The sequence below is a fragment of the Corvus cornix genome, chromosome 3 (genome assembly GCF_000738735.6).
Source record: "Corvus cornix cornix isolate S_Up_H32 chromosome 3, ASM73873v5, whole genome shotgun sequence".
Classification (NCBI taxonomy): Eukaryota; Metazoa; Chordata; class Aves; order Passeriformes; family Corvidae; genus Corvus; species Corvus cornix.
This window is the reverse complement of record NC_047056.1, coordinates 40,366,264-40,437,646: the sequence shown is the minus strand read 5'-3', so window position 1 is coordinate 40,437,646 and position 71,383 is coordinate 40,366,264. Positions and strand designations below refer to the sequence as shown.

Genomic DNA, 71,383 nt, shown 5'->3' with positions numbered 1-71,383 from the left:
CTAGTGAGTGGCTTACCTCCAAGTCTCTTGACTGTGATCCGGCCTTTCTCTGTAAGACACAGGATGCCATTGTTCCTCACACGTTGTTGCAACTATTATTCCTTGGCCCAACTTTTAGAAATATAAATCAGCCAGAGATAAAGGGTGATTGAAACAATAATTGTTGTACAGTAGTGACAGCTTTTCTTATTTACCATAATGAAAAGTCAGAGAGAGTAGACTGAGAATAATGAAACTATGGGAGGAATAAATCCAAATCAAAAAGTCTGGAAAGTTCTAAAACAATAGAATCCAGACACAGAGGCAGAAGTGCATGTTTATGGGACCCAGACTCACTGCACAGTGCATCCATCCTTAGCAGTATTATAGGAAAAAGTGACAATTTGTACAGAAAGTGTGTTAATGCTTTGGAATGTTTTGACATGTTGTATGTGCCTTTATTATCAAAATGGGAAAAATATTAATAGGGGAACAAGCAAAAGTGGTATGGAAGAGGAAAAAGGATTCAGAGACAGTAAATTACCCCTTTGATTCCCATGGAGGCAATTATCACAGGGACAAAATCTGAGAGAGCAATGCTCTGCCCCACTCTGCTTATCAGCTGCTTTTATAGTCCAGGCCTGTTAGCCTTAGCTATTCCCACCAGCAGTACCAATACGTGGGCAGACATGCGCAGACCACGTGGCATTGACAGAGAATTGCTGAGACTTTGTTATTTGGCTGAATTCTAAACAAGAGCAATGAAAGGTAAAAAAAGAGCATGAGACAGCAGAGCTGGGTGGATATGGCTGCAGTTCTCAGTTGCAGTCCCACAGCACAGAGGGTACCTGATCAGCAGTGGGTGCCCACCGTGTGTCCTCCCAAGCAGTGTACAACATGCTCCTTCTCCCTTGCTTGCCACAAGGCCTCATTCCTGCAGATTTGTTGGAAGTAGGAGGTAGGCAAGCTGAAGGTGTCAATACCCTTCAACCACTTTCTTGGCCTCTAGCTATGTTGTAAATACCATAGCAGCATGGCCATGTGATGCTTGGAGCTCTGCCAGTAGCTGAGGCTCTTACTGCTGACCACCCATTACGGACAGCTTAAGATATAGCTAAGAACATTAACCAGGAAATGACATCCAGAGCAAGTAATCCCTCCCACTATTTTAGTTTTTTGTGTAAATGTGGTAAAAGATGCCAACTGGAAAGCTGCAGAGATATTTCTGAGCCAGGAGGTAGACACAGTGAAGTGTATATAAGTTAACAGTCATTTTAAAATGACTGAAGCCAAGTTCTCTTAACATGCAGAGGTGCTTGGAGAGAGCCTCTCTACTCTACATAATGCTCTGCTATCTCAGTTGGGTTTATACCCAGTAGAAAACTTATCTTTTGAGGTTCAGCAGTGAATGACTATTAGCAATAACTAAATACAACCCCCCTTTTGGTTGTAGAAGTGCACTTGGAACAATCATTAGGCATTTCTGTGAGAAATTATCTCCTCCATCAAAGCCAGTTATTTATGACTTATGAATAAGACCTCTGTTTGCAAAAAAAAAAACCCAAAAAACCAACAACCCTAGCTTGTCTGGCAACAAGCCTGTAATTATTCAGAGCTTCGTGTGGGTGTGGTGAATCAGTGAAGCATACTCCCTGTATTTATTTAACAAATAAGTATACCTCTAGCGTATTTGGCTGCCAACTTGCGATAATAATGAAGTTTGCTTCTGAACTAACTCATCTTGCCTAAGGAAGGGCAAAAAACAGATCAAACATGCTTGAATCAAGCTGCCCTTGCACATTTTTTAGTTTGCCCTCGTTTCAAGCTTTGAGTTCCAGCCATCTTTGGGAAAAATGCCTCACACCATTCTATGTGTAAAGATGTAATCTTTGAACAAATCTGCTGGTTTTAGTTCCAGGTGAGCTACTTTTCACACCAGGCAGCTGGAACCCACGAGCAGAGCCCTCTGGGCAGTAGCCACATGGCTCTGGAAGGCACACCATCTAAATTTTGCCATTTCAACAAAGTGAAGAGCATTGCTTTTGAATTCTGGAGGTTAATAACAACTCTCTTTGTCTCCCAGGAAATTTCTCTTTCAATATACCTATTTTTAGTCATTCAGCTTCAGTCATGGGAATGGGAGGTAATGTTTTAATGTTCCTGGTCAACCTTACTCCATAATGAATCAGAGAGGTTTTTTCTTAAGACATAAAAAACATTAGCAAAATATAACTACACTAAGATATAGAAAAGAGCTGCCTTATTTGTTTTACCAAGACAGACATGTCATGTACAGAATGAGCACACGCAGTAGCTGCACATGTGTGTGCCATGTTGCCAGGTTGTACAAAAATTATCAGGTAGGTGAATGAGGGACGTGAGTGCAAGTATTGTTTCAGTGGGTGTTCTGTGCCTCAAAGCATGTGCTGCTGCAGTTCATTAAACTCTGGATACATTATATTAGGGAGAATTTCCACATAGATCATCTAATCACAGAATTGCCTGGGTTGGAAGGGACCTTAAAGAACTTCTAGTTCTCAACTTACCTGCCTCGGGCAAGGACGATTTTCTCTAGACCAGGTTGCTCAGAGCTCCATCCAACTTGGCCTTGAACACTTCCAGGGATGGAGCATCTACAACTTTTCTGGCAACCTGTTCCAGTGGCCTCACCAACTTCACAGCAAAGAATTTTTCTGTGTAAATAGTCTAAACCTGCTCTCTTTCAATTAAAACCATTCCCCTTTGTCTGTCACTGTGTGCCCTTGTTGAGGATAGAACTGTTCTTCAGATTACTGGTAATGCCTACACAGGTGTGAGGGGAGGAGTGCTGGAAAAGTTGCCCACAAGTTGCCCACATTGTGGCGATATCTCTTCCTGAGCCCCAAATATTTTTTTTAGTATATTTTGAGAAGGAAAGTATTTTGAAACATCCAGAAGTCACACCTCTTGAGTCTTACCCTTATCTCAGGTAACGCCTATGGCAAAAAATGCATTACCTGTAGTGGGAATTAGAGCTCAGATTTGCAGTCATTGTCAGATAAAGCTTCTATAGTTCAAGAATGTAACCACCCGTAGTAGTTTCCCTGCCCCACTGCTGTGCTCACATGTAAAGACCAATGCTGTTCATAGTGGCTTGATCAGAGAGCTGGACCTCTGCTCCAGAAAGTTGTGATTGGATATGCGGATACAAACTGCAGGAGCCTGTCCCAATCTCTTAGCGCCCAGTGTTCCCACAGAAGGCGAGCTGGCAGAACAGGTAGCCTGTCCTCTGCTGAACTGCCCCATTCACCACTCAAAGTTCAGTCAATCATTATTGAAATAGGCTGAGCAAGGCTAGCTGAGGAGCAAGCACAGCATCTGCCACTGCCCTGGAGGGAGGGATGCTCCACAGCAAAACTGACAGCAGGCAGCTGAAGCTAGGGCCAGCTTCAACAGGTGACATTTCTTGTGCTCATGGGACTGATGCATTTGGGCTCCCAAGGTCAGACTTAGCCCAGATATCACAGAGGGGACTGCTGGCTCTATGATTGCAGCAGATGGTTTCTCCTGCAACAGCAGTGTGCTGGGTCTCCTGTCTAACCTTTTCCATTGTTTTTCTTTATGTTTGCTACTGGAACAGGAAAGGTCACAACGCATTATCAGACACAGATAGGACTTGAGCAGTCTGGGACTGTGTCTATTAAATGTCTCAATTTTGTATTTTTTTTTTATCTTGAAGTATATACATATGTTTTGCTCTCAAAGGCTGACAAGTGTTGGTCTCAGATTGCCTATAACTCTATCCATTGCCAGCAGGCCAACACCATCAGAAAATCCTTCGTTCTAACTTCCTGCTGTTTATAGTATTGTTGGAAATATGTGGCTGCAAAGTCACCCTGGAGACATGCATTATTGCCTAACCAGGTTCAGTTTGAGTTTTAAAACAGATAGGGCTTTAGTTCTGCTTTTAAGAGCTGATTTCAAATTAGGACTTTAGTTCCCTAACTATTTCAGTTTAAGTCTCTCCAAGGGATCCCTCATTGTGAGAAATCTGCTTAAAGTATTTAAAGATAAGATTTATTGTACCCAAGACAGCTATGCTTTCCTTGTTCTCTTTATGTGCTGTGCCTGTCTGGCATTTTATTACACTTCTTTATTCCTTATTATCTTCTTCCTTTACTCCATCTCCAATAACTGAAATGGATATCAGGTGCAGCACAAACAACAAAGGCAATGCAGAGTAACTGGGATTTCTGGGATTTCTATTTCCTCTTGTCGGCCCACCAGTTATTTCAACATGGAACAGTGTTCAGAGTGCCACTGAGAGGCATGTTTGCTCTAGTGCTCATCCTCACGGACCCCAGTTGTGCAGTGGTCATTGCCAAGGCTGGAGCACAGCTTCAGGACACTCTCTGCCAACCCCAGCACCATAGCATGGCCCATCTGGACAATGCTCATTCAAAGCTGGGAAGTGTGTTCTGAACAGGGCTGCTGCAGCAGGAGCTGGACTGTCCAGTCCCATAGATGAACGGGTTAAGTGACTCCAAACCTCCCTTTTTTCAAGTTTGCCTCTTCTCTTTTTTCCTGAGATATTGCAGGTAGTACAGATACATTTGAGAGGTGATGTGATAAAAATACTAATAAAATAAATCCACTGAACAATACCGTCCTGAGCGGAAAACAACTGACCATTGTTTCAGCCTCCTCCTCTGCTTTCTTATCTTGTGTGAAAAATACCTGTGGTTCTCAGAGCACAAACATGAAGGATAGAGTGAGCCCAGGTCTACAGCACAGACTTCTGCTTGGCAATGATACCTCTGCCAAAGGTGTGAAGAACAATGTTCCCTGACAGACACAACTGTGCTGGTCAAGAGCTCCTACACAGGTATGGCTATATCAACAAATCTGCACTTTCTCTGATTTTAACCACGAGCTTCTGACCAAATTTGATGCGTATTAGTGCTTTAAAGTACTGGTCTTATGACCAGATTTACCAGGACTGCTTGGGAAGCTGTCACCCCAGTGTAGTGCCACCAGAGCATGAGGCCGTTGACTCCTGCACCAGGCCTGGGAATGGACTTGGGGGGAAGGTGGGGTCTCCAGCTCCCCTACTTCTCTCTTTGAGTCTTTGGAGAGAAAGCATTTGTGCCTGTCCTGTGTAAACATCTGTGGGAGTGAAGACAGACGAGACCTGTGTGAGAAACTAGTATGGCACCAAAAACAGGGCATGCTTCTGAGTCTGTACATCCTCCTCCTTGACAGAGTGCACAGGCCCATGTGTGGGACCACACACTCACATTGGGGTGACTGTCTGGCTCACAGGTTTACAAAGCCTAGTCCTCACTCACACAGATCTCACCAGCTGTCAGCAGTGTCTCTTAATTCCAGAGAAGCTACTTTTTTTCCTCTCCTTCTCTTCCACTGCAGCCCCAGAGAGTGTTGCTCAGCATGAAATGCATCAGCCCTGTGCCAGGCACAAATCCCAGACATCTGTGGAGAGGAGTGGAACAGAAAAGATTTCAGTGAAGGCACTGGAAGAATATTTGTATCTTTAGCTGTGACGTAAAAAGAGAGGAAGAAAAAGAAGACTACAATTCTGACAAAATTCGGGTCTGAGCTTCTTCTCACATGTCTTTCTGAACTCCCTACACTATAGTTGACATCTGTGGTGAACATTCTTACACATGTAAGACTCCCAGACAGATTTAGTAGCATAGTTACCTCAGCAGCCAAAAGTTAGAGCCCTGTCTCTTGCTTCTAAATTGTGTGACTTTCATATCATTTTTAACATAATATTTTTAAGTTACTTTTATGTCAGTTATGTCCTGCAGCTGCATTTGGGAAGAGGCCATGTAACCAAGCAGAGAATTTATAGGGAATATAAATATATAGAGAGAATTCTTTTCCATCTGTACAGTGTACACAGGTGAGAGGACTGTGTATGCTGAGGGGCTGGTATAAGGTGTAACCTGGAGCCCCTGCAATGACCATTGCAATGGCTTTTCAGTGTTTTCTTCACCATCTCTCAAGAGGGACTGGGGGGGCGCTGATTTCAGAGCACTGCCGGTTGTACCTGTGCCAGTCAGATCTCATCTCAGCCTCGCCAGCACTTCCCACCCTGCCCATGGCACAGGACCCCACATCAGTCCCCGCAAGCCCCTGCAGCAGGACTGGTCTCCAGTTCCCCTCAGTCCTGCCTGCCTGGCCATGGACCTCAGCCCATCCCTAGATATAACAGGACAGTTAAAACTCAAAGCCGAGTTTCACACCTCATTTGGCTCCTCTTGACAAGCACATTCAGATTCTGTTCTCTTCCTCCTCCTGCTCCCGACTGAGCATCTGCACCACCTCGAATGCTGGATTCACAGCATGTGGTGCACCAGCCCTGGAACCTAACTCATCAGAAACTGCTCTGACTGCAGCCTCATTATTTTTATACTGTTTGGTATCTGAAAAGTTACCACAATGTGGCTAACAGGAGCTTCCACACCTCTCAGATGACAAGCAGCTGAGAAAACCCCAATCCAAACAATTGCCACTTTAACAAATATATTAATTCAATGAGGCTCAAAGGATTTAGATTTAAATACTCAGATGACTGATAATTGTGTGCTTCAATACACTGAGCAGCCGCGGCTCCCTCAGACATGGGGTGCATGGCCGGCACCACCCTGAAAAGTTAGGGTGAGGGTTAGGGTTAGGGTTAGGGTTAAGGTTAAGGTTTGGAAGACTCTTGAAAGCATCACAGATAACAAGAGTTCAGTTCTAGGCAATGGGAACCAAAGTTTCAGTATCACAGATTAGTCTTTTCTGTTATTTGCTTATATCCAAGGAAATTTGGAAAGTTCTTGGGATCTTTTTATTACATGTCTTTTTGTCTGCTTTGTTATTAAATTTCAGCTTCAGTTGGGCTACATGAACACTGTTGCAGAGCTCAGAGCTGCAGCTCAGCAGCCTATGAGCACTCTCCCAGGCAAATTCTGAGCCCGGCATGCATGGAGCTGAGCAGTTTGGGTACGTCCAGACTGTGCCAGTCAGTTCCAGGGCAGAAAACAGCTGTGAACATCTTTAATTCGCAAGAAAAGCTATAGCCCTCAAGTCTTCCTTGGCCCAGCTGCCATCAGTGAGATTTTCCACAGGCTGAGCAAGGCTGGATATCTCCCAGGGGATATCCCACAGCTGCACCAAAGGCTCTCACACTCGGGTCACTTGGGATGCATTGGTTTTCTGCTGGCAAGATGTCAGTGCCAACAATGCTGCTCCCAACCACATGTAGCCCTGACCTCACCAAACATGTACTGGGGCTGAGCACAGCAGGCAACTTGCACTGGAGGCTTTCATCTTAGGCTTTGAAGCACAAACAAAAGACAGGAGAACAGAAAGCCTTGAAACATCTCCATTAAATAGGATCCATAGCTTAAGACTTATCTCTTGTTGTGAGGCAAGAAGTTGACTTCTGTGCTGAATGCAAAGAGGATCTGGGACAGGAGCGTTGTGTACTTGCCATGTTCCCAGTGGTCAAACCACAAGTATTTCTTTAATTCATTAGAGCATATTACAACTCTACTTAAGTATGTGAATACATAAATAATATGCAGACCATAACCTGGGCTTAGCAAAACAGATATTCTTTCCAGCAGAGCCAAAACCAGCTGTGATTCTCTTCAGCTCCACCTATAAAGCATGAATCATAATGTAGCACAAAATACCTACCCAGTTGTTTTTCAGGTTTATGACTATAAAAAGAAAAGTTTACTTCCACCTCTGCAGAATCTAAACTTCGTAAGAAAATTTTTGAAAAGCAACTGAGTGACACCAGTTTTAGAATTTCATAATAATTTTAGAATATAACTTGATAAAGCTTTCAAAAATACTAAGCACAAGGCACAAAAGAAATATTTTATATGAGGTGAAATCCTTGGTTTAAAGTGCTGCCATATCCCCAAGCATCCTTCAGCTCCAGGCCAGTAACAATTGCTCCACACATCTTATCCTCCATGCATTTCCTTCCTGGACTACAGCACAGCAGCATCCCTAGCCAGATTGTGTGGAGCAGAGCCAGCTGTAAGCTGACCTGTCATCCTCTTGCACCTCATTTTTCATATTCATTCAGCCCTCCAGTGTGGCATATGATGGAATACCCATACTGTAGTACCATCCCTGTGTCGTGAGAGACCCAGCCACTGACTGAGCCTGAAAATGCCCAATGCTGGACTGTAGTACTGGTCAGGCTTCTGGAAAGCCTTCCACATCCTCTGTGACTTTCCTTCCATCCTCACAAAAGCCCAGGAAAGTGTCGTGTACAAAATGGCTGAAGAACAGTCTGGCTGCTTCCTAAATCACAGTTAAAAAAGCAGATTTTGCCATCCTTTAGGCATCAACAGTTCTTTAGCCTTCTAAAATTGGGGTGCTAATCTAGTTATCTGAGTTTCATCTACAGTCAGTGGAGATAACATTAAAAGCACCTCAAAAGGACAGTTCTTCCCATATATGCTAGACATCTATTTTTACAGGATCAGTTGCCCTCTGGAGGAGGTTTTTGTCTTCGTTGATTAAAAAGAAAGACAAGCAGCACAGACTAAGTGCTTAACCTTTAGAGGACAAAAGCTAAGGAGATCTTATCCCCAGTCACATATTTTCCTACCTGAAGGAAGAAGCAGAGAAGACTCCCTATAAAGAGAGACAGATTAAAACTCTGAGGTATAAAAAAAGCAAAATTGCAAAGATAAATCCTTTTGATGCCAGTGGTGGACCAACCAAATCACAAGCAGGCATAGCTAGGTTGTACCAGGTGGGAATTGAGTAAGTCCAGGACCTATGATTGTATCACAAACCCTGGAAGGGAAGTCTGAGAGGTAGGTGATTGCATCAGGATCCCTGGGGTGATTTACAGCCAAGGTAACAGAGAGCTTTCTCTCATTCCATCATTTTTATAGTAATCATAGACAACTTCTTACATTAATCATTAAAAAAAAATTGGAAAAGCAATTCTGTGATGTAGGAAAGGCTTTTAAGCTGGCACAGACTATTCATCACAAGCTGGTATGACAGCAGTGAAATGGGAGAACCAGGACAGAGATTACCGAAAGTCTTATTGCAAGAGCCCTCTACCACCTCAGCTGGGATTGCTGCAGCCGCTGCATTGTCCATATTCTGGCTTTGGTGATAGTGGCCTCTCATGCATGGATGAGGATGTGTAAGAACAAAATTTGCTTTCTAGAGCATTGTTGAGGAATCTGGTCAGATGTTCCTACTCCAGGAGGACACTGATCCTGTGCCAACAAACCCTACATGTCTTGCAGTCCTAGAGAGAAATTCTGCACTGCAGAATAAGGGCTTTGGCAATACTCACAATATCTAGCATTCACGTAAAACATTTGCTAGGAGTACGGGTCAAGCATGTTCACTCAGGTGAAGAACTAAAAGTCTGGAGCAAGCCTGTGATGAATTCCCACTCTCCTTCTCCTCAGGGCCATGAGAATCCTTGGCAATATCACCACAAAAATTGGGAGCCGGGGAAGGGATGCCTGGAATTCCTGAAGCAGGGCCAAGGTGTTCTTTGCCTTTTCATCCCTTACAGGAGGCAAACATAAATGGGATATGACAGTAGAATTATTATGACAGTAGAATCATTTGCACTAGGATCCTTGGTGTTTGAATCAGTATAGCAAATTCACAGAAAATAAAAATTGGCAAGAGAAAGAGGGTCCAACACTGGCAGGTGGAGATCTCTTTCCTGCTCTCTTTACTCTTCCCTAATACCACATAAGCTTTTTACTCTACAGTAGAAATTCTGGAGTAACTTTTTCAAAAGTGCTGCTTTGCCATTTTACTGACTATTCCTATATCATACAAGGAGGAGTAAATGCTTATCTGTACAAGGAGAGAGGAATTTCAGCTGTACCTTCACTCTTTGCATGCCTTCCTTGCGTGCTACATTCCTTTTCCACTGTATGGTCATTCCCTGGGAAAAAATTAGTTTCTTTATGTCTCAGTCTCACTTAAGATATGTTGCCCCATGCATGGCTGTGTTTCAGCAGCAGGGGCTGTGGCAGGGACCTGTGTGGTGGGGATCCATGTGCCAGTCACAGCTGGGTCCAGCCACTTCTGGAAACAGTCTGGGTGACTACCACACACCAGAGCTGCAGCCAGGCAGACAGAGGGTCCCACAGCATCCCAGCTCAGACATATTTCGGGACAACTAGCAGCCACTGCAGGCAGGAGATATACAGAGAACACTTTTAGGGAGACAAATGAAGACAGAGATAATTGTGGAGACATGGAGATGGGGACACACTCTTGGAAGAGCTCCATGTTAAAGGGAAGCAGCCTGTGGCTTTTGGGCAACCCAGAGTGGGCAGGGACAACCCTGCGGGACTGTGGCAATAGGTGACCAACACTAGGGAGAGGACGACTCTGAAGGACTGTGGCCAACAGGCAAAACTGTAAGGAGCATGAAGAAAAGGAAAAACCAGTAAGAGTGACAGATGACCAAAGGAATACCAGTAAGAAGCATGGAAAAGCAGCAGACTAAACCCATTGTGTATATGGCCCCAACCTCTGGTATTATTCAGTGTAACCCACATCAAAAACAGGGGGAGGTGAGACTAGGAAGGAGGGAGGAAAGGTGTTTTCCTGAAACTGTGCCTGGGGAAGAGTCAAGAAAGCTGCTTACCCAAGTGTTTGCTTAATTGTTCATGGTTTCTTTTTCTCAATACCCAAATCAGCGATTAGAAGCTTCTGTTAATTGCCAATAAACTAAAGTAAGTAAAAATTCCCTGAGTTGAGCCTGTTTTGCCAGTAACACCACACACCCGGCATTTTCTTCCTTTGCCTCTTTCACCTTTTGCAGATAATCTTGCACACACTGCCCTGGTGACACCAGTGGACCAGTTTTTCCACAGATCCCCCTCTTTTCTACCCTCTCTTGCATCTCATCACTTCATCCACATTTACCCTTTGTTCTGCCTGGCCTGATCAGCTTGGCCTTGTGAGAGCCTGGGCTTCCAGCTAACAAAAGACAAAGTCACAGCAGGAACCTGGTGAGCAAAGAGCACCTGGACACGCTCAACAAGAGAGGGTAGCTGCATCTCTGTGCCCATGTTGTGAACCTGGCCAGCTCCAACAAAGGACAGTGGGACTGAGGGCAGCTTGTGGCTTCTTGTGTGATGACTGACAAGCTATTGGAGCCCAGGAGAAAATCAGCACGGTGCTTTCTTCTGAACTGAGGCATAACATTCAAGTAATACAAATGGTATTAAATACAAATAGGAAGGAAATGGTTTGCACTATTCTGTTTGCCTACAGCATCTCTTCTTAAGTTTTTCACAAACAATTTCAGTATATTAGACTCCTGCTGATCTTAAGAAACTCCTGAACAATTCTGGCCCTTCTGCTCCAGAAGTATTTGATAGCTTTACCCTGAATGTGCTTGAATGTTCAAACATGCTCTTTATTTCCCATTTGAATTTATCTGCCTGCCTCTTCCATTGAGGCTCACCTACTACTCTGTTCGGAAGCTGGGGAAAAAATTTCACATGGTGTAAAATGCAGCATTGTCTCTTTGTTGTTTAGCCAGAGAAAAGCACTGAACTGTTGTTATTCAGACAAGAAACAGAACAAGCAAGAAGCAGTGGATTGGAATAAAGGGCAAGCAACGGATTTCACTAATATGCAGAAGGCCAGCACAAGTCATATATTAATTACATGCTGGTTGAGAAAGAGTCTGAAATCTGTTTGGCATCTAGGTAGCATACAGCTCTGCACTGGCTTTTACACTGGACCATGAGTTTCACCCTTACAGTCTCTGCCCTTGAAAACAGTGACCCTTTCCTTGTGAAAGGCCACGGGTTCCCCCTGCCTGGCGAGGGTGGTGGGTGCCCAGCCCTGCTGGGATCTGCATGGAAAGGCAAGGAACGAGGAGCAGAGCTGCTGAGTCCAGTAGTGAGATCTGTTGAAAGATATGAGCAGCCTGAGGGTAAGGAGACGCTGAGAGAGACAAGAAAACTCCTAGGGAGTGGTCGAGCTAAACTAACAAAATTCTTTCCCATGCACATGCCTAATACTTAAAATAATAAAAACACCTTTTGGGGACTACTGAGCCATGGGAAAGCCAAACAAAATCTGTTTTGAATTTACTTTAGTCATCAGCTCAGGAATACCAGAGACCCTGCTACATGAACTGGATATTTAAATACTACAGAATTCCAGAGAGTGCGATAAAGATGGACTTTTATTGGCCAAGAGGCGATGTCCTTGTGCAATGTTCTCAGCCACAGTGCATTTACCCTCACCAATGGAGTAGTGCTTTTCCCAGAACTGGTGGGATTGCCTCCTTTACTCAGCCCTGCAGCCCAGTGCTGAATCCCTAATAACTTGGCCGTAAAGCAAACAGCTCAGCTATGGCCCAGCCTAATCTCTCTGTGCAGAGAATTGCTGTGACATTTACACACACAGTTTAGCAAAGCAGCTTCTAAATTTTGCATTAAATTTTGTTTCTAAATTTTGATGGGCCTTCTCTGGGCTGTCCCCATTCCCTGCAGCGCTGCAGTCAGAGCTGGACTTCAGAAATGCAAGAGCTGCAGCAGCCAGCAGCTGCCACTCTGGGGTGGGCTGCACATTTGGAGAAGTAGTAGCTGTTCTTGAATAAATGCATTGGCAAAAAGGCCATGGTGAGCAGAAGAGCCTCGAGCTGAAAACCCCAGTGTGTTTTCCCAGTCACCGGGGAAGGCTGCTCATCAGAAAGGTACTTTGTGTAGAAAATGTGTTCTTCAGTATGTTTGCTTCTCGTTCAACCTAGGATTAGATTTTGCCTGATGGTAACACTCGGGCAGATGTCTTCAGGCATCTTAAGCCATTTTCTTAAAGCAAACATATGCTGGTTCTTTGAAAGACACCATGTTTTTGCTGATTGTGTCTTAGGTGGTGGCGTGGAGACATCCCTGTGGACACATGGTGTGGGACTGGCAGGTGGACACTTTGGTCTCTGCCTGCGCTTTGAACAGGATAAATTCTTGAGGCTGTAGGTGCTTGGGGGCATAAAATCTGTTGGACAGGCTCGCCTTGCATGCTACTTGTCCTTTTGTTTTGGGGAGCGCTGTGAATGCTGCAAGATACACTTTGGGTCTGCCTTCACCCGTGGGAACAGAAGCAGACACAGTGGGGAACACGATATGGGGATATCTGAAACTGTTAACTCAAATTCAGTACAGTGTAAACATCGCTGGACTGCTTCCAGACTTCTTGTAGGACATCTGTGTACTGCTGCACACAGCCAGGCTCGGTCTCTCACTGCTCAGGAATCCTTCCGTCATGGGGAAGGCAGCCTGCAAAGAAGTGCAACCACTCATCTGAGGATCAACTGGATGAAGAGATGTGTCAGAATCCAGGGAACAACAGCAGTATTCAGTCATGACCAACATGGTTTGAAAGCACAGAACTAGAGATGTAAGGGATTTGCTACAGATGTGTCCCCAGATTCTTCGGGGCCCCAAGAAGAATCCAGGCCATAGCTTGATGATGTTGTAAATCCAGCTTTTGCGCTCTGATTAGATCAAAAATGCTGCATCCTCATGCCAAAAAAGTTCTTTTAAAAAAGGGTGAAGTAGAAGTAAGCACTGTATCTAGTATCCAGTCTACTTATTAAGTGTAACAGTTTTACAGACATATGGCACAGCAGTTCCTCTCCTCAGATGCTGTGCGAAAGCAAGATATAAAGAATCTCCAGAAGAAGACTGCAGGGGGGGGAAATAGGCGAACTGACAGTGCATAACATCATGTTTACAAAGTAAACAAACTGGGAAGACAAAAGCAAACCTTCTCTCAAATCTTTAGTTAAAAGAGCCTTGTGTACAGCATGCAGCTATTAGCACCAGCACAGCAGAGATGAGACAGAGAGATTTGAAACTGATGTTCCTTTAAAGAGCTTGCCAGGTGGTGCTGCAGCACTAACTGTCTCTTAAAATCGTGGTTTAGGAACAGACACTATTTACTGGATTACCACCAAGCAAAGGCCTGTCACCAAATTTATTTCCAGTAGAGGAATCAATGGGCACTGAGTTACAGGATCTGAGAGCCGTTGTCAACAGTGGGCTGAACCTGCATCCCCGATGACCATCAACTGCAAACCAGCTATACAAACCCTGCCCATCACTTCTTCTAAAGGTGCTCTTTGAAGCAATCACAGAGGGGATTTGGAATACTTCAGTGCAAAAGGATGAGAGCTGCCTTGTGCTATTGCAGCTTGCCTTACAGAGGTGATGTTGCATGTTTTTCTGCGTGTAGAACAAACAACCCACAAGTAACTGCTGCACATGGACACCTTGAATAATGAGGTCCATGATCATCATAAAAACTGGGCTCACTAATGCATCCTGCTAAGAGGATCTCCGCATCACTGTTCCTTCCTGTAGCACCAATGTGCTACAGAGACACAGAGGCTGTGCCTTGAATTACTTACTCAATAGAGTTACTGTTTAGCTTATTCTTAAACAAAGATGAACTAGGTTTGCCTTTGCTGAAGCCAGCTCTGTCGGTAAGTGGGGGCTAAGGTGAGAACCCCACACAATCACATACCAATGCATTCACACTTAGTGAATCCTGCAGTAGGAAATTGTCCTCAGTGCCATTTTGTCTTCCTTTGGTCTCACTTTTTTCCCCCCAAAACCCTTGTGGTGATATCCAGAGCTACTACCTTGTGGTAAATAATCAGGCTGCTTCACCGTGGATAGGGGCTCTGGGAGCAGCCAAGCCATGTTTTGGTGCTCTTATTGCAGGTGGTAATCTGTCCGTGCAGAAAAAATAAAAAGGAGGCTTCAGAAAGGCTCATGGTGGTAGGTCAGTCGGTGTCCCAGGTGTCCCAGCTGTCCCAGGTGTTAACCTACCATAGGAGGGCCTGGCCAAGGATGCCTGGGAGCCCTGGCCTAAAAGACTGGCAGAAATTACACTATAGGCATTCAACACTAAGGCCATTCTTCTCCCAAGATGTGGAAAATTCACTCCTGGATCTGAACATATCATTGGTTCATTTTATTGGCAAAATACCCTGGAAATGAACCTCCTAGCTCTCACACAAAGCTCCAGAGTGCTTTGGTTTCAGAGGGGTGGGCGAAGGCGGCGGGGTGAGGGGTGGGGGGGATTATGCCTGGCTGTTGTTCTGTTGAAAGTCGGTTTGTTTCTGTCTCATAAAGTATGCAAGAATGTTCCCATGCCAGCCCCCAGCAGCATGCTTTGCACATTAGCAGCTGATGCTGGAATGCGGCGTTCCCAGGGCAACTGGGAGCCCCCCATGGGGCACAGCCAGCCCCCACCATTGTGCAGCCCTGGCTGACGCGGCTTTGTTGGGTGAGGTAATGCCGTGTGTATGCAAACCAAGCCAGGGGCACAAATGGCACTTGGAAACTGTTCCATGACTTCAAAGGGCGGGCTGCCTGGCCCCCAGGAAGGCTGCCTCACTCCAGCCTGCACCTCCACCGCTGAATTTCACCTCCTGTCCCACCCTGCTGCTACTGTCACAGCGTCAGCATCCTGGGCTGCATCATTTGCACAAACCTCTGCGATATGGTTTAGTAGGCACGGTGGTATTTGGTCAGATGTTGGGCTTGATGATCTTGGATGTCTTTTCCACCCTTAATGATTCTATGATTCTATGAAAAGAAGCGCAACCAACAGGTTGAGGGAGTGGTGTCTACGCCACTGGTGAGAGCCCAACTGGAGTACTGCATCCACTTCTGGGGCCCCCAAACAGAAGAAGGACATGGACTGGTTGGAGCGAGCCCAGAGAAGGGCTGTTGTGGTTTAACCCCAGCCAGCAACCAAGATGTACTAATCACTCTGAAGAAGATTAACTCTACCCCAGCTAAAACCAGCACACTGGGCTACTAAATTGACTGCAGGGGGTGGAAGCCGAAGCATCTCTCCTGTGATGACAGGCTCAGAGAGACAGAGTTGTTGAGCATGGAGAAGAGAAGGCTCCGGGGAGACTTTATGGCAGCCTTCCAGTACCTAAAGGGTACATGAATTCTGGAGAGGGACTTTTACAAGGGCATGTAGTGATAGGCCAAGGGGGAATGGCATTAAACTGAAAGAGGGCATATTAGATAAGATCTAAGAAAGACCTTTTTTTACAATGCAGGTGGTAAAACATTGGAACAGGTTATCCAGAGATGTGGCAGATGCCCCATCCCTGGAAACATCCAAAGTTGGACTGGATATAGCTCTGTGGAACCTGATGTAGTTGAAGATGTCCCTGGTCATTGCAGGGTTGTTGGACTAGATGAGCTTTAAACCTTTCCAACCCAAACTATTCTATTCTACAACAGCCCTATCAGAAGTGTGGCAGGAGCTCTGCAGTGGACAGAACTCAGGGGTTGCTATCAGTTTGTCAGCCTAACTTGCTCACCCGTGTCTCCCCACATGGACCTCTAGCATACACTCAGAAGGCTTTTCTCAGAATATTTTTATTTCTTGATGCTGGAGTCCCTTTCAGTATGGGACTGAAAAGAGTGCTGTACAGTAAGAAAGAAGAACTGTCCTCTCAGGTCCATATCTCAGCTATGGACACAGCTGAATTCTTACCCACTGCCTTCAACAATTCAACTAATCCTACTACACTGTATCCTCAAGAGATATGGCTTCATATTGACTAGAGGCTTAGGCTCCAGGGAGTCATGACTTGATGTAGATCTAATGCTGTGTAAATGTTAAACATTATTCTTGTCACCAAAGCTGCGCTGCATTCTACAGGTAATGAATATTGAGAGAGGAATTGGAGGTTTGCTACCAGATACAAAAAGAGAGACCAATGTTATTGTTACATTTAAAACCCTTTTATTAGATAGCTGTCTAAATTATGTGCAGAAACAGAACACCAGGGCATTACAGGGACAAATAATTCCTTAACACCACCTTGAGTTTAATGAAAGTGTCAGCATCAGACCACTCACTTGCCAGATTGATTGAGAAACAACAGAAATCTGCCTGTTCTGTGAGCCTAGTTTCTGTTCTCAACAAGAAAGTGGAGGAGGTATTTCAAAGGATATTAAAAAAAACGGCAAGTGGAAAATATGCAGGGAACAAAGCAAACTTTATGGTGTTCTTTGGTTGTGCAACAGCAAACCAATATGTTACTACAACTAGGACTGAGAAAACTCCTGCCTGGGAAGCAAAGGCATCCCAGTTCCACACCTATTTGAAGACTGCAGAGTGCTTTAATACTGACATCTTGTCCTAGTACATTTTGGCCCAGTTTTTCAAATATACACAGGGTGCCAGAACATGCACATACGCATCAGTGAGTTAAGTGTCTAATGTTTTGGACCATGTGTCTTCTTATTTGTGTCTTGCACTACTGTGACTTTGTCACATTATCTCAGCCATTTCTGTATCACTTCTGAGAGGCAGGCAAGTCAAATGCACCAATGATGTTTTTTACCCAGTGCAATATCAGCAAGAAAAATGGCTAGCCCTTTTGTCACTGTCAGTGACAAAACTGGGACAAGAAATACTCTTGATTCAGGAGAGTGGGGGGCCAACGTTGCTCCCTCAGCTTTCTAGCTCATCTGCCATGCATTGAGGTGATTTCATGATCATACAGTTCTTCTGATGGGAATGAAAACTGAATTGCAATGTTCTCTGTAATAAAGATAAAGAAAAATCAAATAAAACTACATTATTGAAAGCCAAGAAATTAAAAAATACTCTTAAAGCAACCTTAAAATGTAGAAACAGAGATTACTATAAAGCATATCACTGTCCAACATGTTCCTACCAAAACTGCAGCAGGAGGGCTTCTGCTTCAGTCATCCAGCTCCCTAAAAATAAAGCTGAGTAGAGAAACTTCCTGACCTGCTCTAGTGGGACCCAATTCTGCTTCTCTTCAGCTTATACAAAGCTTCCATTACTTTCAGTGGGAACAGCTTAGCAGTTCTAGTAGTGTGAATGGATGCATTATAATGTCAGTAATAACAAATGTCATGCACATTCCATGATTAGCTAGAAAAATGATTCTAGGGTTAAATAGGCATGTCTTATTCAGATGCATGTCACTGAGCTGGGCCCATCACCTAGGTACTGGATGCCATCTCTCTCTTTTTCTCCTTCTCCTATTGCTAAACATGCTAATCCCAGGCAGCAACCAAACATCACTATTGCAGGCTTGTCCAAAAATTATGCAGAGACAATTAGCCTCATTGAAAAAAGGTATCAAAGACCCCACAGTATCAATTATCTGTTTCTCAGTGCACACACACACACACAGGCATCCAAGGGATTTTAAACATAGCTAAAGACAGTGTTTTCATTAGTGCACTGTGAATGGCAGTGACTTCATGCATTAAAAACTCTGCACCTCCCCCTGTGGTGTAATGCCCGTACCCTGAGATGAATGGCTTTGCTGCAGCTTTTTGTCCTGAAAGGCTAGGAGAGAGATACTCTAGTGCCAAGGCAGATTGCAGCTGAACGTGCCCTATTACAGTCATACTGGCAGCATTTTTGATCACAAAAAGCAGGTGACAGCATCCCCATCAAAATAAACACAGGCATAAATCAAACACCTCAAAGTGGGCAGCATGGAAACCGGGAAAGGAGAACTTAGAGAAATACTGCTACTTTAGCTTCTTCTAGGACATAAGTAGTCCACAGCAGTAGGAGTTTATACTTCCAGACTGCGTTACTAGTATGATCAGCCACAGTGCTCCTGAAAAGTAGGAATTACATCCCTTGTCTATATCCTTTATGTTTTAAAGGCAAGAAAAAGAAGCAGGAGGTGTGTTCAGTGAAGATGTTGCCAAATGTAACTCCCAGCATCCACAGAGCCTGAGGGGTCAGAAAGATGAAAAGTTAGGCAAGTGAGTGCAATAAGGATCCAGATGTTTGCAGGAAACTGTGAAAGTGGTCTGATGTGGCTATAAGGTTTCTGCAGCAGTTTCCATATAAAATGATATTATTAAAGGAGTATTTCTTCCTTAAAAAATGCTTTTCATGTACTTTGAAATTGTTTTTTATGACCACAATGAATATATCCTGTGGCCTAAATTAGTTATTTTCTTGTTCAGTGCATATTTATTACAAGCACATGCTGTAATTACAATTGTGACACAATGCCTGAACCACTACAGAGAGAAACTGAGTGAATCAGCCTACTGAACAAAATACTAAATCACTTCACACTTTATCTTTCAAAGAACTTGTCAATAGAGAATGTGAAAAAATCCCACAACTGTGGGAAACTATTACAACTGTAATTTTTTTTGAGGACTTGGCAGAGCAGCCACAGCTCTACCAAGCCATGGAAGCTGAGCACTCAGGAGCAGCTGACTCTCTACAAACCTACTGAAGAGCCTCTGGGTCCAAAAGCTCACTCACTTTTTACAGCTGTATGAGCTCTTAATGCCATGTAATAGCCTCTGGACCACCGAGGCTGCAATGCTTTCAATGCTGCAGTTCTTCAAACAGGTGTCTTTCACAGGATGATCTGAAATTGATGGCCATAAATAGCAGCCATTCTAAAGGTCCCAAGTCTGCTTGAAAATAACAAGCACAAACTTTCCCAATTTCCTTTAATAAAAATATTTACATGCTCTGAAATAATTTACAGTCTACTACCAGCCCCACAACAGCCCTGTGGAAAATCACTGTTATACCAGATAAGTACATTTTTACATCAAGCTACTTTTTAAGGGCAAATTAAACCACACTGAAGAGGCTGTCCACAGCCTTTAGGAATCTGCTGTTGTTAATAATTAAACTACACACCATTTCCTAAAGGTGGTGCTGCAGCCAAAATGCAATTCATAGGTGGGCAGTAGAAACCAGGCAAAGTAACTGTTCTTCTAATAAAGAACGATTACTGCCTTCAAGCATAACGCCTTTGACAGGCCGGTCTAAACTCTTGTCGGGGTCACAAGGTTAATCTCACAGCAGCCACAGGCCCCCTCACTGCTGAGCGTGAACAATATGGTTAACATTTTTGGAATGGAGTTAAATTTCTTTGTCATTCCTAGCCTACACCTGACAGACGCAGCCCTCTTCTCTGCTTTCATAACCTGCCATCTGGAAGATAACAAATTCTTATCTAGCCGGTTGATCTTTCCTTCAATTGCTATGAATGTTTCCCACCACCGACCAAAAGGCCAGAAAACAGAGTTTACCCACCTGAAATAAACTCTGAGCTTTCCTGAGGCTAATTCCTTCAGATCCTGCAAAATACAGGAATGTGTGACACAGCAAAGAGCTCTTAATACCAGCAGCATTCCTCCGGCTCATCACCACAACCACCCCAGCTCTCATTCCTGGGCTACTGACTAAACACAAATAAATTTTGACATTGTTTTTTGTTCACTATCTCATTGTATTTAGCTTCATTCACCAGTTTATCCCATGTAAGGCTAAGGGTAAGTTAATACAGGATGGATGATGTTATTTAACTTATGTCCTAACAAAGAAGAGGTTGCACTTTGCTTGAGCACCAGCATTGACAGTACATTTGCCTTTAGTAAATTAGAATGAACAACCAGTTACTGACAATTTCAGTAAGGGAATACACCTGTTCTCATGAAGACTTGTGTCCCACTTAGGGGGAATTCTGTAGATCAAGTCCTTGCAAACATCTGCAAGTGTTATTTACAGACCCAAGTTGGACCCAAATGTATACATGGTTCATCATATCTTCTTGTACTTGGGCAAGCTTCTAGCCCCCAAAAGGTGTCACAGACAGTGTTTACTATCCAAACCTCTCTCTCATCCCACCTACAATTAACCAAGAAATTCCAAATTTTCTTTGCTAGCGGTGCAATCAAATACTTAAAAGTCCAGACAACTGAGGTCTTATTTACATGCCCAAATTCATTCAAATCATTGTCAGGTGCCTATGCAGACCTGGACTATTGAGAGCTATTTATGCTGCCTAATTTTAGGTGAGATGATCTGTATAGCCACAGAAGAGAGAGGGGCCCTCCATGGCCAGTCAGAGATAGGGGTTTTTCTCTTTCTTAAACTGGCTGATATGCGCCGTCCAGGACTAGGGGAAGACAATGTACACTGCGAAAAGCAGGTATATACGAAGCCCCAATCTCTTCCAGAAGAGAAGAGGCACGGTATGAAAAGTTGGAGAACTCCCTCTGCTAAGTAGCTTCTCTGTTAGAAACATGGATAGACTACCTCCCAGTTGCAGCTACCGCAGCTATCCACCCCCATTCTTCTGCTTCACATCAGATCTAGAAAGCATGAAATTTTAAGATTTAGGCCTTTTCTTTCTGAGTGTGAGGTGCCATTTGACATTTCAGTAAACCCTATTAAGCAGTGGGTTTCGACTGAAAAGGCAGTTTGTCCCTGCAGCAATTCCAGCTGCAGTCCCTGCCATTCCTCCCTGTAACTTTTTGGAGCAATGTTCTTCAATTCACCACAGAATTATAAAAGTAAGTCAGTTTTTCTAGGGTAGGGCAAATGGACCAATCCAATGGACCATCACTAGGGTGCACTCCAAAGAAGCAGCAGAAGAAGGCAGAGAGAGCAAGAGGGGCAGAACATTCCTTTTGGCTGGAATGGCCAGTTTAGCTGTAACCTGAAACCCTATCATAAATTAGGAACACAGAGAGCAGAAATTTGCCCCTTGCCACCCAGGAGCTTAGACCACAAGGCAGTGACACAGTCAGCTATGAGCCATGCTCTGTTTGCCTCCTCAGCAGGTCATGACATCCCTCCTTTCAGGTTCTTTGTGGGCACTCAGAAGACCAATCTTTACCATGGGCATCCCCGGTGCATCAGTGCCAATGATGCTCCCCTCCTTTGAAATGGAGGACAGGCCTGGATGCACACACCTGGATGTTTATGGATGAAGTAAAAGGAGGAGATCGAGTTCAAATACTTTTGGGAATACTATTTTCTGTTTCAGAGAGGTGAACTTGCAGGGGAGAGAGCAGCTAGATAGCAAAAATGGTGTAGATATCTGAAATGACCTTACACTTGTCAGTCCAGGGATGCTGGACTGTCTTTCTATACCTGGCATGTGACTGAAAGCATGACAAAGGTATCTCTATTTACTTAAAAGTACTTACGCTACTTATTTTTACCCCTGCAGAGTCACAGTAGGGTAAGTAAAAACCAAAAAAAGCTGATGAGCACAGACAGCCATGTAACTGGCACATGCATGGTGATTGGAAATTACCTACCTATTTCTAATTTTCTTATCATTCTTTTCAACACAAAAACTGATGAAAGAGTATATTTTTCACCTAAAAAGAAGTCAAACAACTGAAAGGAATATGGGATGGGCATTATAAAGTTCTATGTACCTTAATATGAAATTTCTCAGTGGACTGAAAAGGAAGATACTACAGCATAAGATGCTTGGTTAAAGTGCTTTGACCTCTGCAGAAAAGCTCTCTTTCAGCAGCTTGATCAAATCTACATAACCAAGTGCTATGTTTGGGGCAGTGTCCAGAGCCCACTGCACCCCCTGAGAATGAGACCCACCCCCAAGGAACTCTCTTCAGTACCAGCAGGACTTCCCTCTCTAGAGCTCAGCTTTACCACTGGGGATGGCAAGGGGTAGCTCTAAAAGTTGCTTTTACTGTTACTGAGACGAGTATTTCTTCTGTCATTTTAATGGAAGGAATAGAACCAGCTATTTTTAAAATGTAGGACTCCTGTATGGGATCATTTCCAAGAGACTGTGGATATCTTCCCCATGGAAAAAAACCCAGTCATACAAACCCCCAAATCCCAGTCCTCAATCTTGAAATAAAACATTGAAAAAATCAGTAATGGTAACAGTGTTCATGGGACATAACTGATGCATACAAAGAATTAGAGAACACTTCCTACCCTTTATGGACTTTGAATACATTTTGGAAGTAACTTTAAGTGAACCAGGCTGACTTGTGTTTCTCATCTTTATTTGATGTATGATGACAAAAGGAGATAACCTTGGTATAGATAGCATGATTTATTCAGAACTGAAGTCACTGAGACATGCTTACAGTCACTGCAGATTAGCAGCCCCTGTGTGTACATTTTTTATTACTTTTGCCTTTCCTCCACTTACCAGCCATCATCTCCAGCTTTTACTTTTTTTTTGCCTGTCTCAAAGTAATGTCCTTTCTAGAGGACAGAAACCAATCCCACCAGGGATTATATTTCACAGCCACATTCTTTATTTACAAGGGGGTTTCAGTGTTCAAGACTTTTTATACTTATAAGATACTTAAGTTGCTTTCGTAACTTGATGAAATGTTTATAATGTGATGAAACAGCTTTCAATAGAGAAATACTTTAATGAGGTGAGTTGCAGCAGACTTTTTAACACTCCAGGCCACCTCTAAAACTGAAGTTCGATGAAATGTGATTATTATTTCTTGATATAAGCTTTCATATCAGCTCTGTTTCTTTTCAGGAAGAAGACATTTCTTCCTGAAGAATGACAGGTTGAAACACTCAGTTCCAGGTAAATAGTTTTGTTCAGGCACTAAAGGAACCACCACCCCCTCCAGAAACAAGAAAAATACTAAAATGGGCAGGAGCTCTTATGACAGGTAAGCAAGCCTCTGACCAGAGTGGTGCTGCTGTGAAGGGTAGGGGCAGAGCCGTATCTGTAAGAAAAATGGGGGCTGCATGGAGCTTGTGAAGCACCTTTAAACCTGACTCCCATTTTCAGAGGCAAGAGCAAATCCTGACTAACTCCACCCTTGGGTACCCACCCAATCACTCAGAAGGAATTTATCGGGCACGAGGGGAGAACTAGATGCCTCTTTTACTAATATATTTAAAAGTGTACTCTCTGGGTGGAATAAATCCCATACTGCAGGCACTTTTCCTAATGTCACATCCTGTATGGACAGATATCATAGCACTCTTCCCAGTCATCTCTTGGCTTTGCACGGGAGCTGGGAATTCATTTATACTCCTTACTCAGTGCCAGGTAATGTGATGAGGAGGAAAGCAGACAGGACGTACACATTAGTAATTTTATCCAGAACACGGTGAAGAGAAGAATACTTATGGAACAAATACTCTGTCTGTGCAGGAGATTCACACTGCACAGCAGAAGATAATTTCTCGTGAATTTCAACAGCATTTTAGTCAGGTAGAGGAAATGACTTTTCTTTCTGTTTTGCCCCAAGTAATGCAAGAACTGGAACCGCACTTTAGCCAAACTTACCACATTTGACCTCCATTTGCATAGATGTTGTTGTAAATTCAAATTATTGCATTCCAAGATCTTAATTTGCTAGAACATAACTGACTTCTAATTAACATTTTTCCCTTTGCTTACAGATTTCACTGGTTCTTCCTCTCATATTATATTCTGCTCCTGCTGCCTAATTTCAAAGCTCTTGTTGCTGTGACACAGCATACCAGTGTTAATACATAACTGATGCATTTACTAAATGGGCAGGAGGGAAAAACAGATGAGCAAGAGCACGGTAAGCACTTGACTGTAATTATCTGTGAATAGGCTTAGGTTAGCAGTGATAATGGTAGAAATAGATTTTACACGTCAGGCTAAATTCATCCTGTGGGTAATTCAAATCATCTTAGTGCCATTACTTCATGGAAATTTTCAGCCTAAATGTGCCCCTTTTCTCCTTTCATCCCCCATTTCTCATTTAAGCAGGATGACACAGCACATAAAGGCATCCCTTTCCTTCCCTTAAACTTGCAGGATTGTATGCTTATTTTTGGCTTTCTCTCCATTTTTTTCCCCCAGTATTTTCTTATCTAGGCACAAGATTTCCCAAGGCAGGGGAATCTGCAGCGCTGCCTGGTAGCAGAAGGTAGAGAGAGGACTGCCAGGGCATTTGCAAGCCGTGGCCTCTGTTCAGCCAATTGTTTCCTGCACGTAGGATTTTGGAGCTGGTGGAGCTGCTCCCAGGCACGTTTCCCTCCCCATGCACTCCAGCCCCCTCCCCATTCCCCCTCCAGAAACACCAGCTCTCCTTTGTGTGGCGGCGCAAGGTGCTCCCCAGGCAGGAGGCTGCAGACAGGACCCCAGCAGCCAAGATTACATTTCTTCCACTTCCCAGTTTGCTGGGGGGTGGGGATCAGAGGGAACACAAACAGCATTTTCAAAAAGGAGGAAAGGGTGATGCTTTGGGCATGAAAAAAATCTGTGGTTTTGTAGAATACTCTTTCCTGGCTCTACTGCCTTTCTAGATGGATCTTTCCTGACACTACTGCTTTTTTATTAATACTCTAACACTTCATAATTGCAGACATTTCTATTATTAGATCTAGGGAAGAACAGAGAAATACAGATTAAAAAAAAGAAGAAAATCTCAATTTGATACTAGAAAAAAGCTTAACCATGCAATATTCTTCCAAATATTTCCAAATTTTATTAGCTTATGTAAAAACAATCCACCCTTCCCCATCATCTAGCAGTGTTATTCTTCCTTTTGGACCAAGAATATATAAGTCAGCTAAACAGAAAAAGTTAAAAATAGGAAAACAATATTACAGACCATAATTCTAATAAAAAAAAAAATCAAAGCACATAGATGAAAGGAAGTAAAATGAAGAGAAAAGAGATTGTGAAACCCACGTTCAGAGATGGCAGAAGCCATTTACTCCTTTGCAAGGTATGGCTTTGGCAGGATTGCTGTCTTTAGGGGCTGAGAGAGGAAAACTTGCAGGGAACAGGCAGTTGGAAAGAATTCTTTATTAAGCAGTGAATGACAATGTGTGTATACGTTTGCCATGCCGAGGACATGAAATTACTTTAGCGTTGTGATGGAAGCCTAGCAGAGACATGTGAAACCCTGGGCAGGGATTTAACAGCTCTGGCATGGTTTCAAAGTCATCTGAAAGTAACCAAAACTTCACAGTTTGAATTCCAGTGCATGGTGAAATCAGTAGACAACTCCTGTCCCCAGAAAGGAATTCGTACCAGCAGCTTATGCCCTTTATGTGTATTTAGCTGCAGATACCAACTTGCCAGAGTACCTGTATAGGCAAAGATACATCAGACGGGTCCTGTCAGAGAGAACGTGACAAACTCCTCATGGCCAGTGGCCGTGCCACCACCAGCTGGGTTCTCAGGAGGCTGTGTAATGAATGCAGGTTTGGGCTTGATTAGAGCTTGGGTTAGGAAATCTTGAAACCAAGGGCCCTGGGAATTTGGTCAGAGTTAGAATAAATTCATAAGCCTATAATGATGTTAAATGATTTAGTGTTACTGAAAGACTTTGTTTCTCTTTAGAATAAAATGTGGCTTGTGACCATTTTAGTAAATATGGTCCCACAGAGACGCTGCCAAGGGTAAAAGTTACAGCCTCTGTGCTCTAGGGCCAAATTTGATTTATGAGCCCATTCTCCCTACCCAAATTCCCCACCTGGTTTCCAAAGATTGCTGACAGAGCAACATAATGCAGCTGTTCCCTTACTACCTGAAGGGGTCTCTGTTGAAATGTCAAATGAAAAACTTATTGAAGAAGTACATCAGGATCCTCTGGGATCAAAGATACAGTACGCAGTGACATATATGGCTCCAGAGACAACAGGCTATGAAGTAAAATCTCCCATGTCCTCAGCAGTCACATGGCACATGCCTGGCACAGGAGCCATCCTTCAAGTGCCCACAAGCAGTTTATGGCTCCAGGCCTGTACCTTGGCCTCACTTGCAGCGTAATGTGGTCAATGATCGGCACAACAGCATTTGACTTTTATTTATTGTAAACTGGTGTCTTAAACCTCACCAATTATATCTATACCTTGTACACGGCTTTTGGTATAATGACTAATTATTATCAATAACATAACCAATACTGTTACTAGCAAATAAGCCACACTGAGACTTTATTTTTACTGTTTACATACTATTTTAGATAAATTTGATATTTCACGTGTAAAAAAAAAAATTCCCTAGCCCAGAGCTCAAAATTAAGCCTGATTTTGCAACATGTTAATCATGAAAGCCATAGGATGATTAATAGTCCCACTGAAGCTATTGATGATTTTCTAGGAATAAGGCAAGCAAAATCAAGCTCTAACATGCACTGAAAACATCACCAAATATGATTTTGCTTCAGCATGTATGCTAACAGAAAGCAGATTATTATAATTTCATGTGTAATACTTATGATGACTGTATACGTAATGAAAAATACACAAAATAATTATTATTCCTGCAAGAGCTGCACTATGGCTGGAAAGCGCTGTGTGCAGCTGATTAAATCTGACTCTGAGAATGCAGTTCTGCAAATAGTCTTTCATGCAAGACAGTCAAATAATTTTTTTAAGGCTCCCTGACTGCCAGCTAGCTGCAGACACAGTTAGCTAAAACTTTTCTTTAGGATTCATTTCATGCCCTCCTTTCTCTTAATATCCCTGAGATCAATCCGTTCTCTAATGAATAGCTGACCTATTCTTCTTTGATTTGCCATTGATTTCCTCTGCTTACCTCCCAACGCTTTGCCTGTTGATTAAATGCTAGACATAGGAATGCCTCAAATTTCTGACTTCTGAGTCATCCTCTCATGACTTGAACAGCTTGAAGCCAGCTTCAGCTCCCCAACATCATTAGTGAAAACTCCTTTTGTTTTTAAACTCTACAAGCAACCCATTTCTCTCCAAGCTGAGGTGCTGTTTGTGAACTAGACAATAAATTGTAGCAACAAAATTATCTCCTACACACATTGCAGTAATTATTATAAGAAAAGGAAAGGGATATTTTTTCCAAGACAGACAAGGCAAGCCACAGCTTTCCCTTTTGCACTAGAAGATCTCTTTGTCTACATGCAATGCAGACAAGACCGTGAGTAAAGACATCTGCTTATGCAAACTTTTATTTTTGCATGGGGTCCCTCTGACTCCAACATGACTCTGCATGAGACATCGGCTTACAAAAGCCGCTCTTTTTTCTGAAGACACCGGCTTTTAAGAACCAACCCACAAATCCCCCTCTCCAGCTTCCACTTTACAGAGCAAGCTGGATGAAACTGCTTATCAGCACTGCAAGAAGGAGAGCTGGAGTTGATGCTTTGAAAACTTGCAGCGGTATTTCCTTGGAACACAGATATCTTCAGTCTCCAGCACTTTGATGTCTCCTTCAAAAACAAACAGGCTGACACTATCTCAATTTTCCTGCAGTTCTGATGTTTCTCAAAATGCAGCTTGTTTTCTCTAGGGTGACACACAATCCTAGAAGACCAGCTATGTGAGATAATTACTATACTTCCAATTAAGGAAATCGTACCTGACATTCTGTACTATATTCCATTATGATCACGGCTACATTGGGAACATCACCTGCACATGAGCCACACTTTTCTTACTCTCCTACTCTCCTTCTGTGTGAAGGAAACACAGAGTAAATAAATAGCCTTAAGGATTCTAGTGCAAACGATGAGGAGAGCAGGTTAAGGTGGTGTGCCACAGAGCACACTCCTGTCTCAATAGCCTACACATGGTGCTTCCCTCTCGTGATAGATAAAGCACCCTGTCACCAAAACTGGAGCCATGAGTTTGTAAGCTACTGTAACATTTTCTTTTTCAAATGATCAAAACCCGGACGTATGCAGCAACTGTTCAGAGCTGTTTGCAAACATTTCAAGTTCTCCACTATCTGTCAGAGCATGACAGAAAATCCTACTGTGACCAGACTACTGCGCTGGCTCCACTGCAGGCTTTATGCATGATACAGGGCAGATTAACTAAGAACAGGTTCAACAACAGAGCCTACACTTCAGTTCTGTGCCCTTGCATTCAATCTACAACCCATGCCGGAAAATAAGTGAGGAAGTGTAGGTTATGTTACAAGATGCTGACTCCAGCACTGGCTGGACCACTCCATGAGACAATCTAATCCACCAACACAACCGACTCTTCCAGCAAAAAAAAAATCTGGGGTTTTCTGTCCATTTAGTGAGATTGACCAGTTTAGCAATCTGAAATGCTCCAGTGCTGGTTTAAGGAAGGTACTACAGCCATGAGCAAAGGGAGTGAAGGAGACAGAAAATGGTAAGGAATAAAAATGGACAGTGTGACGTGTTTCTATGGACAGAAGGAAGATGTCATGCCAACTCAGCTGCCCGTGAAACCACGCATTAGGCGTCTCAGAATAGCATTAGAAACGGCTGGTGTGCTGAGAGGGCAACTACATGGATCAGTCTTGGCTTAATAAAAGGACAAGCCATGAAAAACTTCACCGTGGCCATTGGCAGTTGCCTCTGTTCATCTAGGACACACATCCCTGGAACCATCCCTGAAATGAGGTGCCTGCCCATTTGCTCAGATAATGAGTAAGACACCAATATTTTCTGTCAGAAGACTGCTGTGGGATAAGATGCACCCTGTGCTCACAGAGCAGCCTCACTGTTACAGTCCAGCTGGGAAGAGGCAAAAGTAAGCTGTCCTCTTTATTATCCATGCCAGCAAGGCTGAGATTTTAGCCAGTCTCATGTCCAACCTCAAATGCAAGCTTAAAACCTGGAAGTGCAGGTGACCTGGTGCCCTGCTTCCCTCACCCTGTCAGGTGGCCATGTCAGACCAGCAGTCAGACTCACTCTTGTGGTTCCTCCCGAGAAAATCTCAATTTTTTTGCTATGGAGTTGTGCAATACTGTGCAAAAGCCTTCCCACCTGCTCTCCTGCCCAGCTCCCATGCTGGCTGCATCTTCACATGCAACTGAATAGGTGGGGAAATTGAGCAACAACCTACTCGTGAGGGAGCAACACAACAGAACTTGAAATTATGTCAGCCTTCTTTCAGAAAATTACTACATTAGAAAGCAGATTATAGATTTATAGCAGATTATATACAGAAGAGGGAGAGAAACAAGAAGGTTTATGCCATGCGTGCAGCACACCACCTTCTTCCCGTGCACTGTGGCTCCCAGCGCCTGAAACTCCAGGCGCGGAGTTCCCAGATCCGATCCCGACTCTTAAACTGCACCTCTTTACGATTTGTGCCGTCTCCCCCTGACAGCACCGCCCAGCCACCCGGACCGAGTTACAGTGACTTGCTGTGGTCACTCTTAATTGCAGTTTCCCCTACGCAAACTTCACTGCTGCCAGTACGGTGCACTGAGTACCCTCCGAGAACAAAATCGCCCCGCTGCCCCCCAGCAGCCCCTCGCCACTGCACGCAGAGCGGCCCCCCCGTTAGCCGCCCCGGCACACCCCGCCCGTCCGTCCCGCCCCCGCCGCTCCCCCTCCCCGTGTGCCGCCCCGCCTGGCCCCGCCCCACCGCCGGTCCTCCCCCAGGGCTCCGGCGTGCGCCCGCTGCCTGCCCCGCTGCCTCGGTGGGCGCTGGATGCTGCACCGGAGAGGGCGGCGGAGCTCCGCGGCCAGGGTCATCCCGCGGTGAGTCCGCGGGCTCCGCTGTCGGGACAGCGGCGAGGGGGTGTCCCAGGGCTCCCGCGTCCCCCGGGACCCCCGCAGCACCGGTGGGGGGGGAGAGGGGGGCGGGCGCGGTCCCGCTGAGCTGCCGGGGGACAAAGACGAGGGGGACGGGTCCCGGGTGCGGGGCGGGAGCGGCCGTGGGGAGCGGTGCCGGCGGAGCCCCTGGGCGCGGTGCTGCTGCGGCCGGCGCTGCGAGCGCAGAGACCCGCGGGGTGAGGGCGCTGGGACGGGGGTGCGCTGCCCGCTGAGCCGGGAGAGGCTCCGTGCTGCGGCGGTCGGTCCCACCGCGCGGCAGCCGCTGTGAAAGTATATTTACAACTTTGTGGCTGGATGGGCGGTGCGAGCTTCGCCCGGAGCGATCTCCGGCTGTGTCAGGCTATCAAGGGGCTTTCCCGTCAGAGCCACCGCCGGGGGTGTCGCTGGACACTCGTGGCTGCTGCTCCTCCCGGACGGAGGCAGCGGGAGCGGGCAGGCACAGGCTGGGGACAGGAGCGAGCGGGACTCTGGAGCAGCCTGGAGTCGTGGTAACTTATCTGTCCCTCGGTGTCGTGGACCGGGCGCTGCCGGTGGGTCTTGCCGGTGCTGGATGATGGGATGATGCTGGGGCGGGATCAGCAATACACCGGCTGAGCGACGGGAGACACCCGAGGCGGCTGGCCGTGTCCCAGCGAGCTCCCGTGGGGCCGTACGATGGCACGAGTGTGGGACGCGTCCCAGCTGGTGCTCGGTTGGCTGCCACCTGCCTCGCAGGTGCCGAGGGAGAGTGACGGGGACACGGCCCCGCGGGTCCCCCCCCGCTGTGGTGCAGCACTTGGGCGGCCTCCTCCGTGGGGCAGCCTCGGGGGCGAGGGGCTGGAGGCATCTCGTGGGGCTGGTCTGGGTGGTCTGACAGCCGTGAGGGACTTGATGCACCCGTACGGGGCGGGACGGGGAAGGAGGAGAGTGTCCCAGCAGGTGTGTGCGCGGGAGAAGGGGTGGGCGTCAGAAGGGAAAAAGTCTCCATACCTCGTTGTTTCTTCACCTCTTGGAATTCTTTTTTGGTAACGATTTACAGAGAAAGGCTTTGGGTTTCCTGTGCTGAGAAGTCGTCATCGTCTGCATCGAGAGATGTTTCCCCTGCTGTTCGGCAGTGACAGGCTCTCAGGTTAACTCCCCTGTGGCATTTAAAATGCACATCTGTGTTTTTCCACCACACCAGAAAACTAGCACACTGTCTGAACCTTGTCCCTTCTTCAGAGTACTGCTGTGATGCCTGGGCCCTGGCAATAAATATTTCAGATATGTTTTTAAAAACCCAAACCAGGAAACCACAACTGTTTGGACATTGGTGACCCATTAATTTGTTTAGCTTTTTTAATTTTTATTTTGTTCCTGGAAAACTTGGAATGACAACAGAATGCCTTTGCTTCACTGTTGTTTATCCCTCCCATTTAATTGTTGTACAATTAAACACTCTTAATCAAAGTGTTCTGGTTTCAGCACTGGTGATGATGGGAGTCTGTGAAGTAGCCTGTGTTTTGGCTTCAGATGAGAAGTGCCATATCAGAAAAAAATGGAATCCAAAAGGCAGGCAGGGGTTGTGTTCCTCTTGTAGAGATCACCTTAAGGAAGAAAAGAGGGGAGGAAACAAAAAAAGACAAAAATAAGTCTACACAATGCTATTGAAGAACATGAGTTGTAGTGAATCTTTGCAGTGGTTTACCAAAAAAATACTATCTGTGCTTTTTGGACAGTTTGTTTTCCTCTTAGAATTTTTGTTGTTGTTAGCTGGATTTTTAAACAAACTTGATAAAATGGGATAAACAACTGTGACACCAAAAATATTTGGATACACATGTGGTTTTCTCTTGTAAGTCTTTTTTTTGATAGAAGTTTTTAGACAGCAGGTGAGGGCCATTATTATGGGTGAATTTGTGTGGGGTTTTTTTTTGTTAGAGTTTGGGTTGGTTTTTTGTTTTTTTTTAATCAAAGCTGATAGCACTTTAAAGCTACAGCACTTTTCTGTTCCCAACACTGCAGGTAAAAAGCATATGAATCCAGTGATTAGCTCTCTATCAGTTGGCTTTTGTAGTAAAGTCGTTGCCCCACAGTTCCTCCAATGTGGGATAATGTAAATGACTTGCATGCTTACTATGCTCCAGGGTTACACTTCTTTTCTTGCAGAAAGTCCTGTGTTCCTGTGCTGCTGCTTGATTATCTTAGTGATGTTAAGCAGTGGTACCTTCATTCGTAGTGCGTGGTTAGTAACTGAGCACAGACAAACGGTGGGCTTGGCCCAAACAAAATCCTCTGACAAGGAGGAACTCCTCCCTGGAGAATTGCAGGAGAAGATGATTTGCTTGTTCTTTAACAATTTCTTATGTTTGCTTTTTCTTTTTTTTCCCCCTCTATTTCCTCTTTTTGCACAATTCTGCATCACCTCAAAAATGCAGCACTCTGTAAGGCTGGGGGGTTTTTTTGTTCTCTTTCTGGTTTTGTCTGTGTCTTCCCATTTCCCCATTGCTTTGCTGATGTCTGACAGTGTGCAGTCTCTGAAACTGCATCTAATCATAAAGACCTTGCTGTTTGTGTTAATTTTATCAAGGTATTGGCAGATTGGCATTTTCACACTTGTAAAGAGGCAAGCTATGTTCCAGGTGCAGTTTTATCTATTCTTTTTGTCCACTTCACATAAATCAGCACTCCTCTCTGCTCGGAATATGTTCAAGACTAGCCGTACACTTGAGGGGGGAAAAAGTTAGAAGCAAACTGATGCGAAGGTGCCTAGTTGGTCTGAATATTTAGATAGTGATTCAGATGCAATGAGATCAGCAGTGGACTTTCCCCTTCCTCAGGGGAAGCAAGCCAATTTAATTTTTTTAACCTGGTTATTGCTGGCAGCAAAGCTATTACTACTCAGAAGAATTTGTTACATTGTTTAAAAAAAGCATGTTTCCTTATTTGTCCTGCTACTCAAGGTATTGCTTGTGAAATTACAATTGTGCTTTGCTCTTTATTTATTTGTTTAATAAATACTTCATAGTCTGCTGCTTCTATAACTGTTACAAGATCTTGGTGAGAATAGAAATGAAGAAAATTTTGGACAGCTCTGCAAAGTACTTCTGGAGTCTTAGGGATACATACCAAATCAGTCCAGCCTAGCTCAAGTCAAAAATACTATCCCTGTAAAACAACTTGTGCAAAGACAGGCTTGTAGAAGAGTATCTCTCATCTGTTGTGCTTGAGGCAAGAGTATAATAGATCCCCTTGGGAGAAATCCTGTTTATAGCCTTGGTAGACTAAAAATGGAATATGTTTCCAGTTGGAGAATTAACTGATAGGCTTCTGGGTCAGGAGGTGTCGTGCATTTGCAATCTGTACGTAGGAAGGTGCTTTTCTTTTGCCAGTCAAGAAACCAGGTCTTTCTGTTGCCCTCCCTGCTCTTCCTGAGTTTCCTTACAGTTGCAATGGCTGTGAAGGAAGCCTCACTTTCCCTTATTGCAAAGAAATTGCTGCCTGTACTTTGCCTCTCCTGTTTCCCATAGATAGAAAAGATGAATGGTCTTTACTAAAGATTGCACTACATGGCACTGGAGTGCTAAATTGAAGTATTTTTGTTGTTCTTCTTCACACTGAGGTCCTGGACCGGCATTGTCTTCACTGCTCTCCTGGCTGTGTGTATGTATGCCCATAAATGAGATTTCCTAAGGGTCCATCTGAAAAGAGACATGTCCGTGTGTTTGAGGGGTGGTAAGGTTGCTGTGGCTGAATGGCTATTCCAGAAATTCACTTATCTTAACATTTGCAAGATGTCATGTGATGTGTCTTGGGGATCCAGCTGAGAAAATGGAGCTTGGCATTTCTGAGCAGGCTTCCTTTGCAGCTGCTCTTTGTGAGATGTAATGGATACTGAGGCTGGCTCATGCCCAATCCCATGTTTTGCTGGTTCTTTCTTTTGCTTCTTCAGTTGCCTAGGCCAATTGATACCTTAAATTGCCACTTAGTCTTTAATTAATGTGCTTGGTGTATGAAGTATGAGGAATACTTAAAAGTGATTGGTATTGAATAAACAAGTCCATTAGTAGATTATGCAGGAGTAACGAAATTCATTGCAATGAGAAACTACATCTTGGTAGAGGGATGCAATAGGGTACATACTACTACTTTTACCAGTCAGTGAAAAGGAAGGATCAGTTGATCCATTGATCTTGCCACAACAAGATTGTTTGATTTCCCAGGAAAAAAAACATGCTGGAAAGGAATTGCATGCCCTAGATGCAGACTTTATTGTTTGGGTGTTCTTTAAAACATGTACATTACTAAGTTTTGCATGTGCTTCTGATAAAATAATGTGTTTTAAAAGTCTGCATGTTTTTGTGTACAAAAATTCAAAGCCACTTTCCATCACTTGGAAGAGATGGAAAAACATAATGCCTCTGAGATCCTAATTTGTCCCTTTTTGCCTGAAGCCTTTAATACTCATTGTCTATTTCTTTCAAAGAGCTCCTGGACTCAGTTTTGGTTTCAGGTGAATATTAAGTTCATAAAGTGCTTCATGTTGTGCTGTCCTCAAAGGGAGTAAACTTCTGGGGAGCTTTTTTCATCCCATGGGAGAGGTGGATGGAAGCGTGGCAGCTACCCTGCATGGTCCTGCAACCATTGCCCTGCCCTTGTGCTTCCAAGCGCTGCAGGAGCAACTCCTTTGGTGCTCTGTCCTTTGTTAAGCATTTTTTCCTCTCCTTGAGGGCTAGGTAGTGCACCCAAAAACATGAGTCACTTTTATTTGGCTGCAAGAGAATGCCACCATCCCTGGGTTAGGAGAGCTGTGCCTGTCTTTGAGTTTAAGGGCTAGGGCAGCCTACAGACAGTAGCATAGCAGCATGGTCCCAGGTTGGGGATGGGTGTCCATGGAATTTTGAGAGATCCCTTCTTCCTAAGCACAGCAGCCACATTTTGGGGGGTGCAGACCAGAAGAGTTACAAGCACCAGAGCACGCTTCCTGTTCTAGAGCTTGCTTGTGCTGCTTGAAGTGGGGCAGGAAGACTTTGTAGCACAAAGGGGGGGGGGGGTGTGAGCAGTCATGCCTAACTAAGAGCTGCATCTAATCCTGCAATGAAGACTAGTGAGAAAGCATTTTCCTTGCTATTGTTAAAGCTCAGTGTCACCAAGGAGTGTTGCTTGTACAAAAAGAAAAAAGGATGTTGGTATCTAAGACCAATGCTCAGTGATTTCTCCATTTGTCACGTCTGCTTGGGTTCACAGCCTTGGAGTTTTTGAAGGCATCTTGCATTGCACCTCTTGCAAATCCTAAAGGAAAGGTGGGAGCCAGGCCCACATGCCTCCCCTGTGAGAGGACTGTGGTCAGACCTGACCAGATGCAGAAGGCCTGCTGCAGTTGTATCTACCACTTCTGTAGGCTGAAGCCAGTTGTCTCTGCTGTCAGTGTTGCACCTGTCCACAGCCAAGCTGCACTGGTTCTGGAATCCAGTTCTTCAGATCACCCAAGTGACTGGGAGGTGTTTTGGTATTCCTTGTTCAACGGCTTTGAATAGGGGTTTCCTACTAAGTAGTGCTCAGTTTTTGAAGACAGGTGTGTATTTTACCCCAAAAGCAGTGTGTGGATACCAAATTTGGTACCTTAGCTCCTTGTGGCATCTTTGCCCTTGGTTGTGTTGAGCTAGTCCTGGAATGGTGCTGAGGTAGACACATTTGAAAAGTCAATGTGCTTCTGGGAATTTGCTGCAGGATGTGACCTAGTTGTCCTGACTGCTGGTCACAGGTGGCACATTTGACATCATCTTACAGCCATGACATAAAACTATTTAGCTTCAGTCTTGTTTTCTGCCCTGACAAGTGACTTTGTTTCTGCTCCTTCCTGGTTGATGCATCTTCTCAGAGAAATTTTCATCATCACAGGGGTTAGTCAAAGGAGGTGGGTGGAGTTTTTTTTAAATTGCTGAGAAAGGCTTTTGCATGCTATCACGACAGCTTTTACTTGCTCAGGCTCTTTCTTACTCTGTTTTGCAGATAGTACTGGTGCCCTACAGTGTGCGTCTGAGGGGACAAAATACCTGGAAGGTGAGGGGGGTTTTCAGTTTTACGACTGTGTTTCATCATGAGTACAAGGCAGCCCAAGTGTGGGTTGCTGCCAAAGGCAGATTTGTTTCCAGGCAGTTGCCTGTCTGTCTTGCTGCAGGACTGCCTTAATTAAAGCTGCTTAAGCTGTTTGTGAAACTGCAGCCTAAGAGTCTGGTGTTCTTAGAAGCCTAAGACATCTCTGGATGATGTCTGGAAAATATTAAGAAGAGTCTTAATGTTTCTGGACAATTTTTTCTGAGAGGCCGTAGGGCCACTGTGGTAAGGTTTCATCAGGAAGATGCTCAGTGCTCATTCTATATCAGCTCTAGCAAAGGCAGATGTTTTACTGTAATAAACCTTAAAAAGCCTGTTTTCAGGTGTTTGTGCTTTTTTTTTTGATAGATGAGAACTTTGTTGTGCTTTGCTACTCTGAGTTGGTAAATTATGGCTCGTTCATCTATTCCCTTTATCCCCTTGAGATGTGGTTGTGGCTGTACCTAGAGGCTGAAATGAGAATTAGGACCCAATTCGCTGTGGTGCTATGAACTAGTGTGTAAAATACAGTGGCATTCATTATATGAACCCACATGCTGTCTGGATGAGACCTTCTTCCAGACAGGCTGACGGTGTCATGGCCCCAAATTGTGGTGGCAGGACATCCTTGTGTCGTTGGGTATATGGGGGTGTGAGGTATTTTAGTGAGCCATCCTGCTGATACCTGAAGCAAACAGGGTCCTTCCTTCTCATTCAACTCCTCTTCTTCCTCCTGTGGAGGGCTCTGCTGCTCTTATCTGCCTTGCTGGGGCAAACCTCATCCATTCCTGCTTTGACCCAGCAAGTGCTGAGATTCTGGCCCTGTGCTGGGAGGCAACTTGAGGCTCTGTGGAGAGAGGAGGGGAAGATTTAATTGAGTTTTTATGACCACGTTTAAGCTGCTGAGTGAGAGAAGGCTTGAAGTTAATGACAGGCATGTTTTCCAAAGACCCTCTGCATGTGTGTTTAGGTAAAATAAACACTCCTAAATAAGCTGTGCCACCACTCTGGGCACTAATAAGCCTCCTGTCTGATACCAGAAGAATACAAATAAATAGTGGCTTTGACTGTTTTAATTGATAGACTTGCTGGGCCTTTGACCAAGCAATTACATCTCAAAATGCCCTTCTGCAGGGGCTAAAACATGAAGTGATGTTAGTTTAAAAAAGCAACACAATAAAAACAAACAACCTGTAGGATGTCCCAGAGGCTGATTATTGACTTCAGCTTTTATTAATTCATCTGCAGTGCATTTGCTGGAGCTTTTATGGTTTAATTGAGGTTAAGAGGTTGGAATCTATGGTAAACAAAAGGATGGCATATGGGCAGTCTGAAATTGTGTATGTTTAAGTAAGAGCATTCCTTCTGGTCACTTGTTTTCATTGGGCAGTTACTCTTGACTCACAACTTTTTAAAAAAAAGGTGTAAATATGCATTGCTAGCAAGTTAATGATTCATGATGTTTTATCACATCCTAGCATACCTCTGAAGAAGAGAAGGTTGAGCTGGGCTTGTGTTTGACCTCCCCATTCAGACTAAGGACATTTTTTCTTTAACCCCTTACCTGTCTTGGGAAGGTCCACAAGCTCATTTGTTTTGAATCATAAGAAGAAAAACACCTTCTCTCCTGCCTTTCTCACTTCTCTGTTCTGGGGGTCCACAGCTGTTCTCTTAAAAATTCAAATGGAAAAAGCAGGTGTGGGAAAGAACTTTCCTGAAGCTTTTTGTTATAGAGGCTGTGGGGAAGTGGGAGTCAGTTTCTTCAGCTGTCTAAAGGAATCTGTGTGCATGTGTTTGGGTTTTTTTTATGGTCACTTTTTTGTCCTGTTTTCAGTTCTGTTTTGAGCCCCACGAACATCTTCACTGGCTGTGGTATCCCCTTGTGAGAGAGAACGTGTACTGGCCAGTGCAGCCGTTTGACAATTAAGATAAACCTCCTTATGTTGAAAAGTTCATACTCCGAGGTCTTTATGCTGCTGATAAAGTTTATGGCACGAATTACATCAGCTGGCAGTAATAGTGGTGACCTGTTGCCCTCAAGTCATTCTGCAGACATCTGTAATTTATATACAGCTATTAATAGTGTGTAGTCCAGAGCCTAAGAGAGCATGTCAGAATAATTATATCAATAAGAGAAGATAAATCAGAATTTTCCTCTTAATATTTCAGTTAATAGCAGCTTTCACCTGTCCAGAAAGTCAAATGTGTTTTTCTCACTTGCTTTTAATTTAGAGCAATCTTTTTAAAATTCCTAGGTCTTGTTAAACTAAATACTTGTTCTGAAAAAAATACTTTAATAACCTCCTTGTCTGCATTTTTTTGTGTATTTCTATCTTATAAGGAATTCTCTACATAATTTGAATCAAAAATTGCTTTATTAAGAAGAATTGTACATGATGGTTCAGGGAAGGAGGTGCATGGAACAGCTTCTGTATTTGCAAAAGGACACTCCTGGATCTATCTTGTATTTGCTTTAAAAAAATAGTTTAAAAAAGAATTGATAACTTGAGTACAGAGTTGAAGGGAGAGGGATAAATCTAAGTTTCACTTGCTATACTCTATATGATAGTTTGCTTTTCCCATTTCCCAAACAAGAATTTGATTCAGTCATAATTTTCTCCTGAACCAGGACAAACATGACTTTAAACAAAAAATGCTTCTTAAACTTACCTGTAATCACATGCACACATGTACATGCATATATGTGTATGTGTGTTAGCATAACATGGCCTGCTTCCCTGCTGCCGATGCCTCATCTTTTATCCATTGTGCAGGGTGAAGGAAAAGCCCATGGCTCCCTTCACAGCCTGTCCCCTGAAAGTGGGCTGGGCTACGGGTGGTGGGAGAGGGTGGCACTGCCAGAGCCAGTGCGTGGGGCTGCCTTTGCTGGGGTCTGCCGCTGTGCTGGGGTGTGTGGGGACTTTGGGGGCAGGCATCAGCCAGCAGCACCTCTGTTGCTGGTGGGAGTCAGCCCAGTGTTGCTGGTGGGAGTCAGCCCCTTTGCTCAGGGCAGCTGGGGGTTGACTTGCATCAAATCTTGTATGGGGATGGAGTGGACCCCGTGGTTGGTCTCTGCAGGCATTGATACCTAACCCACCCTCAAGGAGCCTCTCCCCTTCCTGAAGGATTCATCAGGTGCCACAGGATACTTCCTTGAGAGGAATGCTGAGAGCATTGGAGAGGAGAGGACTGTACACAAAATGGAACAAGTTGCTGAGGAAACAGTCTAACCTAGCTGTAAAGTGAAGATGATGTTGGCTACTGTGTGTTTGGCTGCAAAGAAAACTCATCCCTTATTTCTGTTAATATCTGAACTTCACCTGGAAGTTGCTAGTGCAGCCTAGGCTCAGTCCTTGAGAGAGGAGGTTGGCAGTGCTTGCCTCACAAAAGGTGTTATACAGCGGCTCAGCCTTGTGAGTGTTGTGTTCCACGTCCTCCTTTGAGTTGAGGTGTAGAGGATTTCAGGCGGTGGTTTCCCAGGGAGTAGGGATGGAGTGAGGGGGAGGACAGCATAGATGAAGTTCGCTGCACTGACATGTGCCTGCTGACAGCCCATTGAAATCTCTGCTTTGGGAGAGAGTGAGGTCCCTGGCTGAAGGATGGGGCACTCCCCTATGTCATGAGTGTTTTCAGGCAGTGGCCCAAGGTGCCACCTGCCTTATCACTTACATGAGTCTGGAAACCTTGAGTCTGGTTTGTTATTCCAGGGAGCCTTCATTGCTTTATGGCACTCTCCTGGGACTTTCAAGCTGTTTAAAAGCTTGATGCTGCCTGGTTTGTGCTGTGATGCTGGTGGAAACACTGACTGTCCCTGGAAAATGGATGACTGTTGGGAGTGGTTTTGTTTTTAAACATCTCATCGCATGCATGCTGTGAGCTGCTCCCAGTGCCAACAGAAGTACGGCACTGATGCTCTTGCCTTTTCAACAGGTACATGGGATGAAGGGAGCCTGACACCCATCTGGAGAGGAGACCCCAGCCCCTGTGGAGCTGCCCACCATGAGCAGGGCACTGCTGGCAGGCAGGATGCAGCCAGAGGTCCGGAGCGTCTGCGTCTTCCTGCCCACCCGTGAGCAGCTCAGCCTGGCCGTCGGGGTGAGTGGCCGGGAGAGGGGCCGGGAGGTCGCTGCATCGAAGCCACAGTTCAGTTTTGTTAGTTCCCATTGTTCTCCCAAAAGCCTGGTGCTGGTCTGCTGACCGAAAGGCTATTAGCCAGCTTAGGGTAATTGGTGCTCCGTTTTCTAATTGGGCAGCTTCAACGCATTCACAGAGTTCATTAAAAGTCATGGCTGTGTTGTAGGATGGGGGTCTCCTCTGCTCTTTTTCTGTTATTTACTTATTATTAACTCTGAGTGGTTTTGCTGCTCATAATAATCCAGCATTTTTAAAAAATTGAACCTGAAATACCTTGAGTAGTTAGCAAGTGTACCCAACACGTGACCGTTTACTCTTGTAAAGAATCCAGCTATCCCTGGTTTTGATAGCCTGCAGATCCCTTCAAAGAGTCTAAGGCAAACAGCCATTGAGGGTGGGGGTTTTCCCTCCTCTTGAATACTTGTACACATTAAAAAAATCGAGGTAAGTCGCTTCATTTCTTCAATTGCTGTCTTGAATGCCTCAAAGTGTGCACGAGTGACAGAAGGGCCGGCTCAGCTGGCAGCCCAGGGTGGCACGGTGTCTGCACAGCACGGTGCTTCTTTGTGCAGCGCCGGCTGCTCCTTGAACTTGTGAGAAACTGAGCTGACAAGAGGCACTTGGCGCTCAGAGGACAAGCAAGTCTCAAAGATAAGTGCTCTCTTGTGAGCGTGTGCGTGCACTCATGTGTGGGCTGGGGAGATTTGGCTTTGTTTTGGGTAGGTTTTTTCCCCCGCTTTGGGATGAGGAGGGGGAGAAGACAGTTGAGGTGAACTTATTTTAAGTACTTGATTGAAATGGTGGCTTTTGAAACTATGCGTGCTAATCTTCAAAATCCATGCCGGAATTTTCCTACCTGCTGTGTGTAAGTGTAGTGTCCTTAACTGAAACAGCCCCAAGGGCTGGATGGAATAAAGCTTTAAGAGCAAAATCTGGGACGCTCTGCTTCTAGGTTACTGGTTCAAACCCAGCCCATCCACTGCCCCAGAAGGCTTTTGCAATCTGCTGGCTTTTGTGCAAGGCAGAAAACGATGATTTAATTAAGTTCTTGGCAGCAGGTGTACAGGCCTGGGTAATGGTCTGTTGCAGCTGACCCTAAATCTCACCTTCTTATAGCTCTTATCAGGGAGGCTAAAGATGGGACATAGCGGAGCTGCCGGCCATGGGGAAGGAGCAGGCTGGCATGCAGGAGGGCAGTGCACCAGCAGGGCTGTCACTGCTCCTCGCTGCCTGTGCCTGAACAGAGCACACAGCTGTTCCTTCACCAATGGTTCATGCTCCGGTATATCACAAAAACCTGCAGTTTATTGTAAAATAAATTTGGGGTGAGAAAGATCGAGTCCAGCCATAAACATGACACTGCCAAGTCCACCACTAAACCAGGTTTCTAAATGCTACATCTGCATGTCTCTTTTAAAACCTCCAAAATATTTAATAAGCATAAGAAATGGTCTTTTGGATTGACCCCTGACAGGGACAGAGGAAAAGTGCTGTGTCCCCTCCTGTTCCCCTGTCCTGTCCCAGCCTGATGCCCCTCCAAAGAGCTGGGGTGCCTTGTGCATCACCATGTTGTGCTGCAGAGGAATCCTCCACAACACCTCTTTGTATTCATTTTAAAGACATTCACCCTTGTCATTTTTGATGCCCCTTTCTTTTGTGTCTGGGACGTTGGGAAAGTATGTACTTGGGGATGCCTGCGTCTGAAAGGGAATAGCTGCCTGGGCCAAAACATGAGACCTCAACACACAGTTGTGTCCTAATTGCATAGAGAGTGAAACATGGCCTGTTACAGCTGGGCACGTCACCAGAAACAGCTTTTCATTTGGCTTTTGACTTTACCACAACATTTATTCAAAATAGCAACAAAAATTAAGATTTCATAGCTGGAGAGATCTTTCTTTTTTGAAGAAACATCAAGGCAATTTTCTAGTGAAGTTGGTAGAACCCAAATGTAATTACCACAACCACAGATGATACTTTTGTGCATTTATTAGGATAATAATGCCACTACTAAAGATTTCCAAAGCCTTTTAACCTCTTCAGTGTGGAATGCAAATACTAAACAAGCTTGCAGCTCAGTGAGGTAGGTAGGGATGGTTATCTTTCCAGCAGAATGAATTATAGATCCTTCCCATGATAAGCACAGTGTTTATGCAGGTAATTCCTCCCTCCCCCCTCCCATATAAATTCCACCCTTCCAGATAAGAGTTTACCTATATGTGTTTTATGTGGTCACATATAGATTTGAAGCCTGTCCTTTAAAATGGATTTGTCTTACACCCTTCACAAATAGTGCTGTTGAAGAGAGAAGAGCAGGAGCCATTTTAAATTCTCTTCCCCCACAATCGAGTATCTCTTAATTAACTTCGATGTCTACCTTTCTGAATGTACAAAGAATTTGGGGGGATAGTGAGGAGTAAAACTGCCTTCTTGGGACCAACTCTGAACATGAGGAGAAGCAGAGCAGTGAGGGGAACTAGTGGGTGCTGCAGCTTACCAGCTGCCCTGAGGAGGGCAAGGTAAAGTGGGAGAAATTTTTGGAGTGGAGGAAGTCTGGTGAGGTCCTGTGTGTTGGTGAATGGAAAGCATAGGTCTGAAGTCTTTCAGTTGTCCTGTGAACAGGAGAGCTGATGTTTCAAAACATATGTGCCAAGAAAAATAGACATAGGTAACTAATGCACACGAGTATCTGTGCACAGAATGACCTTGGAGTAGCAGTTACCTTCTGTAAAGTTCCATTTGATTTCACTTTGGACTGAATTTCACGTGCACAGAAGCCCTGAGCCTGACATGGGGCAAAGCTGTGTATCAGTGAAAGGAATGAGTCATAGCATTTCTGGGATCAATCTTGGCACAGGAACCATATGCATAGGGAGGAAAGTCCAAAGAGAAGCACACAGATGAAAAATGCAAAGAGAAGTATAGGTTGCTTTGAGCAGAGGGGAAAGTAGGAGGAGGGAACAGCAATTGCAAATGTAATTGGTATTGCATAGCCTTTAAGGCTGGGAGTAGAACTTGATACAAAAGGGAAGTGCCAAGAGGAGAAAGGACAAGGTGGTAGTCACATACCTGCTATGCAAGAAATCTGCTTCAACCACTGTTCAGAGCTGAATGCCACGAAACTGTCACTTGAAGTGCTCAGTTCCCTAGAATTAAGTACCTTAAAGCAGGTTTTTCTTCCCTTAGGTAGGAAAGCTTGCCACTTAGAAAATTCATCTCATTGTGTAGCATTTACAGGGGGTCCTGTGCTGCCAGTGGCTCTTGTATGCCCATAACCATTATGGCTAGAGATAGGTCACATCTTTCTTAGCAAATCCTTCCCAGGTAGGAGGACATGCTCAGAGCTTGCATCTTTGGCAAAGGGGACTGCTCTGTGCCAAACTTTACCTTCCAAATGTGTGTTCTTGGTGTCTGAGCAAACACTGCATTTAGGTGTGAGACAGGTGCAGTCTCACACGGAGACTCATAATATGATCCAGATGTGGGTTTGGGTCTTATCAGAACTGTGCACTACCTCCTCCCTGCTCAAAGCTTACACGTGTTTGCATTGGTGTAGTGCAGGCTTCAAAGCTCCTGATAAAACAGTACGGAGTATCTGGCTAGTGGTGCCTTGTCAAGTAGAAGAAAATGAGTACTTAAATGACCTCCTGTTTCCCATTGTCCATGTCTAGTGACATGGTACATCCTGGGGCAGGGAGGGGAGTGCAAGCCAGTTTCTGGGGTGTGTGGCATACCTACACTAAAAGAGCTTGAAAAATTAGGATGGTGATTGGTTTGTAGGAGAGTTAAGCAGTCAACTTCTGCCCTGTCATCTTTGTTGCTCGGTAGATAGCACTGCACTGTACCCTTCCAGGCACTGCTAATCCGCATCATCCAGCAGTGGGGTAATGAAATTCCAAGGTCCTGGCCCATTTTGCAGCTGCAATTGGCTGCACCCTGGCCTGAGCTGAGGTTGTCTGTGTCAGTGCCATTCTGTTCTCCCCATCTGCTCTTTCTCTGAACTGCTTCCCCTGTGCCTCTGTGGGCTGAGGGGTTTCCCTTCATGCCTGTGGTTTGTCTGTCAGTACTCCTGGGATGGTGCAGGGGGACAGGGGGAAATGAGGCTAGGAATGGGGGGACACTTAGTGGGGGACTCTTCCAATCACAGTACACATCCAGGTCTGCACATGCAGTTAACCAGAACCATGGTCCTTCTGGGAGAGCCTGTGCATTACAGAACACAGGGGTATTGGGAGGTCTCAGTGTGCAGGGAAACAGGCAAGGGCTTACAGGCTCTTGGTGACAGCTGCTGAAGATGAAGATGTTAATGGCTGTGTAACTAGAAGTCAGCAGGAGACAGAACACAAGCTCTTCTGTGAGGGGTACAGAGCAACCACATCTCTAACCTGCGAGCTGCTCAGTCTTGTGTTTGTTTGGGTACTTTTGTTCCTGGTTCTTCTGAATGAAAACTTTTGGGTTTGGTGGGTTTTTTTTCTCTTAACCTCTCAAAAAAAAATCTGCAAGAAGGCAGTATTTTCATTTCTGTAATTAGTAATGATTATTATATTGTGATAATAGCAATAATACTGAAAACAAAGCATGTTCTCTGGTGTGGTTGTGTTTGGGTATTCTGCTTTAGTACCCAAAAATGTATTGGCCTACATAAAAGAGAGTTGCTCCACCCAGGTGTGTGAGCCATCTGTAACGTTGGATTGGTTGTGTCTTTCAGGTCAAAGCCACTGGACAGGAGCTCTTTCAGCAAGTTTGTGATTTAGTGAAGATTAAAGAGCCTCACTTCTTTGGCCTCAGCATTGTTAAAAGTAAGCAAACTCAATGCACGAGCAAGTGACTTGGCAAACATCCACAGACCCGCTTGTGTATTTACAGTGTGTGCATATATACACAGTGGCTGTGCCTGCAGGGGGAATTTGATTGTAATAAGGTCACAAAGTATGTAGATTATGCAGAGCCTTCCCAGAGCTCTTTTGATCTTTGGTATGTGGGCAGACAAATTGAGTAAAGGGGGGGGCTTTTTTTCTCCACCTCTGTTCTTAGATTCCACCTCTTTGTGGGGCTTGCTTTCTCTCCTGTAGTGGGAGTTGCTAGTCAACATATTTGTTACTGTATTCAAAACTACAGGTATTGAACAGGAGGTGGATTTTAAAAGGACCTTGGAGCTGAAAGTGTTACTTCTGAAGTCACACATGAATAATGTGGCAGTGGGGAGGTGTAAGGGACTGAATGCATGTGTGGGACACATTGGGTTTTGAAATATCATATGGGAAATACAAAATTTCTTAGTCCATGAATTAAAGTCCAGTTTGCTTGGTCCTATGGCTTAGCTTTGGCCAGGAAATGGTGTTAAAGAAGCAAATTGATATGAGAGATCACATTTCTGGTATGGTGTGAGCATTGGCATTCCCTCCCACACCCCAACTCCTAGTAATTAGAAATGAATTTGTTGTCTTGTTTATCTTGCCTCCCCACATTTCCAAAAGCACTGAAAGACTTCTCTCTTCTCCAAAAACTTTCTCAAGTGTGTTATTTACTACTGCAATTCTAGAAATTTCATTGAAATTACAGTAGTCTTTTGTAAGTCCTTCTAAAGAAGATTTATTTTGCTTCTTTATAAATATGTGGGATAAAATAAGGGTATTTTTCTAAGTTTGTCTCATTTCCTTTATGCTCTCATTCTGTAAGAACTGCTTTTTCTGAGTGCAGCATTCAAACTGAGAGGAACATAAGCTTTTGATCTCCATAAGAGAGATTCCTTAAACCTGATATACCTGTGCTATAAACCAGCACAGTTTTTTTTAATGTGAGGAAGACCTGAATGCTCTTAACTTTTTTCACAAATCATCTATGTTTCTGAGTCCTCCCCTTTGTGACATTTTTTAACACCAGGTTTTGCCTATTCCACTTGCAGGACATCTTGGCTGAAATTGGAGCCCCTTTCCTGTCCTGGAAGACAGGGCAATTTCATTCCTATTTTTTTTTTTTAATTCTTCTCCTGTTCTTCTCATACTTCTTTCCCTTTTCTCTCCCTTCACAGGTATTTTCCATACCCTGCTTTTTCCTTTCCTCACACCTTTTCTGTAAAGCAGTTTCTTTCACCCTGTCAAGCACAGGGGTTCTAGTCCCAAAATACCCTGTTGTGGCAGATGCTTTTCAACCTGTTGGAAATGCATTGTAACCACTGCATCCCAAAGAGCATAGTAAAGCTGTTCTGACTGGACTTTAGAGTATATTGTCCACATCTTTAAGTGGAAAACAGTCTTCTCACTTCACAAAGATTCTTCTTTTTTAGAGCAGCTAATTCTTCCAGAAAGCTCTAAAAAGTCAAGGAAAAGAGTTACAGGAGTCCAGCAGCCTGAACTAACATCTCTTTTTTTTTTTGTTTGGGGGGGTTGGTTGTTCACTTTCCTGAAAGGAAATACTTTTTCTGTTCCACAACTTGATTTCTCCTCTGCCTTGTTTTGGTCAACAGACTGGTGATCATCTCCGTTGCTGCCTGTGGTAGCTGAGGTCTCGCTTCTATTGCAAATATAGCACTCTGTGTCTGGCATTTGGAAGTAGCCTTTAAGGCACTGCCTGCTTCTCAGGGATTTTTGACTTCACAACAAGCTTTCACCTCAAGAAAGGGAAGCTCTCAGGTCAGGTTGGGGGATGAGCTGGGTAAGTTTTGCATTCCCAGGGTTGCCTTGTGGGTGCTTAAGTCAAGTGCCTTGGCTGAGCAGCTAGTCAGTGTACATCCCACAGAGGCTGTGAAGGGGAGGCCTGGGCCTGGTCTGTGAGGAAAGGCTGAGTTAGGTATCCAAAAAATTGAGAGGAAGCATTGACATTTTTGAAAAGGTAATCCTTTCCTGCATCGTGGTTTCACCTCTGTGCTGCAGCTCCAAGAAGAAATTTTTAAAAAAATAGCCACCCTGTTTTAATAATGATATTTTTCCTGGTTTCTTAATGTGTGTTCATGTTTGGCAGTCTGATACTGCCACATGCAAAACAAGGTTTTCTAATCCACCTGCATCCATTACTTTGCTGCTAATTTGTCAACAAAACCCTGACTGTCAGCAGTAGCAACAGAATGAAAATTAAAGGATTTCTACAGAACTGTAGCCAATCACACTGCATGGATTATCTGGATTAGGAGCCCATTTGACCTGCAGACATTGTACAGATACACTAATGCTCAGTTGGTCTCATAGTAAGTGTGTGTGTGAGGGGGATAGGTTGGGGTCCTTAATCATAAACAGAAGTTTAACACCTAAGTGTGGCAAAAAGGAAAATGGCACTGCAAAGCACCATGCTAAGTACAAACCATGAATGCTGCAAGACCTAAGTTGTAGGTCTTGGAGCCTATTTCCCAGCATTTGATGCCTAAATATGTTGCATTCTCTTCTGGCTGTTGCAGATGCTGAGGGCAAGCTTCAGAATTAAAGGTAACAGTAATAGTGTCAGGGCAGAATTTTTCATCCCTTCTTCTCTTGAACTGTTTTTTATTGTCAAGAGGAAAACCAACCCAATATATTTGGGGAGAAAAAACGTTTCTGTAAGAAGTTGATCGCTTTGAAAATGTAATTCAGGAATGTGCATTAGTGGGAGGTCCCAGAAACCTTGGGTCATGTTGCTCTTCTAGTTTTGGCATGGATCATCACACAGGCTATAACTTGCGTGCTCCTGCTGCTGAAGTGCTTTTTTTTTTCTCCTTGTAGTTTGCTCAGTGAAAGATCCTGCAACCCTGCCAGGTTCAATCTGGTTCCATAGACTTCAGCAGCTGGGTCTTATACAGCAAATCCTCCTGCGGGGTCAACCTTATCTAGTGCCCTGCAGGAGGTTTCCCTCTTATTATCAGAAAGTGTGTGCAGCAACACATTCAGTCTTCTAAAACAAAACTGATTGTCAGCAAACAAAGAACAGCCAGCCTTCCTTTGTCATTATAACCCAGATCCCTTCAATCCTGAGTTTTGGGCAATGCCTTTCTAGAAGCAAACCTTGCTTGACCTAAGCAGATGGAAGCCTTCAATTGGGAAGGAACAAGACTGCAGCTCCTATACCCTCTGACTGTCTCTGTGTCTTCTTGTGATTTGTCAGGCTGGCTTTCTTACAAAACCAAATCCCCTGCCTCAAGGATAATACTTTGGTTTTTACAGCTGTGGCTGTTCACCTTGCCAGGCCCATGCTTCCCAGCACATGCTTACCAAGGAGCTCAGTGATTAACTCCACCAAAACCGCTCTGCCTCGAGTAAAAACTCTTCTGCATCTGTATATCCCCCAGTACTGAAGTTCATGGACAGAATATGCTACCATGTTATCTTTCTATTACATGGGTATCTCTTACAACAAAGGGTCTCTTAGGAGACAAATAACGAAAGTTATCTGAAATACCTTATAATGATTTCTACACACCAGTCCTTCCTCATTATCCCTGCTTCTTGTCTGTCCTCTCTTAAATCTGCTTGCATAGTTGAGTCTCCTTTGTGGATTTCTCCTGTATTCTAACCTAAGGTACAACTCTATTACAGTGACTTTCGTATCTCAAATGAGATAAATGCAATATAAGAAATGGACCACCTAAAGGGAATTGCAGGGGTTCAGATGTCCAAAGTACTCCTTGAAAGGACTTACGTGGTCTCCTCCTATGAAGGCAATTTTTTGCCTGTACCCGCTGTCAATCGTTCCTCCTTTGGTATCAGTACAACATCCAGCCAAGTGCTCTCCTGCCTGAGAATTGCAAGGCGTTTGTTTGCCCCTGGATAAGCAGCGCTGGAAATGGTTTTGCAGCTCTTCTTGTGCTTCTTCTTGTTCCACTGTGACACTGCTGAAGTCTGGAGATCTTTGCCTGGGCATGCCTTGTTGCTAAATATATTCTTGCAGTGCCTATCCATTACCAGGAATGAAGGAGCCTTTAGCTCAGTGTTCAGACCTCAGCAGTTCCTACAGCCACATGATCTCAGGCTTCTTGATACTGTCTCCTTTCATGCTACCCTCCACAGGCCTTGTGTCCATCCCAGCTAAAGTGACCTCAGCCACGACCTCCCTTGTTTTACTCCCAGCCTCTGTTGTGATTCTCCCCTTCACTTGAGATACATGTACTTTCCAGCTAAAGCTAAAAACACAAGTTTATCCTGAACCAAGTTTTTAGACCCTTTAGTAAACTAATCAACCAGGTATCAGAAAGTGGACAGCATTTCTTTCTACTGGCTTGAAAGGTAGCACCAGGAGCATCAAGAAGCCATATACAGGTGGTAGGAGCAGATGCCATGTGGATAGTGATTTTCCCAAATTACTAAGGCTTGGAAGCTTGGGAAGCTCCACATGCAAAAGGAGTGTGTAGTCAGTGTTTCTTCAATAAATAAACAAAAAAATCCATGCTGGTGCTCAGGTTACGTGAGGTCTACAGCATGTGTTGTGAGGTATTTTTTAGAGTGGGGGGGTGTTTGTTGTTTTTTGGTTTTTTTAAGCTTCAGCTCTCCCCTAACCCTAGCATCCTTCTGTCCTGCTCGTGCTCTTTCCTGTTGCACCTCAAGGGACATAGTGGTGTTGCCATGAAGCTTCTTGAAGCCTCTGGAAAAAGTTAAGTGCAATAGCCATGGATAATTTTTTCCCTTCTCTTTTAGGCAGAAAATGCTTGCTATGTGGAAATTTGGCTTTGCACTAATTCATATTTTATTTGAATCCTATTCTTCTGGAATGTCTAGTTGCATTACTAAATATACTTAGCCAAATTTGTTAGTGGGATCTTCCTGGCTGCCTTTGGGGCCTAAGCTCTGACTCTTGGTAGGACACCTTTGTGGAATTTCTTGGTGCTTTTAGGCCAAAATGGGCACAGGAGGAGAGCAGGTTTTTGGCATTCATCATTACTTAGCTTTTATGCAGAGAACTCACTTTTCATAAAAAATAAGATGAGGAGGAACTGGTTAATGCAAAATAATGGCCTTTAGGTTAACAATGACTTGGAACTGGTTTGGCCCTGTATTACAGCCATAATTTTCTATTCCCATTTTTCCTTCAGTGTAAATAATGCCTATTGTAAGTCTGCATCACTCACTGGAACTGTGTCACTTTTTTCTAACTGGGGACCTGGCCCATTATTTTTTTGCAACAATGCGTGTCCTATTTTTTTTTAAATACATAAAATGTGCTAAGCTAATATTGCAGAGTGGAAGTGTTTTTCATTTCTGGTAACTGCTTATTTTGAAATGTGATTTTTACAGCATAAATTTTCAATCTCATTTGAGAATTCTTAAAGGTGAAATTGGGAGAAATGTGTAAATTGCCTTACTGCAAGGGGCTGTCCAGATGCATTTCATGGGATTGCAGTGCACTGGTGAGTTGTTCCAGGTCTGGTATTTGTACACACAAACATGGGGGAACCTTTCAAGAGAAGCTGATGTATTTGTAAGATCACTTACAGTGCTGAGATGAGATTTATGAACTCGGTGTCGGTAGCTGCAGGTGGATGAGAGTGTATTTCTATGTGTGCATGCTTCTCAGTCAGCTTTTTGGTACTTTTCACTTGTCCTTCAGCTGAGGCCAGTGAAGCAATGACAGTTTGTACCTGCTGAGTATCCAGCCCTGTTTGGATCCACAGATCAAATTTATTCTTCCCTGGAAAGGAGGCCATCTGTGCATTTCTATATTGTCCTTTACAGCACTGCTCAGGGGTGCTGCAGTTTGGTGCCCTCATATCTGTTAGAGATGCTTATTTTCAGAGCAGACAGTTTTAGCATTTGGCAAAAGATCTCTTAGGTTTCATCACTAATCCAGTGTAAGGAAAAAAAAACCCAAAGCCATCCAGAAACCAGTAGGGCTGCGGAGGGAAAATACCTCCTTGTTTTTGTAGATGGAGTCTTACATTGCAGGTTGACATTCCAGCAATATTAACTTCATTAAGGCAGGAATGCAGTGCTGCATTCTCTCATGGGAGGGAGGATGCTGAGCTGGGCTGGGGAGGAGTGAGACCCCCAGGGAGAGATGATACTTTGGGGTGTCCTCCTGTAGCCTGGCTTATTCTTGTGGTTTATGTGCATCTCTCAGTAGGTCTGATGATAACCTGGAGTCTTCAGTTATGACATCTGGGCCCTCACAAAATCATCTCTAACCTAATGAACATGACAGATAAATAGGGGCTGTGGGGTGTGGGTAACAAATAGCTTTACTGTAGTGTAACTGTTCTGTCACACTTTTTCCCTTTCTGACTTAGTATTCAGGTGTGGTGGGATGGTTTGGGGTATGTCATTGTGCTTGCTGTTGCAATTTTTCCCTCCTGATTGAGGGATAATTAATGTGTTTCTCTGAATGCCTCTGGGCATGGGATCATTCTTGAGCCAGAAAGGAAAACTGACCCTTCAACTTGTTATAGCCTCTTCACGAGGTGTCAGCTAAAGAGCACAGTGCTGATGGAGGCAACACAGGCTTTACCCAGCACTGCTGTGCCCTCAGGACCAGCCCCGTGCCGCGTGGGGAGCCAGTAGTGGAGCGCTTGCCCTGCTCCAGGGCTATCAAAGGCCAGGGAGGGACTGGGTGCCGTGCTCGTGTTATCCCACTCCTGTCGCTTGCTGCACAATTGATTCCTAAACGAGCTTTTACTTCTTTTTTAATAAAAGCTTTACAGAGTGATGCTTACCAGCTTGGCAGCTGGCAAGGGATAGAGACAAGTCTAACATGAACAAACTCTTCTCTCTCTCACTGACTAGGACTTCTATCAGCCTCTTCAAGGCAGTATTATCTGATCTTAATGGACCTAGAAAAGGAAGGGCTAGGGCCAGTGTAGCCTGCCAGCCTCCCTATCTTACAGGCAGAAGTGAAGAGGCAGGTACAAGATGCAATCTCTGTGACAATAAAAACTCTTCCTCTTCTTGTCAAAACAGCAAAAATAGCTTCCATATCATCTTGTGTGTTACAGCACTTAAATTCCCACCACAAACACTTTCAGTAATTCCATACAGCCATTTCAATGGTTCTGTTAAATACTGTTTTGTTTTTGTGTGTGATATGCCAAGTAAAGTGATAAACAGAAATGTAAGTATATTAAAAGTACAGCTGCAATCAGTACAATACAGGAAAGAGCATGGAGACAGAAACAGGACTTTTTTGGACATTGTCCTTTTTGTGTCCAGTGTTATTGATATTTTACAGAAGGTTTCCTAGTAGGGTGATGTGTGGGCCAGTTCTGCATAGCACCAGGTGTGGTTTCTTTAACTTGAGGTGGGAGGTGAAGGAGGTGGTGACAGAGGGTTGTTTTGCTTGTTTGTTTTTTGAAAGCTAGCAAAGACAATATTTGCAGTTATCTGCCCCTCTAAGGATCTGGAATGCTTTGGAAGGGTGACTGCGAGATAGCTCAGAGCCCCTTCAACACCTGCTGTAACACTGACCATGCCAGGCCCGCATCTGCCATGCAAACACAAGTGCAGACTCTCATTTGGAAGCCTGGGCTGGTCTTAAGGGGAAGACGTTTGTTTTGTGAAGGGTTCTTCTTCCTTTATTTTCCTTCCCCTTTTTTCTCCTGCTTCTTTCATGTCTAAGGAGCAAGCTCTTCATCTTGGGACTTGTGTCACCTGTCAAAACACTGTCCTAAGCAAGATCAAAGAGTAGAGGGACTGGTCAGGTGAATGTGCTCAGCTGGCATTGCTGCTGCAGCCTGAAACACCTGTCAGGTCTTGTCATTTGTTTTTTGGTTTTTTTCCTTAAGAGACTTGAAGACTCAGGGAAAAAATCTTTCACTGGCTGAGTTGTTTGTATTTGATAATTGGTAAGCAGTGTTATGAAACATCAGCTTTGAAAACAGCACAAAGCTCTTTCAAGGTGATGTGCCATTCAGGCTGTGTCATGTTCACTCTCACTAGGGTGGAGAGCGAGTCCTGGTCCTTTATCTTTTGAGGCAGGCCAGGTTTCCCTTCCTTTTATTCATCTTTTTTCTTTATGAAAGAAGTTGGGTGTGAGCAGGAGACACCAGACCTTCTGAGGAAGGCGTTTGTGTTTGGTCCTCTTGTTTCTCACCCTTTCAGAGGATCCCCTTCACATGCAGAGGATGAAAACTGTCAAATACCCAGCTCTGTTTACTTACTTGTGCCATGTTGGACCATGGTGCAACATGATGGCAGAGTACAAGCTTGGGTAGGGCTTGCTTGTTTAATAACAATAAAAAACTGAATCCGGCAAGCTGACAGTACAATTAGCTCAGTAAGATGATGTTTCCCTTTTGTAAATGGCTTCTTGATTATAAAGCAGGAATTCTGCATTTCTGGCTAAGGTGTTTGGGAACCTTTAGTTCAGGATCTCTTGAAGGTGTGACTGACCTTCCTTCCATACTGTCTGGAGTAGCACATGTACTTAAGAGTACTCTTCTTTTTTTTTTTTTTTTTTTTTCCCACTGCCCTGTCTATTCCCTGGTTAGCTTTGTTTTAAAATATATTGCTTGGAAATAACTTGTAGAGTCAACTAAATGTTTAATGACTAAAAAATTCTAATTATTTAACATTAAATTCCTTTCTTCTTATCTTTCAGATAATGAGTATGTTTTTATAGACCTGGAGCAGAAGCTTAGCAAATACTTTTCAAAGGAATGGAAGAAAGAGACCACCAAAGTAAGAGAAGTGTTTAATTTTGGAGGCTGCTGCTTTTTTATTGGACTACACAATGAAATGAAAACTCTTAAACTGAGGTCCATAGAGCATTTCTTGAAGATGGTCTGCAGAATACTTTTCAGTAGCAAAATGCAGTGACTTGTGCACAGCTGTACAATTAATTAAAAGAGCTAAAACAGCCCCTTACACAACTTTACCTGAGCAATAATAACCACATGGTTGCTGCTTGGCTGCTACAGAAGTGGAGGTCAGTTGGCCAGTTTTCCATTTGAACTTAGTCTGGATCTTAGTCTGGAGACCTCATTTTTATCCTTAAGCAAAACAACCTAAAATAACCTTTTGTGACTTGAATCCTATATGAGGGAAAAGACTGGAGCTGTGACTCTTCCCAGAGTAAGTGCTAAAGGACAGTGGAGGGAGAGGAAGGATATTTTGTTTGAAAAGAGGCCTAATTCTTTAATGCTAACTAGCCCTGACAAGAGAGGGAAAAGCTATGTGAAATAAAGACAAGCCTATGTAATTGTTTCATGCTGTTCATTCAGACATGATAATTCCTGTTGGTGGAATGTGTCATTAATATTAATGTGTCATTAATAGAGGAGTCATAGTCTAGAACAAAGTATAGCATGCAATTGCTTTCAGATATCTTAATTGGGTCGTTATGACTTTTTCCACCTTGCTTAAGGGTTTTCTTTTGCAGAGTAGGCACACTTGCCATTTCTGCTGCTTCGAGAAGTTTGTAGATGACTAGTGAGGTTTGGGGATCTCTTATCCCCAAGCATGTGCTCTGCTTTTCCCAAATGATTGAGAGTTACTTCAAAGACAGCCAGAGTCATCCGGAGGGCTGTCTGTCCAGCCAGTGAGAGCTTCCCAAAGCAGGTGTTTCTGTTTGCCTCAGGACGGGGTAGGCTTTGAGGTTGCTTTGTGATTGGATCTTGCAACACTTTTCCGGTCAGGGTAAGTGTTGAACCTCTGGTGTGATGCGAATCATAAAAGACTGCATGAGTTGCCATTGGCAGTACTACAGTCTGAGATGAGTTAGCCTATTGGACTGGGTTAATTGACAAGGATTTAATTCCTATGAAGAGGTTTCAGGTGGAAAGCCCAGTCCAGCTGATAAAATAGGGTGACTGTGAACAAGTTCCAGAAATAAAATGGAGATATTTACATGATCAAGAAGCTGTCTGCATCAGATGTGGAGGGCATGGCATGTACCTTGTCCCAGTGAAATGGGTCTGACCAGAAAAGCCTTGGAAGTGCCTGTGGGAGAAAACTTATTTGTGTGAACATTAAAGTGGCAAAGTAGGAAAGATGAGAGAATAAGCTAGTAAGATGTTCCTTTCTTCTTCTTCCCATTCTTTTCTTTTTTTTTTTCTCCTGTTTAAAACAAGCTGTAAGTCAGAAAGATAGGCTGTAGTTAAAACCATAGGACTCGTGCTGGCTTTCTTCTAACAGCACTCCTCAGTGTGAGGCAGACACAAACATTGCCTTTTTGTCTGTGGCTGCAGGAACGTGTGAATAACTTACCACGTGCCCTGCCAAACAACAGGCACGGAGCTGCTACCAGGCTGGTGCGCCTCAGCCCCAGGCAGCGACTGCTGAGCGTGGCAGCGCGTGTGTCCGTGCTGAGTGGTGTGGTGTGGTGCAGGGATGGATGGTTGCTCCTAGGAGTGCCCTGGAAACGCCAGGGCCGTGCCAGCGTGGCACGCTGCCCTGCCGCCTTGCCTGGCTCTTTGAGGGAGGCTGAGTTAAACTTGCTGTGTTCAGCATGAATGTGTTTGTGGTGCTGCCAGGTGCTGAGCTAGGTAACTCTGGGCCAGGCTAGGTGTCCCCAGGCTATGCTGGGACTCTTACACCAGCTCATCCCTCCTATCCAAAAAATCTTCTGCTCTTCCTAGGATATTTTGTCGTTCAACCTGTCTGAATGTTTTGTGATGCCTCATTGTCATGAGCCTCCAAGACAGTCAGACTCGCCCCTAAAACTTGCTAAGAGTAGAAAATGAAAAGCAGTATGGGGAGTGAACTTGGGAGAAGAGAACATTACCATATAGGGTAACAGGAATTTTGGATGCTGATCATAATTTAACTCGTCTCCTGTCTTTGCTCTAGGGGACAGAGAAATTCAGCCCTCCATTTGTTGCATTCTTTAGAGTACAATACTACGTGGAAAATGGAAGAGTAATAGGGTAAGTTCCCTTCTGTAGTAATTACTGTGTTTTCAATTATTCAGTGTGTTCTTAAAATGAAAGAAAAATAATGTTTCTTTGTTAAGCTCATCTCTGTGAGCTCACTGAAATAAGCTTAAAAAATCTGCTTGAATTTTTTTTTGAAGACCTTCACAGACTTCCTCACTCAGCTATGAATGTTTTCTGCCTGAATCATACTCCATATCCCTAGGAAAATTGTGACTGCTTTTCCATCTGTGTTGAAAGAGCAGGTTGAATGACGACATTATCAAAACATGATTAGCACTCTTTTGCTTGTGTCTTTTGGTTGTATGAAAAGCACTAGATGAATATACCAAAAATAGTTATTTATTCTCCAAAGCACTTTGGATCTGGTTTTTGTATTTGAGCAGTGCTCTGTGCAGTTTACTTCTGGAAATGGACTTTCATACATGGACAAAAGAAATTACTTCATAAGTTAGAGAGTTTTGCATTTGTAGACCATTCACATGGAATATGGGCTGCACTCAAAACAGCACCACCCTCACCCATGGTACAGAACAAAGGATGAGGTAGTTAAAAATGAACAACTGACAGAGTTAATTTACATCAGCGCTTCTGGTGTGGCTCTGTCCCCAGGGCAAGCCAGGAGCTGGGATCATTAGGTGGGATTAAAATCTTTACCAAATTTTTGGCATTTGTTCTTGTCTTGAACAAAGCTTGTGGTTTTCTATGTTTTCTCTCTCCATAGTCTTTCATTTTTGGATACAGGGGACTCTTTCTTATGGAGTCTGTTTGGCTGATAAGTGTTTTCCATTTCATTTTGCTTTTTTTGTACAAAGGGAGATTACATATCATTCTGCCACTCCCAAGGCACATATCCTTCACCATCACAGACACATTCCTCTTGCACTAGTAGTTTAATTGGAGAGGTTTGTGGAACCATGCAGAGGTAGTTATCTGGCCCCTTGAAACTATACATGCACACTTTTACAAGCAGACTGTAGTGTCCAGCACTTCATCTACATGTACATGTCAGCAGCCTGCTTCCCATGATTTCTGAGGGCAGGGGGTGTGTGGGTTATCAAGGCTATGCCATAGTTACGCCTTATCAGACAATCCCTGTTTAGCAGCTTGAGGAAGAAGACAAAAACAAGCCCAGGGCTCCCATGTCTTTTGATCTACCTTGCAGGGAATTAGCTGTTGAAAAGTATCATGAGCCTAAGGCAAGGTGAAACAAAAAAGCAGTGCCAAGTTTAGAGGGGAAAGGAGGACAGGTGTGCAAGAAACAGGACTGGGAGTCCAAGGGAGTTGACTCTCCTGGCTGCTACAGGCTTTCCAGGGAAACAGAAGTGCTTGATTGTAGTCAGTCTCCAAAACAGGTGTGATGTGATTTTTCTTTAATCTATCTTCTGCCCTAACTTCTTAGATCTCATGTTCCTCAAGGTAGAAGTTACCATTTCTCTTGTTTGTACAACACTTAGTGGGAGAAGACCTTGATCTTGGTTTGGTGCTCCTTATACACAGACCTGTATCAGGATAGCATTGGCACACATCAGATGTGTCAAAGTTTAATCCCTCTTCTTAGCAGGATGATGTTTTTGAGGGGCCTTATCTGAACTTTGTTCATGGAGTAAATTTGCCTTTGTCTTGCAGAGATAAGGTGGCACGGCAGCTCTACTACTGCCATCTCAAAGAGCAAGTACTTATGTCTCACTGCAACCACAAAGAAGAAATCTACTTCTTGCTGGCTGCCTACAGCTTACAGGCAGACTTGGGCAACTACAGAGAGAAGGTCCACGCTGGCAAATATTTTGAACCTCAGGCTTATTTCCCGCAATGGGTAAGTCTGGGGGGGAATCCTTCTGTCAACAGATTATGCATGCACCAGGAGCTATGCCAAGGTGGTACCTAACTGCAGCCACACGACTTCCTCATCTCCCACTGCAATGATCAGGCAGACAGGTAGAGTGTCACCCTGAAGCTCCCTCAGGAGGTATCTCTTGTCTTTTCGCTGGATGTAGGTGCATGTTCCTGGGCTCACTCATTAGTGAGGTGGTGGTACATCCTTCCTTGGTGATGGAATGTGTTGGTGTCACATGAATAACTCTAACAGTGCAGCTGTCTTTGTTTAATTCTTCTATGGCTTAAAGGGTTGTGTGCTTCCAGTGGTACATCAGCAAGATCTGCACAACCCAAGCTCTCCGGAAAACCTCAGGGCTGCGAAGCCAAGTCCATTGCCCTTTGTTCCCATCTCTGTAATGCTTGCCTTAGGGAGAGATAGATAGATCCAAACCCTACAGGGTAGTACTGCTGTGCAGTGCCTCTGGTGCTTGCTTTGTCATTAATCTCTGCCTCAAGTTCAGTAAGAGGAAAGAGAAGGGGTTTGCATGTTTGTTTATAAGCATGTACATGTGACTTGTGCCCTTCAAGACTTACAACCAAGAATTGATTTAATTGTCAACTGAGGCAAATTAGCTAAGACACGCTCTCTTAGTTGGCTACTTGTCCCAGGCAAGTTGCATCTCCCCTATAAGATACTGTCCCCTGCTTTGGGGAGAAGGTTCAGAACAGTGACAGGACTTGTCTTGAAGACTGATAGTCTCTTTCATGCACAAATCCTAGCCTGTCTGCCTTGCTGTGCAGCAGTGTGCCTTTCTCCCAGACAACAGGCCCTCATCCCATGCCATTCCTTGTTATGGGGTGCCAGTCAGGAGGTAGCTAAAAAAGGGCTGGAAAAGGTGGGTCTTGTGTGCTGTTTCCAAGGCAGTTAAAGAGCTTATCACAGACTGTTGCTCACCTGTGCTGAGCCACAACCCCAAGCAAGTATGTGGGTGATTTATTACATCATTACAAACAGCAAAATCTGGCAGGCATGGGGACGCTTCTCTCCCTGCCTCTGGGCTCCCATGGGGAGATAGTGAGCAATCTCCTCACCCAACACAATCACTTCCTTCAACACGTGCTTCTTATTTGGCCAAGGGTTGCCCCAAGTCTCGTGCCAGTGAGGAGAGGCAGTGCTGCCCTGGGCTGACCCACCCAGCTTTGAACCATGGAGCTGGCACATCTCTTTTTGCTGACATTGCGCAGCTGATGGCATTCATGTTGTCCTCCACCAAGGCCCGCCTTCCTTGTGGGAGGGTAACTAATCTGGCAAGGCATGCAGAGGTGTTAGCAAACAGAGTAAACAAGGGGTTTAATATAACATGTAAGTGGGAGCTGGGTGGTGATGGGGTCTGGTTGGTTTGAGCCAGGACAGGTTGTTCCTGGCAGGATGTTCTGGTGCAACCCAGTTTCAAATGCCCCTGGTGGTGAGGGATGTTGTGAAGTGAATTCAGCCAATCATCCCTCTTACCTGTCACTGCCACTTACACCCTGAAAAGAACCAGTTGGGCATGGGAGGGGGCTGAGCTGCCCAGTAGCCTTGTATGGAGAGGGAATGTGGGCAAACATGGGAACTGGGCACTTGCAGGGTAGGAGCTAAAGGCCCAGTGCAGGTTTTTCTACTGCTTAGTGAAGCCACGTGCCGGCCAACCACTCCCAACAGATAAAAAAATACCTTGAGATAGTGTTATCCATCCCTTTGAGGATGGAAATGCTAAATAAGCCTAATGTGTAGTTTCTGGTCTTAAAAGGAAAACCTAGCATTTCTGCCTGTTTGGAGATGTTGCTGCTGATTGTGCTGGCATGCAGAGCAGTATTTGTTATCTGCCCATAAACATTTATGGATGCCAAGACTTAGGAAAACTAATTGCAATACTTAAAAGTGAAAAGATCTGACATGACCTCTATAGTCTTGGTCTGTTACAGTTTTGCCACTATGATCTGTTTGGAGACATCGGTGTCATCTGGGCTGCTTTAAATGCTTATCCTCCAGGGAGGTAGAGGCGAACGTGGACTAACATCTTGAGGGAATATATGAACCTACTCCACCTCCAGCCACTGCTTTGCTGTTGCTCACAGCTGCCCCTCATGGGGATTGCTGAAGAGTTGCTGACCTGTTTGTTTTCTTTGCGGTTTAGATAATTGCGAAGAGGGGGAGCGACTACATCTTGAAACATGCCCCAGAGATGCACCGAGAACAGCAAGGGCTCAGCGCTAAGGACGCGGTGCTGAAGTTCATTAAGGAGTCCTGCCTGCTGGAAGATGTGCCCGTCCACTTCTACAGGCTGCAGAAGGTTAAACAAAGAGCTTCTTATTTTGAACTTCTCTCCCATCATTAATTGAGCACACCATTGCATTTTTCGTTCTGTTTGTTTGAGGGACGGTTGCCTCTGATTCAGAGAGGCCAAACAAATCTAAAATGCTCGGCCAATGAGGCCTGTCCCCACAAACAAATCCGTTGCCAATATACAGATATAGCTGGAATTTAATTTTGTTCCTCGGCCAAGAAACTGGCCACAGGAATGGCAAAGCTTCATATTTGTCCCTTCCTGTCAGTAGAATTGCACCAGGGAAATCAGTGAAGCCTCTTTTTTTTCTTGTTGTAGTTCACTGAAAGAATGACAAGAGGTCAGCCAGCTTTCACACAAATGTCACGTAGTAACTGAAGGTGACACTGAGTCATTCCAACTTTTGTATCCCCTTCCTTCTCCAACCCTGCCAGAGTGGTTGGCATTTTTTCAGCTGTATGCTTTTTTCAGCAGTTTTGGATTCTTGCATTGTTGCTTGCTAGACCCCTTACCCAAGCCTGCTTAAACAGAAGGTGCTTCATTTTCACATGCTGAAAGTTTAGATCTAGAAATAGGACTAATGAGAAGTTTTGTGTTCCTCTTAGGTGAATGAAACCTGCCTATGCAATTAGGAACGTCTTGGGCCTTTTTTCCAAATGGAGATATTCTACTCTGTCAGACTCATAATTAAACTTTTTGGGTTTTTGTGCTCAGTGGGAATTATGTCTGGGAAGTATCCATGTCCTTTGAACAAATGCTTACAAACCATAGATGCTCACCTACGTCTCTTCAGTCCTCTGGTTTGATTCTTAATGCTGTTAATGATGCAGTCACAAGAGAGTTAGTTACACTTGACTGCCGTAAGAAACCCAGCTGGCAGGACATGATACATTTTATATCAGAAAACATCAAGGCTGGGAAATTGGTTGCTCTTAATATCCAAATTCCTGTCTGACTTGAACTTAGGCATCATGTACTCCTCCATGTGTTGTTTGATCCATAATATGCTCTTATTCCTGCTGAGTGACACAGCACATTTTGTGGTGAGAGATCCTCCTTCTAGGTGCCACTTGGGTCACAAATCGCCTGATCAAGCGCAGAGGGGTGCTAGGTGAAGGTGTTGGTATGCTGGCTGCCCTGAGATTTCAAAAGCAGTCACTTTTGTCTTAACACCCTCCTCATGGCTTCTACTGAAGTTGGGAACTGCAAAAGAAAACACAATGCACCCCACATCTCTCATTCAGACCAATACTGATTTACAAAGCTCTTTGCCCTTAGGAGGCAGAAAGTATTTCTTAGTGACTTTGAACTGAAGACAGGGATGGTACCAGGGGCGAAGGGTGAGGTAATGTGATGGCACAAGGCTTGTATCTTGCAAGCCAGATGAGGAAAGTTAGGATGTAAAGTTTGAGCTCTGTGAGTCCATACATTTTTACCCCAAAATTTTCTTCCTACTTTTCCTCCTAGCAAAAAAAGTATGTGTTCACCTCCCTAACTCTGCTGTGTTAGGAGAGCTGAAAGAATTAGTTAATGCTATTTTTTGGTCTTCAAGCAAAAGAATCTGATTAGAGACCAAGTATGTCATACCAAGATGCAACATGAGTTAAAAGCCAGACAGTATTTCAACCCAGGTAATAAACATGTAAAACCACCTGCTCCCAACACCAAGACTGAATGTTAGAATGAAAGTCCCTGTAACTGGGCATTGATTAGCTCCCCTCAGCCAAGGGACACCTAAGATCTAGCAAATCCCTGGATGGGAACAGCAGTGCTATGGCAGGGAGAGAGAGATGGCTTTCTCTTCAGTTTTGGGCTCTTTGTCACCTGGAGAACAAGAGTGGTGCATGTTCATGGGGACAGCAGAGACAGCAAGTGGTTGCAAGAGAGGTTACAAGGTACCTCTGAGAGCAGTAATTGTCCATACTCTCAAATCACTAAAGCTACAGGATTCCCTGTCCAGGGCAGTTAGGACATGGTGACATGCCTGAACCTCCCAGCATGAGGGGATTTTAGATATTTCAGGGGTCAACAAGGCAAGGTGCACTTTACAAACATAATAAAAACCAAATGAGCTGATCCATCTGCCCGATGAGGAGTCCTGCTACCTCTCCTGCAGTAGGTGCCAGAACAAGAGCATGGTCTTTGTAGATTAACCTTTGACTCTTCTGTTCTTTTAGGATAAGAAGGAGGATCGACCGACAGTTATCCTGGGCCTGACCCTGAGAGGAATGCACATCTATCAGGTAACAGACTGCTGTGAAAGCCTTCTGGTGTACCATTAACTCTGCCCAGTTCCCCTGTCCTCCCCCCTCACCATGGCTCCTCTGCCTCCCCTTTGAACACCAGGCTCCACATATCTCACATTCTTGGTTGTTTGCAAATTCTTTGCACATCGCTGGCTCCACCCTGTACCTGCCAGTCCCTGTGTCACTCTGAGTTTGATGTGTTGCAGGAGGTGAATCACGTTCGCCAGCTCCTCTACGACTTTCCCTGGTCGCACATCGGGAAGCTGGCCTTTCTGGTGAGTATGACGGAATGGAGGCCATCTGCCAGTGGCTGCCAGCCTGGGACGTGGCAAAGCTGTCAGCCTGCCTGTGCTGCTGCCTCAGGTCCTGTCACTTGCACACATAAGAGCACGGCTATCTCTGGTAGCTGTGTGACTAAAAACGTGCTCTTGCTCATTTCTTTGGCATCTCTCCTCTTTGTGCAGGGGAAAAAATTTGAAATCCAGCCAGACGGTTTGCCCTCTGCACGGAAACTGGTTTACTACACGGGTTGCCCCTTCAGGTCACGGCATTTGCTGCAGCTACTCAGTAACAGCCACCGGCTCTTTCTGAATATTCAGCCAGTTTTGAAGCAGATCCAAAAACTGGAGGAAGCTGAAGGTATGATAGGGAACACCCAAGGGAGTTTGGAAAGGGGAAGAGTACAGTGTGTTAGTCTCTCCTGTTTTCATGGTGGATGCTCTCATCTAATTAATGGTGTTTCTGCCTTATCAGAGAGTCAGTAATAGAAACAGAGATGTAAGATACATTTCAAGTCCATTCCTAAGAAGTGTTTATGGCTCCCGCATTGTAGACTGTGATCAGGAAGTGTATTTGTGTGAGAGCAGTAGAGGGGTAATATCTCCTTTTAAGTGGTTTCTGTCTTTCCCTTCAGTGGGGTTACAGCAGTGGCCTTGAGCTGTGTGGGTGCAACCAGTGGCACGTAGATCAGTGAGCCACTGATCAAGTGCCTGTGGGCTAAAGGCACTGAGTTGTTTTGTGTCCATTAGTGTCTCATGGATTTCTCGACCACCCTCAGTACATACAAGCCATGGGAGAAATAATAAACCATTAATAAATACCAGCCACAGGAATCTTGTTCTTAACTGACTTCACACAGTGGTGGGTATTTCAAGAACCAATCAGTGCATCTGGTTTTAAAGATAGAGCACTGAAGTTAACTAAGTAATTCCCTTTTTTTGTTTGCTTTCGTTTTGCTTTGTTGTTACTGACCTTCACTCTGAAACCTACTGGTTTCTGTATCATAACTGCCTCTACCTGCCTGTTCTAATTTAGGAGATGCTGGGTTTACAGTGAATATGACTAATTCTTTTACAACCACCTGAGCATCCATCTGTTGAGCAAACAAAATACAAAGGTGTCCCTGTATTTGTTCAGTAGCTGCAGAAGTTGTTCCTTAGTTTTGTGCCAACAGAACTTCCTGAATATATTTGCTACCTTTCCTTAAAGTTCTCACTGGTTTCTCCCTTCTTTCCTCCTCAGAGAAGAAGCGCTACCGGGAGTCCTATATCAGTGACACTCTAGACATGGACCTGGACCCGTGCGACAAGAACTCCCATGGCAGCGGGAGCAGTGGCGGCAGCCGCAGGGACAACCGCCTCTCACGCCAGTCCACGGGAAGTCACAGCAGCTCCCACACCTCGGGCATCGAGGCCGACTCCAGGCACCGCGTGTCCGTGGAAATGTCGGTGGATGAGCCCTTCAGCATTGACCGGGTGCATAGGAAGGAGAAATCCTGCAGCTCAACCATCAGCTACGGTAGCTCCGGCATTGACAGTGGCAGCAAAGGACGGGCTGAAGATGACACTCAGGATGATGGTAAAGAATTTGGACAGGTGGAGCCCACTTTTGTCTTCTGCAGGAGAACAGGGAGTAAGAGACTGTACAGCAGCTTGGAGCACAACTGTAATGCTAACCATTCTCCTGCTGCTCTCTTCCTCCTAGAGCTTGAGCTGGCAGTAGATGAGCCAGAGGAGATGCCTGTAGATGAGCCTTTAGAGGGAGACCAGTTAGAGGAGGCCACTGTGGGAGAATCTGTTGAATCCCTGCCTCTAGATGCTGCTAGCTGCCAAGGTGAGATGGCTTTCTGCTGCTGCTCAATGCTGTTCTTTAAGGCTGTAGCAACAGGTGTAATCTGAGGGATCTAAGAAAACTGTTATCTCCTTCCAAAGAGCTGCCAGTGCTATTTACTGCCCTACTGCAACAAGATTTGCAGGCAGCTGATCTAGAGTTTAAAGGCCAGCATTCTGTATTGTACAGTGCTGCTCTCCTCTGTGCTCCTCAAAGTCTCCCTTCTTTAAATGTGCCAAGCTTATATTCAGTTAATGACAAAAAGATAATTGAGGTAAACCTTTTGTAGGGAAGGAATATGCTTTAAAATCTTGTATGCTACAAAACAGCCAAGGGGTTCAACCGCAGAACCATCCCACAGATGGGATGGTCACAGGAATTTCTAGGTAAAGTTTTGTGGCTTGTGATACAGGGAATGGTAGGCAACAGGATTATGCAGGAGCTGTCTGGCCTTGATACATACAGCCTTTATAGCAAAGCAGGAAGGGTGAAAATGGGACAAGTTGGCAAGAAACTGTTTTCTTGAAAGTTTTCAAACACTGATCTTTAGGGCCAAAAATGAGTACTCATGAGCAAAACTCCTGGAGCACTGAGGGTGCTTAATGATGTATATTTATCTTTAGAGGATAGCACTGTTTGAGTGTGGCCTGTGAGAACAACTTCCCTGTTCCACAGCCCACAAAACCTCAAACTTACAATGCTTTTCACTTTCTCCTTCTCCTTTGCAGCTATAAATCAGGAATCTCTGTCTGTGGTGCAAGTCACACTAATCAAAATGAGGGGCCAAAGTGTGGAATCCCTTCACCAGGTAAGGGAGAGATTGCTCAGCAGGAGGGTCTGTGTGGGCATTGAACCAAGATCTAGTGTAATGGAGACAGCTGTAAATCAGGACACCTGGATTAGTTTGGATTTGACTGATTTTTACATGGTGTAATCAAAACCAGCTGCTGGCCAGCTACTGCTGTCAGGAATAGGATAAGAGCAGCATTTGGGTTCAGAATAGTGTAGAAAGGTTTGGAGCAATCAGCAGGGAGATCTTGCAAGCCAGTTATTGTCTGCCTTAGTCTTCTTACTGGGACATGGAAAATCAGACACTTCCAGATTTTCAGTGCAATACAGAGCAAAGACTATCTATGCAGTTTGGATGTGAGTTGCCAACTTGATCATCTTCCTGCTCCTGAAGCCAGAAGTAGCTTACATCAGAGCAAAACCAGATGCTCAGGCTCTAGTTGTTGTATCATTTGTGTGATTATACTCTGTGTACTGAAGTCTTTGTTGTCAAGGTTTTCTTTTCATCAAACACTTGAGAAAGGGAAAACTATATATGGTAAAGTACCTCATAGAAGAACTTATATTTGGAAGAAGATTATTAAAATGTCTTTTTTAAGACCTCTTTTCAAAGTATAGCTGTACCCATTGGGGTAAAAATGTTGTGGTTTTTTGAAAAAAACCAAACAAAACAAAAACCACAAAAAAAATACCTCTACCGTTTCTTCCGTCTCTTAATCCAAACTGGCCTTATCTGCTGAGAGAATTCTAAAACACTTAACAAGGATTTCAGTCATTTCTTAGGACTTCTTTTTTAATTTTTCAAGTTTCTTTCTGGACCGAGTCAAAAATGATAAGAAATTTTCATTTATTCAGCAAAATAGTCCATGAAGTGCTGTAGGAGGTTTGAATAAAATCTTGGTTATTTTTTCCAAAGCTGAAGACTATACAGTACAAATCATAATTAATTTATTCCTCTATTTGAGTGGAAGACTTAAGAGCTCATGGCTGGAAGTGGGCATCTTGCTTAAAGCTGTAATGTTTTTGAAGTTACTGCTGTTATCATGCTTACGCTGTTAAATGATCGTGAGGCATCTGTTTTATAAAAATGGTTCTGCTCAACACAGGCCTGTCTTATGATCGCAAAGACCTGGCTGTTACTTTAGTGCATCACATACTTGCTGCCTCCTTAGAAAACTAGCAAAACCTTCCTTACAAGGCTGTGTAACTAAATGGTGCAGGGTTTCCGTAGCGTTGACCAGACAGTGCAACATATTCCTATTTCTGGGAGTACAGCTGAGCCAGCACAGGATTTCCTCAGGGTAGTTTTTTAATTCCCCTCCCATGGCAGTGAGGGAAGTGATACTGGGAGGAAGTTTTCTGTGGTGTCAACAGAAGTGTCTTGGTTTCAAAATTATATTCTTGAAATTAGCCTTAATAATAGCATTTAAGAGGTGATTATTAAAGAGGCAAAGAAAGAAAAAAAGACAAGTGGTGAAGCTGGAAATACTCTCCAATGGTCAATAATTCCTTCACAGAGGCTTGTGTAGCAAGATGGTGCCTCTGGGAATTACTGCTGATTTGTTGCTGCTCTTTATGGAACAATGTTATGTAGATGAAACTGTTGCAATTACTGGACACTGGAACCCATTAGTTTGCATTTGCATGGTTGCCTTCTGAACCTTCCTTTCAGCTCATTAGACTTAACTCAGTGTGTTCAAGCACTTGGGGTAGTTTTTTGTTAAGTGCGTGTTGTCCATTTGAGGACAACTGCATGGATCTGCCAAGAAGTGTGAGGTCATTCAGGTGTCAGTATCTGTCAAGTGTTTCATCCATTGCACAGGACACTGAGGACACAGTGCAGACAGATCAGGATCTGGCTCAACGTGGCAGGACAGCTTATTGCACTTGTAATTTCTGAATTGTTCACAGCTCCTTCTTTAAGCCAACATCCTTCAGAAGGCTGGTGGGGCTCTTTTGAAAGAGCAGAAGAACAATTTTGGGAAACTTTTAGCATGGCATAGCCAGCATCCTTAGGCTGTATCTGAGCTCATTGTTTTCATTTGTGTGTGTCTTGCTGAACTGGCAGGTCAGATCGCCCAAAAGCAGGAGCTGCACAGACCAGCACAGCCAGAGTTTGGATGACATCCGCCTGTACAAGCGCCAGCACCCATCCCTAAGTGCCACGCTGTCTTCAGACACGTCCCACAGCTACACCTTCGGCTGCAGCCTCGAGGATAAGCTGTCTATCTACGGCTGCGTGTATTCCACAGCGGACTGCAAAACCAAGTCTGCCCTTTACGGGAAGCGATCCATGAACTGCCTCTCCTTGGATCTTCTGGGAGAGGACCAGGTCCCAGAGGAGTTCGTGGTGTAATGAGATTGGAGCTCTTCCATACCAGGAAACAGCTCATCATGGAAATATATACCTCATTAATACATGTGATGTCACTCTGGTTCTTGCAGGAGGTGGTGAGTGGCTTTGTTATTATGCTCCGTATCAGTGAGTGGCATCACTTCTGCAGACAGGGCAAATCAACTGAGTGTAGCACTTAACACTGGCATTGGAAGTGTCAGTCTGAGCAGGAAATGGAAGTGGCCTGCACCCTTGACAGTGACACAACCAACATAAAAACCAAAAAACAGTGGACCAAAATGATGCTGAGCGAGTAAAGCAAACTGTGTCTAAATGGATTAATCAGAAAGAAATTTAAAGTCTATGCCATGTTCCTGCTTTTCTCTTGTGGTCCATGTCTCTTAATGCTAGTGTATAGGTAGTGTGTTTGTCTTCAGTTTGTGCTGCTGCAACATTGCCAACAGCTGTCAGGCCAGGATATATTTTTAGCACATTTGGAGGGCTGTGCATGGAAATGTCTGGCCTGTTTCAGTTGTAATGAACACAAGTTGCTTATTTGTTGCATTGGGAGCAAGACCTGCTCTGCCAGGAGTTTCTTCGTCTTTTGTTGTTATTTTGTTGTCAGCATCCAGCCACATACAATGTGTGGTGTTTTTTTTTTTCTTTATTGCAACAAATGGAACTGACTGTCAGCTGTCTACTACTGCTGTGATGCAGATTAGCATTATATCCTTAGGGGAGACAGGGAGGAGATAAAACAAATGACTTGGCTGCTTCTGAGAGTAGAGAGGGCAAGAGCATTAGCTGACTGGCTTTTAAAGAGAGGAGTGTGACTGGACAATTTGTCCAGGCATGATCACCCCTTACTTTGATACATACTTTAATGTTGATCTTTTCTTTGTTTTTAATAAATCTGTTCCTTAGATTTTTTCCCCTCTGCTTAGGGGGCAAGTAAGGACTGGAGAAAGTCACTTTGTAAGGACAGACAGAGTGACTGTGTCCTACTTAGTCACGGATAGGTCATGCAAATACGTGTGTGTGGTACTGCAGGGCTGGTGTAGGGTGTTTGTGTGCCAGACCAAGGGTACTTGTTTGGTCATCTTGAGAGTGGTAGAGCTGGCTGTGCTGGCTCTTGCTAGGGAAAATAATCATAATTATGCTGTTTGATCCAAGCATTTGGTGTGGAAAACGTCCTGCTACCTTGTTACATGCAAATAAATATATGTTTGATTTCCTCCCCTCATCAATTCCCAGCATTGGGAAGCTTGTACTTGAAGGCTCAGCGTTGTGCCCAGCTTTTGACCGCCTTCTAGGCGTGTTTTGGCAAATTCCAGAAGCAGAGGAATACTATTCTGCTGGTTGGGGAAGTGTGTGTTGTGTAGTGTTGGTCATCAAAAGCTGAAGATAGCCTAGTTCAGGAAGGGAAGGAAGCCAGACCATGACAAGGAAGGTTTGAGCTGCTGTTTTGATGATGGGCTTGCAAGCTCAGTAGTTGTCTGGTAAATTGCATTCCCATAAGTCATTAAAGTAGCAAATCCATGAAGTCCATCATCTTGCTACTTCTGTGTGAGTGTGATGTAGAGACAGGCTGTGCAGGTGTATCTGCATTTACTGAAGTGGGACCAGCAGCTCTACATCCTCTGAGATGAATCCAGCACCAAACCCAAGCTGTGTGTTTGAGGAATGAATGATGGGCACAGGCTCACTGTAGCCACAACTTAATTGACTGTGCCCTCTTTGATCACACTGTTCTTTCTTTTTGTAATGAACTATTAGGAGCTGTGTGTTCACTGTAGCCTCTTTCCTTTTCTTCCAAACAAAGCCAAAATGCCTTTGCAAAGTACTTGAGGTATGTTTACTGCATCCAAAATGAATTCTCCTAAATGGATAAAGGACATCTGGCTGGTTACTCTTGAACAGTCCAGTCAAGCCTTCCACTGTCAGTGACTCCCTGTTACCTGGTTCCTGTCTGGCTATAAGCCACGGGAGATGGGCATGGCCCGGATCCAGGAGGCCAGTGGCTGTACTGCAGGGAGCAGCCTTGCAGCAATGCAGGAGCCTTGCTCTTGCAGCCACCATGGAGCTGGAGGGATGGCTCTTACTGCAGCAATGCCTGTCAATGAAAAAGGTGGGGGGGGGAGGTCTGGAGTGAGGGCCCTGCTAACCTGTTGCTCTCCCACCCATGCAGATGTGCAGTTACTTGTGGTTCTGGGAATGGTTGTTAACAGGGGAAAAAAGGGTCAAAATTCAGTGGGTATATTTGTTTGGAAAAGTGTCATAAAATGCATGTGCACCGTGTGCACACTTCTCTCAAAGACAATCACATCCATGTCTGCTTTAGCCTAACCACATCACGGAAGTGTTTATTGCCAGCAGGCAGCTCACTATTCTGGTTTTGCAGTTACCAGGTGTCTAAAGGATTTGGTGAAGCGCTGTAAGGCTGCTGCCGCTGGTTACAAAATACACCAGTGCCTGAAAACAGTGTAACTGACTCTTGCATGAGCATCACTGCCTTGTACATACCTGGGGGATTCCTGTATTTATTCGTGGCTGGTAGGGAAGGCAAACTCTACAGGTCTGACCATCTTCTCTCAGTGGTCTGTGCAGCTCCCTCCAGTACTGTTAAGTGACATATGCATATGAAGGGGAGACCAGACACTTTAGTGTATAGACTGAAAATGAATCAATGTCTTACGAGCACTGTGAATATCTCTTATGCAACTTTTGTATTCATATTAAGAAAACAAAAACACCTGTTCCTGCTAGTAGTAGATTTATTTTTTGTTTGGATTTAGAAGGTCTCTTATTTTTGAGTTTGATAGTTTGGTAGATGTTAGTGTGTAAGCATTTATCAGCTGATGTTAGAAACTAGCTGCCAATATTTGTACATATTTGTAAAATACTCATGTTATAATCACTCTATTTTAAAGGTAAAAGTTTCTCCTTTCCATGAAAGGAATTTCTTGTTTAAAATAAAATATAAATAATTATATGTACACCTGCAATAAAGTATGGATAGAAAAAGGTAATTGTGTTGGGGTTTTTTTGTGTCCAAGGAGTACTGTGTCCAGTGATGTCTTCCATTTGAGAGGGGTTGTAGAAATTAATTTGCTGCCAGACTGTAATCCATATGAGCTCAGCTTGTGTTTACAAACCCAGAGGCACTGTAGTCACTGGAAGAAGTCCTGTTCCTCCTTGCCATTCTCAGTAGCTCAATGCCAAAGAGGCCTTTGTCAGGTATTGAGAGCACAGCTGAGCAGGTTGGAGTCAGCAGGACACTAGAGGGGGCTGAATCTGACTGAAGAGACAAGTTGAGCTGCTCGTGGTGGTTAGTCAAGAAAACCAAGCGTGTGAACTCCCAAGGGTGTAGAGAGATCCTGTCAGCATCCTCTCAGGGGCTGCATCCAAAGACAGCCACCAGCCCATGTGATGCAAAGTGGTGCTGCTGAAGAGCACCGAAGTCACCTAACCTTCTGACCTGGAGT

General features: G+C 44.3%; 1 protein-coding gene across 6 annotated transcripts; it reads left to right on the top strand.

Moving 5' to 3' along the window:
• Positions 1-30,143: 30,143 nt before the first annotated feature.
• Positions 30,144-70,923, top strand: FRMD1 (FERM domain containing 1). 6 transcript variants are annotated; one of them, XM_039569611.1, is made up of 16 exons: positions 30,144-30,254; positions 36,300-36,350; positions 36,753-36,787; positions 40,314-40,478; positions 45,226-45,316; positions 54,003-54,082; positions 56,192-56,268; positions 57,904-58,090; positions 60,270-60,425; positions 62,597-62,662; positions 62,872-62,940; positions 63,130-63,304; positions 64,187-64,522; positions 64,649-64,777; positions 65,503-65,582; positions 67,632-70,923. In XM_039569611.1, the coding sequence occupies exons 4-16, from the start codon at positions 40,383-40,385 to the stop codon at positions 67,917-67,919; spliced, it is 1,830 nt and encodes a 609-aa protein (XP_039425545.1). In that variant the 5' UTR covers positions 30,144-30,254; positions 36,300-36,350; positions 36,753-36,787; positions 40,314-40,382; the 3' UTR covers positions 67,920-70,923. The 6 variants fall into 6 exon arrangements, with proteins under 6 accessions (XP_039425545.1, XP_039425547.1, XP_039425546.1 ...); XM_039569613.1 differs by lacking the exon at positions 36,753-36,787 and adding an exon at positions 31,348-31,437; XM_039569612.1 differs by lacking the exon at positions 36,753-36,787.
• The last annotated feature ends 460 nt before the right edge of the window (positions 70,924-71,383 follow it).

Coding starts and splice junctions, on each gene's coding strand:
- FRMD1 (XM_039569609.1), top strand. CDS start 40,383: ATGAGCAGGGCACTGCTGGCAGGCAGGATGCAGCCAGAGGTCCGGAGC. Junction 56,269..57,903: donor GAAAATGGAAGAGTAATAGG/GTAAGTTCCCTT, acceptor TTTGTCTTGCAG/AGATAAGGTGGCACGGCAGC. Junction 58,091..60,269: donor AGGCTTATTTCCCGCAATGG/GTAAGTCTGGGG, acceptor TTTGCGGTTTAG/ATAATTGCGAAGAGGGGGAG.